Source organism: Camellia sinensis, chromosome 4 (genome assembly GCF_055761805.1).
Source record: "Camellia sinensis isolate YWXY chromosome 4, ASM5576180v1, whole genome shotgun sequence".
In the NCBI taxonomy this organism is placed as follows: domain Eukaryota; kingdom Viridiplantae; phylum Streptophyta; class Magnoliopsida; order Ericales; family Theaceae; genus Camellia; species Camellia sinensis.
Window position 1 is genome coordinate 107,248,470 of NC_138964.1, and position 72,089 is coordinate 107,320,558.

The 72,089-nt window shown below is 35.0% G+C and overlaps 2 protein-coding genes across 5 annotated transcripts; both read right to left on the bottom strand.

Annotated features, from left to right (window-relative positions):
- Positions 1-10,821: 10,821 nt before the first annotated feature.
- Positions 10,822-24,924, bottom strand: CCMH (cytochrome c biogenesis protein family). 3 transcript variants are annotated; one of them, XM_028265894.2, is made up of 4 exons: positions 24,076-24,924; positions 13,198-13,390; positions 11,435-11,566; positions 10,822-11,344 (listed from the first exon to the last, which is right to left on the bottom strand). In XM_028265894.2, the coding sequence occupies exons 2-4, from the start codon at positions 13,339-13,341 to the stop codon at positions 11,141-11,143; spliced, it is 480 nt and encodes a 159-aa protein (XP_028121695.1). In that variant the 5' UTR covers positions 13,342-13,390; positions 24,076-24,924; the 3' UTR covers positions 10,822-11,140. The 3 variants fall into 3 exon arrangements, with proteins under 3 accessions (XP_028121695.1, XP_082721986.1, XP_028121694.1); XM_082865860.1 differs by lacking the exon at positions 24,076-24,924 and adding an exon at positions 16,659-16,928; XM_028265893.2 differs by lacking the exon at positions 24,076-24,924 and adding an exon at positions 13,780-15,396.
- Positions 24,925-27,930: 3,006 nt separating this feature from the next.
- LOC114318919 (putative plastidic glucose transporter 2) lies at positions 27,931-46,149 on the bottom strand. 2 transcript variants are annotated; one of them, XM_082865861.1, is made up of 15 exons: positions 45,753-46,149; positions 45,139-45,258; positions 44,517-44,628; positions 44,333-44,400; positions 44,110-44,242; positions 37,953-38,052; positions 37,727-37,839; positions 37,492-37,585; positions 36,357-36,510; positions 36,082-36,225; positions 35,913-35,986; positions 35,382-35,470; positions 31,706-31,820; positions 30,916-31,100; positions 27,931-28,487 (listed from the first exon to the last, which is right to left on the bottom strand). In XM_082865861.1, exons 2-14 carry the CDS (start codon positions 45,224-45,226, stop codon positions 30,918-30,920), a joined length of 1,467 nt encoding a protein of 488 aa, XP_082721987.1. In that variant the 5' UTR covers positions 45,227-45,258; positions 45,753-46,149; the 3' UTR covers positions 27,931-28,487; positions 30,916-30,917. The 2 variants fall into 2 exon arrangements, with proteins under 2 accessions (XP_082721987.1, XP_082721988.1); XM_082865862.1 differs by lacking the exon at positions 44,517-44,628 and having other exon boundaries at positions 45,753-45,876.
- Positions 46,150-72,089: the final 25,940 nt, after the last annotated feature.

The following is a 72,089-nucleotide window of genomic DNA, read 5'->3' on the forward strand; positions in this document are numbered from 1 at the left end:
ACATCATTTCCATTTTCTCTTTACAAAATCAAATATTCACACTTTAGGGCAAAATCTCATTTTCCTTATAAATAAATTCCAATGATAAAAATCCACAATTTTATCACAACTCAACTACAATTACAAACCCACAATCATTTTCAAGAATCCATTGAAAACGTCTCTTTGGATTTTAAAACGAAAACCCTAGATTTTTACCAAAATCCCCAAATCCGATGATTTCTTTGAAAAGACAAATAACTAAGTTAAAAATAATACTGAAGTATGGAGAAATCCCTACCTCAAAGCTTGAAGACAAGGGAGAGAAAGAAGAAACTTTGACGAAGTTGAAAATCAACTTTGCTTCGATTAAAATGAAGCTCTAGGTGACCTCTACTGTTTTATCAAATGGACTAAGGTGTAGAGATTAGTAGATTGAGTGTATTTGGAAGTTGAAGATCAATTTTAGAGAGAGAGGGTCTAGATTTTGGGTTTTGAAATGTTTAAAGAGGGATATATGAAAAAGTGACTCAAAAGTGACTTTTACAGACTAATATACGGGCAGACCGCTTGAATGACCAAAATACCGCTCAAGCGACCAAACACAAAAAGAGAGACCGCTCGAGCGAACAAAGTACCACTTGAGTGAAGAACACCACCTTCCCTGTACTTTTGTAGGCCTGCAAAAGTACTGAGAGTTCCAAAAGACCGCTCGAGTACAAGAAACACCGCTCGAGCGAAGAATGCCATACTGCTAGTAGTTTGTAGACCTACAAAAGTAATGGAAGTTCTCAAAGTTCGCTCAAGTGCAAGAAAGTTCGCTCGAGCGAATAAGCCAAAATCTGAGCAACAACAGTTTTGAAAAACTAACTCGCAACCTATTTCGAACACCACCAAGACACTCCAATAACCAATCTCAACAAGGAATAAGATGGAAGAAGACATGAACAACCATCACAACATGAAATCCCAGATCCAAAACAATGAACGGGTTGGGTTTAAACTAGAATTTCTATAACCTTCCCCCCTTAAGGAATTTCATCTCTGGATTATAAAATGAACACAATAACCACTGTATTCAAATCAATTACAACAACTCATAACCACGACTACAATTCACTTTTTTCAAAACGTATGCAATGTTTTACTTTTAATCAACATAACAAGATTTCCATTACATGTTTCAAACATTAGCAAAAAGGTCTGGATATTTCTCATAGACTTTCGTCCCACGTTCCCAAGTCGCCTCCTCAACACCATGGTGTCTCCACAACACCTTTACTAATGGAATTGTCTTGCCTCGCAAGGCTTGGTCCCGAGTATCTAAAACTCTAACTAGTCTCTCCTCATAAGAGGCATCCTCATCTACCTTTAACTTGGTCCATTCCAACACATGTGACAAATCCAGCTCATCCTTCCAGAGTATACAGATATGCAACACATCATGAACCCTGGAAAGTTGTGGCAAGGCCAAGAGATAAGCTACCTTCCCAATGCATTTTAAGATTTCAAAATGCCTAATAAATCTTGAGACTACTTCCTACTCTTCTCAAACCTCATCCAACCCTGTCTAGGTAATATTTTCAAGAAGACGTGATCTCCTACCTCAAATGATAACGGTCTCCTCCTACGATCAGCATCGCTCTTCTGACGACTCTGAGCCAAAACCAACCTCTTACGGATAAGTGCAACCTTCTTCGTCGTTTCCCAAACTAACTCAGGACCTAACATAGATGCGTCACCCACCTCGGCCCAACACACAGGAGATCTACACGGTCGACCATACAAGGCCTCAAATGGTGCCATACCAATACTCGCTTCGAAGTTATTATTGTAGGCAAACTCCATTAAAGGCAAGTGCCTCTCCCACGACCCCTTAAAGTCAAGAACACAACCCCAAAGTATATCCTCTAGGATCTGAATGGTACACTCTGACTGTCCGTCAGTTTGAGGATGATAAGCGGTGCTAAATGTCAATCTAGTGCCCAAAACATTCTGTAGGCTCTGCCACAATTGAGCCGTGAAACGTGGATCTATATACAAAACAATAGTTACAGGGACCCCGTGACGTTGCACTATGTCCCTAACATAAAGGTCGGGAAGGTATTCTACCGAGTCACTCGTGCGCATAGGTACAAAGTGTGTTGACTTGATTAACCGATCAACTATCACCCATACAACATCATTACCCCATTGAGTCCTCAAAAGACCCACAACAAACTCCATCGTGACATGCTCCCACTTCCACTCGGCTATAGGCAAGGGATGCAACAAACCTGCTGGCCTCTAATTCCCGACCTTCACTTGTTGATAAGTAAGGCACCTCGAAACAAACAAGGCTACGTCTCTCTTCATCCCCCTCCACCAAAACTGGAAACTAAGGTCGTGATACATCTTTGTGCCTCTCAGGTGTACCGCAAGACGCGAATAGTGGAACTCTTGAAGTATCTCCTCTCTACAAGACTCTGGCATGAAAAAGACGGTCAAGATATCTAACATTATATTCAAAATACACATTCAAGCCCTTTTTTACATTCCCTCTAGATATCTTCTCCCGGATGGATTATACCTCACGATCTCCCTACTATGCTTCCATAACTCGGCTCACAAGTGTAGGTGTAGACATCCCATTTTAACCGGTCCTAAGACTTGAGCGCTTTCTTTTGATTCTCCGATGATGACAATCAGAATGTGTTTCTCACATAATCCTTAGTAAGAGAGATGAAATTTGAACTTTAATCCCAACCTTTACATATTTTTTTGGCCAAACTATTTTAGACCTTAAAACCCTCTTTTCAAAATATATATATATATTTTTTTCAAATGTTTCTACGATGTTCCGAGGCTCTCATTTCATTTAAGCGCAGAGCAACCACAAGCTCGCTCGAGTGTGAAATACAAGATTCCAGAAGTTTAATGTTTTTGCGGACCGATTGAGTGTCAAGAGTTGCGCTCGAGTGGGGACATGAGTCTCACGCTCGAGCGACCATTGAGTGTCTGTTGAGCGTGAAAATCACATAACCAGTACTTTTTCAAAATTTGCAGAACACTCGAGCGTGGGAAGTTGCGCTCGAGCGTTCCCTCACACAATGCATGTCCGCTCGATTGGGGAAAATTGCGCTCGAACGGGACCCTTGTTTTCAACAAGTTTTGTTAAATGTGTTCATGTACATTTTGGCATCCTCATTGCATCCTAGGCATTCCTAAGCCAAGATTAAGACATAATAATGAAGGTAAAATGTACAGACACACTAAGAACGGAACATAATGAATTAGATATATTCCAACGTTTGTTTCAAATGTGTATTTGTTATGTGTTGATGTAGGTCACATGTCGTAAACCATTTGATTAGTCTGCTTTGTCAGTTTGTACCCGAAGCCAACTGTGAGTAATAACTTAGAAAGCTATGTTCAACATTATTTATTTTCTGTATGATGAAATGAGATCTGTCTTCTGAAATGTTATGTTTTGTACAATGAATGATTGTCTAATTTTTGACATGTATTCGTGGCATCCTTCGCATCATGTGATATCTGTTAGAAGAGGTCAATACAGATTGTTAATCGTCGAATCAAAAGATTAAGGAACAAAGAAAACCTATTGGTGAAGGTTGATTGGCAGAATTATGGGGGAACCTATGCAACTTGGGAAACAAAAGAAGATATGATGAAAAAATACCCTGAACTGTTTCCTTTGGACCTAGTATTCTTCCAAGATGAAAGCAATTCAAGTTTGGAGGACTAAACTCTTTAAGAGAGGAAGATTGTAACAACCCCGACCCATGATTAACGTTAATCCATGAATTCATATGTCTAATAATTATTAAGATCAAATTCTAAATTTATTACATGTGTGTTGCATTATTTGTGTTTATATCTGTATAACGTAGAAAAATCTATTCGTGTTTCTGTTTTGATTTGCGAATTGAAGGTCTTATCAGCATCCGATTCAGAAATTGACTTGATTTATGTGTTATTTGAAATTTTTGGAACATTATGGTAGGTTTAATTAAAATTCCATTTGGAACGATTAATTAGGAAAATTAATGCCCAATTAAGCCTAATTAATGAATTACTCAATGCAAGCCTATATAAGGCACCTTTTATACTCCCACTCATCCTTGTTGATTATATTTAAACACATTCTTGAGCCTATGCACACACAAACATGAGAATAAGAGGGAATTAAAGGGGAGAATTGATTTCAAGAAGAAAAATGAAGAATTGCTAGGCAACTAAAGGGAAAATTGAAGAATTGAGTTAGGACTCAACAAGACTCACCTAGAATTCAAAGAATTGAGGATTTTAGGTAAGACTTCCATTCCCTAAGCTTTCATTTAACTCACTCTTACAAGAATTCAAGAGAATTTAGTTGCATTAAGCAAATCTTGAGCTAATGAGTGGGTAGGAAGACTATATCATGCATGCATGCTCTTTTCATAACAAATTGAAGTTGTTTTCAAAGATTTCCTCTCATGCATGTTGTAATCCTAGCATGGTATGAAGAATTCATAACATTTCTTACCATTGGGCCGCATTTGATCATATTTTGGAAGCTATGAGGTCAAATGGATACATGCATGTTATGTTTATAGCATGTTCTTACATTTCAAGTTGAATTTTTGCACAATTGACTTGCTTTTGGGCCTTGATTTCATGAAATGAACTTCAAACCAAGATGTTTTACAAGTTCTTAGATATTTTTCAGAATTTTGGCCCAAGAAGATGAGTTTTGAGTTATGGAATTCGAGTTTGGAGCTTGGGGGTGCAATCTGGAAATTCCAGATTCTACACTTCCGCTCGAGCGTGAGATTCTGCGCTCGAGTGGCCACTATTTTTTTTACATCTCCGCTCGAGCGACCATAGGTTCACTCGAGCATGAAATACAAGCTTCCAGAAGTTTCATGTTTTTGCAAATCGCTTGAGCATCAAGAGTTGTGCTCAAGCGGGGACATGAGTCTCACGCTCGAGCGACCATCGAGCGTCCGTCGAGCGTGAAAGTCACATAACCAGTACTTTTTCAAAATTTACAGAACGCTCGAGCATGGGAAGTTACGCTTGAGCGTCCCCTCACACAATGCATGTCCGCTCGAGCAAAGGAAGTTGCGCTCAAGCGGGACCCCTGTTTTCAGCATGTTTTGTTAAATGTGTTCGTGTACATTTTGGCATCCTCATTGCATCCTAGGCATTCCTAAGCCAAGATTAAGGCATAATAATGAAGGTAAAATGTAGAGACACACTAAGAACGAAACATAATGAATTAGATATATTCCAATGTGTGTTTCAAATGTGTGTTTGTTATGTGATGATATAGGTCACGTGTCGTAAACCATTTGATTAGTCTGCTCTGTCTATCTGCACCCGAAGCCAACTGTGAGTAATAACTTAGTAAAGTTATGTTCAACTTTATTTATTTTCTGTATGATGAAATGAGATCTGTCTTCTGAAATGTTATGTTCTATACAATGAATGATTGTCCAATTTCTGACATGTATTCGTGGCATCCTTCGCATCATGTGATACCTGTTAGCTGTTATCCAGCATCAGAGGTTCCATTATGGAACTTATTATGTCTGCACTATAATACTCGTACCGGAGCCTCTATCATGGAGCTTAGCATGTCCGTCATCTATTACCCGTATCCGGAGGTTCCTTTATGGAACTGGTTACTCATAACCACCATCTATTCTACATCTATTCTGTGTCTATTATGTTAGTGCTAATGGATATACCACATATGATTAAGCATGAACTCTGATTGCTGTATATGATCTGAATATGAATATACATATATATATATATATATATGATTTTTGAATCTAGTATGGACTTCATTCATTAAATCCTTTACTCCGTTATTATTCACTGGGCTTCCGCTCACTATTTATATTATGTATGTAGGTGACCAGGCACGTGATTAGAACCAGAGTTAATGGCCTGGGATTCTATTTTGTCACCCACCCTTTGCACCTCCCGAGGAGGTTCCGGACCAAGTCAAGTCGTATGGCCATGTCTTTTGAATGTTCAACACTTTGTTTTCCCTTGTTTAATGAACAGTTTGCTTTTGGTTATCTGTACTTTGGGTGATGTATAATTACTGTACCTATGTGATGTCATGTTTATGTTTATAAAGTTTAAAATTATTTCGTCCCATGTATGTCTGCACAACTCAATGGACGTTGTATTTTGTATATTTGCTTCCGTAGCCCTTTGATTATACGTTATTCTATTTAGAAGCCTTTGAAAATCCAACGATTACTGGCCGGTTACGATGATAAACCTATAAGGGCGGATTTGGGTCGTGACATTATACCTTCCCGTTAGGTCGCACGCTCCATTTTTTCGTATGAGGAGTGGATTGAATGAGAGATTAAGAAATGATACTTGAGCATATAACACATGATGCAGATGTGTAGATGAGTGGGAGATGTTGGAAACCATGTGATAAATATACATGGCGTGACCTCATGGTACACATGGTGTGGCCTAATCTTGAAGGCCACAAGGTACACATAGTCCATCCACACATGGCCTACCTATGAGGGGCAAATGTCTTGGAAATCATGAGGGACACATGGTCTTGGACATGTGGTGTGGCCTAACCATGAGCTACACATGGTTTGCTACATATGCCTATATAAGGGCTCATGCTCAAACTTGTGAAGATACACCAAAACCAATAAGTTCTCTCTCTATTCATCTATCTTGAGGCTACCATCTTGAAAGCCTAGGAATTTGGAGTGTGGATAAATATTAAGAAACTCTAGTGGCTTCTCAATTAACGGTGGATTTTTCAGACGAGGCTCGTAATTCAAGCATCCGATTCAAACCGTTTCCGCATCAAGTAATATGATTACCCGTATATTTTTCCTTCAATATACTAACACGTAGTACAGTTTTAACATCTCTATTGAAGATGTCCTCTTATTTCAAAATAAAAATTAATTAATGAACCTTTTTCAAACTTTAAAATCACAAAACCTATGTAAGATAAGGAACAAGAATTGAAATTGACAAAGAATTAAAAAAAAAAAAAAAACTGCCTAAGAGATCACAAATCTAAACTCGTGGAGATCGCAGAACCCACAGAAGGAAAATTTTGAATCAACAACGAAAAAATCCTACATTTATTTTCTGAAGTCATGAACAAGTATGTGGAGATGAAGTAATAATCACCTTCTTGGGTTTTGGTAAGATTTTTGGGAGATAGGGTTTTGGGGAAAAAAGCTTCTTGGGGTGTGAGAGTGTGGGAGTGTGGAAGTGTGCAGTCAATTGAATGAGTGAAATGTTTTCGTAAGGATATTTTTGGCATTATATGAGGAGAGAAAAGAAATTTTAAGAATTTTAGAATTTATAAGTAGGGTTCTAAAAAAGTGGGGAGGTTCAAAATAATTGATGGAGTACTAATAGCATCACTCTTTCTTTTCTTTAATTCACAAAAACTAATATGCAAATAAAAATTCATACAAAAAATTCTCCAAGAATAGTGTGGCAATACCTTTTTAAAATTCATAAATAACTTTAATGGGCTTTTTAATTTAAAAAACACAAATTTACCACGTTGTTTTATATAAATTTTTTGAAAAAACTTTAAGTGTGTCTCACTCAAACAACTATTGTGCATTTGTTGAAGACAATCGACTCTTTATTTTGACAAAATGCCCTTTCAATTTTTAATGGCGACTGAGATCCTTTTTATTTCATGGTTATAATGGAAGATCTCTATTATAGTTGTGAAATAATTATGAAAATTTATTAATATTTTAAATTTAAAAATAATCATTACAAGCTCTTAGATAATGCACTGGAGATCTTCCATTGTAACTTTGAAATGGATAAGATCACAATTCTTGTTGGGATAGTTTGACACTAAATTAATATCCTCAACTATTGTGCTATTGGCCTCCATTTAAATATAAATAAAATATAAGTTAATTTTTTTTAATTTTTTTTTTATTTCAATTTCTTATTCAAATTCGTAATGCAAACATAAATATAAAAGAAATGATTAAAGGAGTTGTTTCATTTTTTAATACTATATATACCAACCATCCTTCCAGGTTTACATATTGGGAAATACATTATTCTTCACGCTAAACACAATTCAATTTTCAATTGATGTTTTAAAAAATTTTGGTTCATAGCTTGATTCAAGTCTCTTGGTGGTCGTGAAAATTATATGAGAGATGTTGTAAGGAAACTGAGTTTTATTTTGAAGTTGCTCCACTCTGTTCTAAGATAGTAATAGCGCAACTCCCTTATTAGAATTTATTAATATTTTAAATTTTGAAAGAATCATTACAAGTTTTTAAATGATGTAATGGAGATCTTTTATTAGAACTTTGTAATGGAGAGAGAGAAAAATGCTAGAGACCCTATAAAAATTTTACTAAATTTTCTACCAAATGTCTACACTCATGTGAAACATTTGATAAAAAATTTTGAGATCTCTAATATTACTCATGGAGAGGATCACAATCCTCGTTTTGATAGTTTGACACTAAGGGTTGGTTTGGGATGTTCTAAAAAAGTGTACTTTTTGACTTATTGACTTATATGGGCTGGGTTTGGGTTGGATTTGATGTGATGTGTTAGAGATGTAATGTGATTTAAATAAGATGATGTGACTTAAATAGGATAGTGACTTTTTGACTTTTTGTATTATTTAGATTATGTCAAACTTGACCTAAATTAATATCCTCAACATCGTGCTATTGGTCTCTATTTAAATATAAATAAAATGTAAGTTCAAATTTTTTTTAAGAAAAATCTTATTCAAATTCGTAATGCAAATACAAATGTAAAAGAAATTATTAAAGGAGTTGTTTCATTTTTGAATATTATAAATACCAACCATCCTTCCTGGTTAACATATTGGGAGACACATTTATTCTTTCACGCTAAAAACAATTCTATTTTATATTGATGTTTTGAAAAATTTTAGTTCATGATTTTATTCAAGTCTGTTAGTGGTTGTGAAAACTAGACTAGAGATATTGGAAACAAACTGCGTTTTATTTTGAAATTGCTCCATTTCATTTTAAGATAATAATAACGAGATTCTCAGACTCTCACTAGTTACTATTCTCAACTCTAATTAATTTTTTTGTTTATACTATATTTTTTGCCAATTTATTTATATTATTTGTGCTTCACATTGTGTTTGTTATTTGAGTGAAATACCAATAAATTCTAAATAATGATTTTATGAACGGTTTAGTCTTTCTTTTTTTTTTTATGAAACCAAAGGTCTCATTCTAGTATAAATTACATAAATGGACGAGCATAAAAACGCGTGTCTTATGTGTTGAAGGACAAATACAAGCTTTCTCATAATGTTGAAATTAATAAACGCATCACTCCAAAAAAATTTCTTAGTGTACTTTTTCTAAACATAATATTCCAATGTAACACACTAAAAAACTTCTTACTGTACTTTTCCGAGACATAAGAACATAACATTCCAAAAAACTCTTTAATGTACTTTTCTCAAACGTAACACTCCAAACAATGTAACACAAAAAACTCCATAGTGTACTTTTCACAATCGTAACACTCCAGTGTAACACACTTAAAAACTCTTTAATATATTTTTCTCAAACATAATACATAACATTCCAAAAAAAAAATTCTTATTGTACTTTTCCTAAACGTACACTCCAATCAATGCAACATACAAAAATTATTTAGTATATTTTTTCCAAACGTACCACTCTAATGTAACACTTCAATATAACACTAAAAAACCACACCAACAAAAATGTAAATTTTCATGTTCGACAACCAATACTTCAGCCACCAATCCCTCCAAAAAGAACCTTCCACACCTCACATTTCCATTCTCATCTAAAAAACGAATCAGAAAATTAGAAAAATAAATCATAAAAAGGCATTCACATAAATTCAAATGACACCAAATCAAATAAATACAATTTTCCAGAATAAAAATGACTAATTATTTCATAAGAAAACTCTTAGCACTAAATGGATCAATATTTTCCCATAAAAGATTTATGGGTAAATTTTCCTCGTTATTTTGCTGGGCTAGCAATTTCTAATGCAGACAACTTGTATAGGTTAGTCTAGCAGTATAAATAACAGAATATTAAGCATGAATACTATAATAGAAAATGTGAAATAAACGGAATTAAAATAAAGTTGAGAAATATAGTGTGTGAGACTTTATAAATTATATTGTCACTACTTTAAATTTACTTTTTCTCCTTTCATGAGAGTCTTAACAGAAGTTGCTAATCGCTTGTTTGATGTTCAAAACCACCCAGAAGCTTGAACTAAAAGTCACGAATTAAATTGTCCAAAAAATATAAAATAGAAGATTTTCTCAATTATAAAGGGGGATAGAGAGAGAGAGAGAGAATATAACTTTTGTTTTTTGGTGTTAATTTCTTAGTCTCCAAACAAGACAAATTGTAAGAGAGAGAGAGAGAGAGATCAAATAGACTTAGAATTTACATCATATTAAACTCAAATTAATAAGGATTTGAATGACCATAAAGTTGTATATTAAAAGGAAATTAAATGCACCATTAGTAGTGTTTAAAGCATACAATAATTTTGGAAGCCAGAGATTTTTGAGAGTTACAAACTATAGAAATAAATGTATTTTCATTAAAATATTCTAACAGTATCCACCAACCTTCCTAATATCAGCATTGGTACCTGAAAAATAACATTTGACAATTAAAAATATTCAATAAAAAAACATTGAGACAGATATAACACAATTTTCGTGCCATGCTATGCCTAATAATACTGGTTCAAAATTTCACTCAAAAACTGAAATCCAGTCATGTTCAGTTCAGAGACAAGTTGAATCTGATATTTGCAACTCATAATCGAGACTATTATTCAAAACATGACTATTACTATCAAATGTATCAAAATATAAAGTCAAGAAATTGCCCAACAGCATTCTCAATACACAGTCATTAACTTGAGCATTGGCTATATAATACAAAATTATGTGATAAACTAAAGTTCTACATCGGAAAGTCCAAATCGAGGCTGCTGAGATGAAAGCCACAAAACTCTTCAATGGGCTAATGCTTCCTTTAGCAAACTGGGATGCAAACTTCTCTTTAGTTTCCCACCACAAAGTTCACCTCCAAGAAAGGAAAGAGCAACCGGACGACTGACATTATTATTGAGGAAGCCACTTCCTCCACCATGAGGATGAATTAGTTCTTTCTGAGGGAGGAGGTGTCAGGAGATCTAGCATTGTTTGTTTCTCTTTTGGAGTCAATGAAACACCTCTAACAAGGTTCAAAGCCATGATGTGGACATTAGTATTTTGCCTATGCTTTTTGTATGCCCATATTCCTCCGGCGGCGCCTGCAACTAGGAGCTGTTCCAAAACCCAACGTTTAGAAAAACAACTTTTTTTAAAAAAATTTTGAGGATAAAATTAGATAGTTAAAGGTCGTCTTAAACTTACTGGTGATAGCCACAAAGCTGCAGTCTGCAAATCAAACTTTGGTGCATACAATACTGTCTCCCCATAATCATCCTCAAGCTTTCTATAGATCTCTTTATCAGATTTCCCAGCTTGAATTTCATCACGAATTAACTGGAGTACAGACCCAAAATTAACAGTATACAGGTTGAGTTGTTGATGTGTATATAAGAGAAATACATAACATGAGATTGACAAGATTGTTAAACTCAGTTTCAAAAAACACCAAAATATCATAAAGAAAAGAAAGGACAGGCATTAAATAAAATTTTCAGCCTGTACTAGAATAATGTGTTAATTTGGAAACAAAAATGCACGATCATGAGACAAAGCATGGTTTGTGTATTTCTTAAATTTGTTTGGACCAATAAAATGTAATCCATTCGTAAGCATTTGCAGATAGATACACTTCATTCCTAACTGCCAAAGTGTATTAAACATAAGAATATGATTTGTCATTCCAAAATACTTGTCTAAACTCTACAATGGAGTTTAAAAAAGAATAGTGTCCAGAAAAGCCACATCGATATGTCATCATTCTTCAGAGCACCAAAATTGATGGTTTGAAGCTTGTGTTTCGTTAGGCAACACATCTATGTAGTTCTGGGAGTGGTTTAAATGCTATAGTTCAAGTTACATGCTTATTGCAATTTGATTATTGGAAAAAATTAACTCAATACAGTTTCAGTAGCAAAATAAAGGCTTCGTTCTTTTGATTTATACTAATATACTACTGTAGCACTTCCATAGAAGAGTATGCACAAAAGAAAAATGTTACTCGCTACTGTTCATGATGCTTTTTTGATTCACTTGTTAAGCCAATGGGAGGACTGTAACACAAGTTAATGAGGCCTTGAACTTCCAAACATCAATGTTGCTTGATTTTCAAGAATACTCCTCTAATCTGAAACTGTCAAAACTCTCCCTTCCAATACAAGCCAAGACACCAAGTTACTCTTTTGTGATAACAATATACAGTTTATGGTGTTAATAGCACGATAACAAGAAAGGCAGCAACAGTGAGGCACTAAATCAGATAATTTATACCTGCTGCAGTTGGAGTTCCATGAACTTCTCCCAAGTAGGAGAACTAGATCTAATCAACCGCTTTCAATTAAACAAAAAATTCAATATTCTTTCCAAGCTAGCTATGTGATCATCCCGAGCAAAAAGGTAATGCATGGTTATATTTTAGCTCATCCATCAATATTTAATTAATATAAGGGTAAATTACACTGACCTCCCTTTTAGTAAGGTTACATGGATTGAAACTAATGCAAATGATGTGAAAACACAAAAACAACGTAAAATATATATTTTCATGTAAAAGAGATGATAACATCATTTTTTTCATCCATATAACTAACAAATTATTGATGAAAATGTGGCTAAGTGTTATGTGAATTAAAACCTCAAGGGTGCTCAATGTAATTACGTCAAAACTATGGAACTCGCTGTAATTTCTCTAAACCACATTGGGTTGGGGGGGGGGGGGGGGGGGGGGGTCAGTGTAATTTACCCTTATTATAATGACACTAAGAATGATTACAAACCATTCTTGTTGTTCAACCATCAAGTAAAGGCATATCAAAGTTCCCCAACTCGACACACATACATATTATAAGAAGGAAGATATCAAAACAATTCAACCAAGTCTATGGACACAGAATCAACCACATACCCAACCACGTAAAACATAGGTAGACCAATCTGAGTATTGGATATGTATGGTTAGGATTGTTTACCTTCCTGAGGAGAATGGCAATATCAGCTTGTGAGTCTTCAATGGACTGACTGCCACATTCAGTGCACCGGACATTGTGACTGATGTTTCTTGCCCTGGCATCTACCACCTGTGATTTCTTTACTGCATCCTCTTCACTCTCCATAATAATAATAATACACTAACGTTATCACTTTAGCTTCCCCAAGCAGAAACTAAACAAAACAACCCAGTTAGAGCATCCACAGTGGATTGCCAAAGGAGCTGCCATTTTCAAATTTTGGCAGGAGTTGGCAAAAACATGTCTCCAGTGGCATGCTATATTGGCTGCCAAATTATAGCAATGCCAAAGCTTGGGCCAATTTTTCTTCTTTTTTTTTTTTTTTTTTTTTTTTTTTTGGGATTCCTTCATCCTTTTCCCAACAAAACTCCCCCAAACAGAAAATATATATTTTTTTCATATAACAAAATTCACCCAAAAAACAAACAGACTAAAAGCCAAAGCAACAATAATCAAGCAATTTTCAAACAGATTCCAAGCAATTTGTAGCAAATTTTAAGCAATTCTCCATCATCAGAAAGACAATTTCAAAAAAATAAATACCTAGATTGGATTGCAAAATGCGTGATGGATTTCAGCAAACTGAAGATTTCGTCTCGTTGATCTGGTTGCTTGGTCTTAGGGTTTAGGGCGTTTCAGCTTCATCTGCTTCGTCGTAGGGTTGGCTTGTACTTGGTCTTCATCTATGAAGCACGGACACATCCCTGAGGCTTGCGTATTAGTGTCGGACACGTGTCGGACACGGACACGGACACGCGTACGACACGCTGTTAACACGTGTCCGACACTCTCCCCTGCGTGTCCCCCTTTTTTCAGAATTTTTTAGAGTCGGACACGAGGTTGGACACACGAGGACACGATTCAGACATGCAGGTGGGTGGATCGAAGAAGCCCTAGAACTGTTGGAGAGGAGAAAGAGAGAGAGCCAGAGACAGATCGAGGGAAGAGAGAGAGAGGGAGATAGGTCGAGGGAAGAAAGAGACAGATTGAGGACAGAGAGAAGAAACCCTAACCTGTTCGTCTTCCTCGTCTCCCTCTCTGCACCTCGATCGACCATCGATCGCCCTCGTTTGACCCTCGTTTGACCCTCGATCGACCATCGACCTCGTCTCCCTCTCTGCGCATCGTTTGACCCTCTCTGCTCTCTCTCTCTCTCTCTCTCTCTCTCTCTCTCGCTAAAATTTTCGACGCAACCATCGATAGCTATATACGTTATATACTAACAATATATATACATATATATACATATATATATATATATTTATATACTAATAATAAATAATATAATATAGCCCCTAACCTTTCTTTTGGTCTTAAATAATATAAATAAATACAAATAATATATTTATTTTTTAATTTTACATACAATAAATAAAATTAGTATACATTTTTTAATTTTGCATATAATAAATAAAATAAATAAATACAAATAAATACAAATAGTATATATTTTTTAATTTTACATATAATATATAAATAAAATTATATATATTAAACGTGTCCCCAACGTGTCGTGTCCTCCATTTTTTGAAAAATTGCGTTTCCGCGTGTCTGTGTCGTGTCCGTATCGTGTCCCGTGTCCGTGCTACTTAGGTCTTCATCTTTGGAGTCGATTTTCAAGGGTTTCTAGTTTCTCAGATGGATCAAAGATAGAGAGAGATCCAAAGGGTTTAGGGTTTTAGAGAGATAAAACAGAGGGAAGAGAGAGGCGGGCAGGGACAATCTGTCGAGATAGAGATTCACGAATCTGCGCGCCCGCGGAGGTGGGGTCCCTGCTGTGCAGCAGGGTTCGCTGTGAGTGAGTTGCTACGGCAGCGTTTCGGACTTTTTGGCCTCCAGTCCAGCTTTCTGACTCTTAAAAGCCAGTTTTTTGCCTTTCAATTTCTTTTAATCATATCATTTTTCTATTTATTTTTTTTATCAAAAAAATCAAAAAATATTAAACAATTAACTTTTAATCTACTTTTCAAAATAATTATTTGTTTATTTATTTATTTATTTTGGGTTGTCCATGTTGATTTAGTGGATGCACTTGAATGATTTTTTTCAAAAGAGATTTTTTTTTTTAATTTTTGATATTAAGATTTTATAAGATAAATGATATATAATATTTTTATAATAATTTGGGTTTCTTAATATTTTTATAGAGAAAATTAGACCAAAAAAAATTTGCCTGAACACAGAATTTTTAATTTTTACGAAGAAATTTTGAAATTTCTCTGGTATGATCAGAGAGCAATTTCATCAAGGTACTTGTTTGTCATCCCCTAAAGAGTTGAATGAATCAATATAAAACGTGGCCGATAATACTCTTTTCACTATTTTGTATCTATCTATATCTCTATAGGTTTGTATGTGCACTTGTCCCTCTTTAACACCCCTACCTCTTTTCTACAAAAACCAATCTCTACCATCCATTTCTTTCTCTTCTTCTATCATCGTAATCCACCTCACTTTCCTTTCACATGGATTCTCTCTCTCTCTCTCTCTAATTATATGTTTGTATGTGCACTTGTCCCTCTTTGACACCCTAACCTGACTTTTCAACTAGAGCAAATCATTACCAATCATTCCTTTCCATTCTATTTACGCTAATCCACCACACTCTCATTGACAATCCCCAACTCAGCAATTCTCTCTCTCTCTCAAATTAATTAGAAAAACTGTCATTTGTTGTTGATTATCTTGAGCTTTGTTCTAAAAGAGAGAGAGAACTGAAGAATCATCTTTGCACTTCTCTCTCCTATATTGGTTGTGAGCTTATCTTTGCTTCGCTTCTCACACCAATTTGTATCTGTGAGAGAGCTTTCTCTTTCTTTGGGTTTCTCTTTTGCAGCTCTTATTCTTGATACATTTATATAACTACATTTGCACATGTAAGCTCTCTCTCTCTTTCTTTTCCTTGAATCTCTATTTCAATCACATTCTGTATGATAAATCTCAAGACATACTTCATTTTGAAGGTGGTTGTTAGGTCTTCAATAAGATATTGGCTTGTTATTAGGAAGAAATGGTTGGAATCATCATGCTATTCATCTAAATATAGGCATTTGATTGATTTATTCATCATTACAGCTCCTAATATTAACTAAGTTTTCGTCAATCTTACAAAATTCTTTAAAATATCATGGAAACTATTTTCATATATATGATCACAACCTATCAAATTAATTTGAAAAATTCTTCACAAATATCATTTTTATATCATGGAACTGACGAGAAAAGGGGTTTGCAACCAACCCAGGATTTATACAAAAAATTCTGGCGTTGTTCAATGAAAAGTTTACAACCCTAATTTCGAAATTTAAAATCCCAAATCTGAAACCCTAATTTCGAAATTTAAAATCCCAAATCTGAAACCCTAATTTCAAAATTTAAAATCCCAAATCTAAAATGAAATCCCTCATTTATGCGATACAAACCTGAAGTGGGTGCTTGATGAAGGTGTTCCGCCGGTGGTGTGCTTCCTCTTCGTCGCCGGTCTTCTTCGGCTGAGAGAGGGAGAAGAAGATGGGTTGGATCAAACACGGCCTCGATCTTGTTCGTCGTCGGTCTTGTTCGGCTGAGAGAGGGAGAAGAAGATGGGTTGGATCAAACACGGCCTCGGTCTTGTTCGTCGTCGGTCTTGTTCGGCTGAGAGAGGGAGAAGAAAATGGTTTGGATCAAACAATTTCGTAAGGGAGAGAAGGAATGAAATGGCTTTTCTAAAACCGGTTTTTATTAAAAATATTTTTGGTCAAAAAACGACTTTTGTAAAACCGTTCTAAAAAAAAAAAAAATTTCTCAAAAACGATTTTTCTAAAACCGTTTTTTATGAAAAAAAAAATTTGGTCATAAAATATTTATTTAAAAAAAATTAATGCAAAAACGGTTTTTCTAAAACCGGTTTTTATTAAAAAAAAAATTTTTGACCAAAAAATATTTATGTTGAAAATATAAATTAAAAAAAAATTAATTGGAAAACGGTTTTACGAATACCGTTTTTAATTAATTCAAAATAATTAAAATCTTAATCAAAAATGGCTTTAGAAAAGCCGGTTTCCATTTTCAAATTTTATTATTATTTTAATAGATGAATACGGTTTTGTGAAAGCCGGTTTCTGAAAAACGGCATTTGAAAAACCGTTTTACCCTACTTTGGGAATAAAGATAAAAATACACTCTAAAATGGGACTAAAATGTTCAAAATGGCACAAAGAGGGAAATTGGCCGAGCAGCGCCGTGTGTGAGTGAGAGACTGATGAGAGCAGCAGTGCAGCATGTCAAACACTAAACAAACACACACATATGATTATGTCGCCCTCCAAAACGACGTCGTTTTGGAGGGTTTTTTTTTCTTTTCTTCTTCTTTCTCTCTCACTGATAACTCTCTATCTCTCACTCATTGTACTGATAACTCTCTCTCTCTCTCTTCTCATTTCAGATTGCAAATTGAATTGGAGAGAGGAGCAACAATCATCAACCCAATCATCGACTGCGGCGCATCCCTCTTTGGGTCAGTACCTTAGCTCTCATGGTGGTGGCACAGTACAGTGAGTCACGAACCCTCTTTGGGTCTTCTTCTTCTTCAGAAAAATGATCGCATATTGCATTTTTCTTTCAGTTATGGACTGGAAGAGCGCATCAAGCGCATGCATACCAGCAAATGGGCCCATGACTATGCAGTTGCTCAGAACAATTTAATGACAAATATATATCTTTCAGAGCTATCTTCTTTTTCTTTCCTTTTTCTTCTTTCCATTAATACCATTTTTGTATATATTCTTTAAATTTTTATTTCAAAAAGCAATTAATAAACATCAGATTTGGATTGTCATCTTCAATGGAGATTAAATTTCTTAGGAAGAGGACCACAACCTACTGTGAATGGCAGCTCCCAAGAATGGCAACGGGGCGGGCGGGGCGGGGCGGGGTCGGAGATGACCTTCCCCGTCCCCGATCCCCGAAGAATAAAAAGTCGCCGTCCCCGGCCCCGATCCCCGACGGGGAAGGCATCATCTCCCCCACCCCCGCCCCCTAACGGGGATCGGGTTTCTCCGACCCCGATAAATCCCCGACAGACCTGTTCACAAACACACACACACAGACCTGTTCACAACTAAAACATAGATCTGTTCATACCAAAAAAAAATAATAATAATCTGTATGTGTATATGGAATCAACAACAACAACATCATTTTCATCAAGAGCATCATCAATGGCAACATCATAAAACAAAAAATAAATAAAAATAAAAATAGAGACAGACAGACAGACGGTAGCGGAGGGAGGAGGAGGCCAGAGGGAGGATCTGAGTGGCGGAGAGAGGATCTGCTCAAATCTGAGTGGTGGAGGGAGGATCTGTTCAGATCTGCCATGGCGGAGGGAGGAGCAGGCGAGAGGTGACGGTTCAGCGGTGGCCTAGAGGAGGAGGAAGCGACGGAGGAGGGGGCGGTGAGAGGTGATGGAGGAGGAGGAGGCGGTGAGCAGAAGCGACGACGCCATCGCCGACTACGTACGTAGAGAAGAAAGAGAGTGAGAGACTGTCATCTGCGTGCGTAGAGAAGAAAGAAAAAGAGAGAGAAGCTGTGTGAGTGAATTGAGTTTGTTTTTTGGGTTTGGTTTATACATGGATATATAAAGGGTATGACAGTAATATCACTTTGGAGAAGATACGGGGACAGAGCCGGGGACGGGGCCGGGCCGGGTCCGGGGCTGTGAAGGTTATCCCCGTCCCAGCCCGAAATACTTCGGGGATTTAATTTCAAATACAATCCCCGTCCCCACGAGAGTATTTTTCGGGAAAAAACCATTCTGATCGGGGTCAGGGGGTCGGGTCCCCGTCGGGCCGAGTTCAAATTGCCATCCCTAGCAGCTCCAGTGTGTTTTTTTAAAAAACATTTTACTAATTTTTTTTGTTTCAATGGCAGACCCTCCAGAAAGCAACCCTCAAAGCCTTAAATATAAAAAACAATAAAAAACAAAAACAATAGAGAGAGGCACAGAAGAAGGAATTCGGATCCTCCGTCCCTACCAGACCCACCACCTCTTACAACACCCACCCAATTTTTTTTTTATTCCTTTTAGTTTCAAAATAACAATCAATTTCAACAATCAAGATAAATACCCGAGTCAAACTTGCAAAGGAGTTTACATCAGTTATAGGTTCATCGGAACCCTTCCCTCCCCTCATCGCATCCGACCCCTCCTTTTCCCCCATCGCCAAACCTCCCCTTGTCTCCCGCGTCCCTTCCCATCCGTCACAACCCTTTAAAACCCTCTCCTCTCTCCGTTGCATCTCCCCTTTCCCTACACCTTCTGAGCCCCTCCCATGACTTGGGCACTGAGAACCGACTGAGAGAGAGAGAGAAGAGAGTTATCAGTGAGAGAGAAAGAAGAAGAGAAAAAAAAAAAAAAAACCTCCAAAACAACGTCGTTTTGGAGGGCGACAGGGATCTGCCACAAGAAAGGGCGACGGAGGATCCGGATTCATATGATTATAGGGATGTGTGGTCCACCTTATAAGTTGCTTATTTCAGTTTTTAGGCCTTGTTTGGGAACAGACTAATTTAGTAATTTTTTGGCTATTTGACTAAAATATGAGCTAAAAAAAACTAGTATGTTTGGGATGAATTTTTGGTTTTTTACGAAAAGATGTGCAAAAAGTAGAGAGAAAAGAGAATCTTTGACTTTTTGGTATGAGTTGTTGGCTTTTTGGCTAATTTAGGCCAAGTTTGACATAATATAAAAAATTCAAAAAGTCAAAAAGTCACTATCCTATTTAAGTCACATCATCTCATTTAACTCACATTATCTCTCTACTACATCACTTCAAACCCAATCCATATTTCACGTTTTTTTGTAAAAAGTCAAAAAGTGCACTTATTTAGATTATCCCAAACAACCCCTTAATAACTTTTTGACTTTTTGGCTAAAGAGGAAGGTTCCCAAACGAGGCATTGTTTAAATTAAGTTAAAATATTATGTTTAGTGCATCTTAAATTAATTAACTTATAATTTAAATTAAGTTATTTCTCAATTTATCTCAAAACCTGGTCAGGGCACTTAAATTTTTTACTTAAGCGCGCAGCTAGTGTAGGGGCTAAAATTATTTAAATGTCCTTGTCAATACCCAAATATTAATATTAATTAATATTATTATAATTAAAAAAAGAAAAAATTGTATATTTATGAAGAAAAAGAAAAAAAAATCAATATTAATTTAAAAATAAATATTAATTGGTATTAATTATTAATAAATTCATATTGTATATTTTTATATTAATTAAAAAATAAAAAATTGTATATTTATGAAGAAAAAGAAAAAAATCAATATTAATTAAAAAATCAATATTAATTGGTATTAATTATTAATAAATTAATATTGCATACTTTTGTAATGAATTAATTATTAATTGATACTAGTTAATAACAATTGTTGATTATTAATATTAATTGATACTAATAAAAATTAATTATTAATATTAATTTATACTAATTAATAATTTTAGTATTAATTGAGACTAATTAAGCCATTAATTGATACTAATTAATAATTTTAGTATTAATTGATACTAATTAAGCAATTAATTTGTACTAATTAATTTATAATGGAAAAAAATTATGACAATAATACTTCCATTACATTTTTATCAAATGTATCCATTTTTATATTAATTGATACTAATTAATACTAATTATATTAACTTTTATTAATGAAATAATTTTTTTAAATTAAAACTGAAAAAAATGACAAAATAATCATTTTTATATCATATAAGGGCAGAAAGGACAATTATACAATAAAAAGTTATTTTACAGCTTATTAACCAAATATTACTCTGTTGTTTATATCCATAATCCTACAACTACACTAAACAGGTTAACAGCTTATGTTCACAGTTATAAGTCATAATCTGTTAAGGTATAATTTATAATCACTTTTCCACAACTCTGCCAAACGAGACCTATATATACTAGGGACATAATGGTAATTTTGATGTCGCGGGCGGGGCGGGTCCGCGTCTGGGACATGTATCCCCGTCCCTGGCCCGAATTTCATCGGGGATTAATTTTTTAATACCATCCCCGGCCCGTCGGGAGTATTTTTCGGTGAATAAAAGCTTAATCCGGGGTCGGGGGGTCGGGTCCCCGTCGGGTCGGGTTCAAATTGTCATCCCTAATTACTAGTAGCTTGTCCGTGTGGTGTACAGGATTTTTTTTTTCTTTCAAAATAATAATGATGTATATGTTACAAAAGAATAATATTAATTTTAATATAAAATTAAAGTGTAACTCTTTATTATTTATTTAATAATCTTAACTCTATCGTAATATAAAAGTATTACTTAAATACTTATATATAATAATTTTAGTTAAACTATTTGTGTATTTTGATAATTTTAATAATATCGTACTAAAAAAATATAATTATCATATAATGATTTTATATTATATATATTAAATTGTAAAATAATAAAATAAATCATCATTTTGATATTAAAAATAATAGTTTAATTAGAAAGAGAATTAATAACATAAAATTAAAAGTGATTCAAATTATTTAATTTTTTTCATATTCATTTGGAAAATAAAAATATGTAAAAATAAAACTTATACAAAATTTATTTAAAGAATTAAACATAAATATATTGTAATTGAATTAAGAAGAAAATACATAAATAGAGTATTTGTTTTTTCTTTAACATTATTTTTGAATCATCAACACGTATTGTATATAGTTGTGTAAAATTTAAATGGGATAAATTACAAATATACCCACTAAGCGTTTTTAAAAATACAAATTACTTCTTGTGATTTGAAAAATTACAAATACCCACTTATCAAAATTTTTTGTTTAACATAATTAACTAAAAAAATAAAATTCATAATTACTTTCCTATACAATAATAAAATTACTTAAATTATTAATTGAAATATATTTCTAACATCATTAATAGCTTTTAATTGACTTAATGATTTATTAATAAAATGGACGATTTGTAATGAAATTAAAAATCTCAGGAGATAGAATATAAATTTAAAACCATAAGAACGATTCGTATTTTAATCAAATATCAACATGCATTTATAATTTATCCATTTAAATTAAATATAAATGTCATGCCAATAGAAAACTCAATATAAATTAATATTAAGATACTAATAAAGGTGCGGAGGCCATAGGTCCATTCTATATAAGGACATCAAAAATACTTTAGAGCTTTAATATAAGAGCTCTAATAGCTCTAATGGGAAGGTGGGACCCATCCTGATGTGATGTTTGTGCCTTGTTTTGTTTTATTTTATTTTTTTTTTTGCTTTGACACATCACTAGAGCTCAAATTAGAGTTCTAGATTTAGAACTCTCTAGCATTTCCCATAAGGACATAGATTCAAGGGCCTTTTTGTTTTGGTCCATAAGGATAGTCTTATTTTTGTTTGGTTCCATAAGGACGCCGAATTTGTTTGGATCTACACGTGTTATCTGTTGAAATCAAACTCATTTTCCTCTCTCTTCTCCATCTTTCTCTCTACCCATCCAAGTGTGTTATATCACTCATCTCTCTCTCTACAACGGCGGCTTCTCCCATTTTCCAATCATCTTCATTCTTAACCCACCCTCACCCAAATCCACCTACCAAAACCCTAGATTCATCTCCTCCCAAGTATATTCACTGCCCTCGTACCAATCACTTCCAAAAACACCACTGCCCATTTCACTCCTCTCTCTCTTACAATGGTTGATTACTGGTTCCATAAGGATAGTCTTATTTTTGTTTGGTTCCATAAGGATGCTGAATTTGTTTGGATCCACACGTGTTATCTGTTGAAATCAAACCCATTTTCCTCCCTCCTCCATCTTTCTCTCTACCCCTCCAGGTGTGTTATATCACTCATCTCTCTCTCTACAATGGCGGCTTCTTCCATTTTCCAATCATCTTCATTCTTAACCCACCCTCACCCAAATCCACCTACCAAAACCCTAGATTCATCTCCCCCCAAATGTATTCACTGCCCCCGCACCAATCACTCCCAAAAACACCACTGCCCATTTCTCTCTCTCTCTCTCACACAATGACCGATTATTGGTTACTGATGATAAATCTCTAGACCAACAACAACGCTTCGGTGATGAAGGGTTTCATGACTTCTGATCTGATGCCGTTTTGGCCTCCGCTGCCATCTTCCCCAACCTCCACCTTAAACCCGATCGCGACAGCGAACCCCCTACCACCACCACAACAACAACCGCCGCCGCCATAGTCACCACCTCAACTATTCAACCAAGAGAGCCTAGCATTGTAACAACCCTAGTCCGTAATCTGCTATTAATCAGTAATTAAGAATGCTAATGTGCTAATTGTTTGGGAACGTGTGTTTCAATCTGTATCTGTTATGTGTTTGTGTAGGTCGTGCGCTACAATCTATTCAATCTATCTCAAAAGCCATCAGTGAGTAACAACTCTGTAAAGATATGTTTGTTTATAAATATTTTTTGATTACAAATTATATGATGTTTTCTGAAATGGTATTTTATTGAACTGAATGAATGATTGTCCAATTCCATTATTGCCTGAAGAAATGAGTAGATGATATGAACATCAAGTTTGTTTGTGCAAAATAAAAAATAAACTTTTAAAATTAACAACATTCTTAATCTTCTTAAACATGTTCTAGTAGCATAAAACTCTCATAATCAACAATAAAACATGAGCTTAAACACTTCAATTTGAAACCCTAACTTTCATCTACATGATTTTCAAAATTTCTTGCCAAAAATCAAGTTTTTCATGCAATATAAAATAGCACATATCTATCTATAAGAGTGTATTGAAGAGAAAAAAAGAAATCTCTACCTCTTGAAGAGAATAGGAGAACCAAGCTCAAAAATTCTCCAATTTGAACTCATCGAAAATTGATCTCCACGGGTCAAAACAACGCCTTCGACACGCTCGTCATTTTGGTCCAAAGGACTAGTATAAAAAACTTGATGAATTTGTTTCGATGAAGAGATTTGTCAATTTTGGTGGATGTTTAGAGAGAAAGGAATGTAAGAGAAATGAGGAGAAACAGGGGTGAAATCGGCAGAAAAGGGAGTTGGGCACAAAAAAACAAGAAAAAATGCGGAAGGTTGCACGTGCGAAGGTCCTTGTCACAATGTCCGCACATACGGGGACTCCCCCGCCGCACGTGTGGATCCTTGCAGAGAAGAATCCCCAAGCCTTGCTCTCCTTCCGCACGTGCGGGCCTAATCCACCGCACATACGGAGCCCCACTTCCTCAACCAAAATTGGGTTGCACCAAACCACACGTGTGGACCAGCAGCATGTGTCAGACTGCCTGCTGTGCAAAAAAAATTTCCAAGGCGCTCCCACACTTATCAGTTTCATCCTTACGCCCGCCTTCTAACTCAGTAAAACGCTAAGAAGGGCTTGATATGGTTCAATTCGCAAGCAGTAACACATCACATGACGCTTAAGGTTCTGAAACTAAAATGACAAGTCCAAATATTCTAATTCAAGTCGGGCCAAGACCGGGACATCATAACCTCCCTACCTTGAGAAATTTCGTCCTCAAAATTAAGGTAATAAAAAATTAGAATGGTGTAATAACACAAAGAACTACAACCACCAATTCAAATTTTAGATCAATGCTCGAGATAGTTTTCCAAATCACGGCCTCTTATCTTAGTGCCCCAAAGACACCTGAGCAACAAGATAGAAAGATGATGACTTGGTGAGTCACTTCCCGACTCATAGAATAAAAGAAGATTCGGTCAAACAAAAAAGAAGTTTTCCCATTACGTATGGGTTCCAGAGCAATAAATCAAATGAATGTAGTCACAAATGCCTCTGCGACCCACAAGAACTCATTAATGTCTACCAAACTAGAATTCAAATCAAAGGGTTCTATTTGCACACCCAAATTCATTATCCACACCTCAACCACTTACAACACCAAGCAATTTCCGATTGTTCAACCATTCAAACCCAAGATCTACCTGCACTCACTTCAAGAATTTCTCAATCAACTTCACAAAGGGTAGAGGGCTCCACTAAGGAAACCTGGTTCACAAGGATGATTCTCCAGCGCAACAAGTTCCAATAATACTAATCCACTACGAATAAAATACACAACTACATATCCAACAATCCATACTCAAACCATTACACAGTACAACCATACGAGGTTAAAGAATTTCTACACATTTTTTTGTTGTAAAAATAAAATATTCATTTTTTTTAAAAAACTCTTTCCTTGCGTACAAAGAAACTCTTTCAAAACTTTCTCAAAAGGTATACAAATTCACACCGCGTTCCCATGAAAAGGTTTCCAATTTATTTTATTTTATTTTATTATTATTATTATTTTTTTATTTTTGTGAAAGTCCAATGGTTTGCAAACATTTTCTGAAAACAGTCAATTGTTACTCATAACACATAACCACGTCCGTTATTTCACAATCACTTTCTTTTTCACAATTAAGTGCGATTTACAACAAATATATTCCCAATTTAACAATACCATTCAAGGTCACAACATTGTAAAAATTCATTTCTGAATTCCTCACTTAACATTACAATCGATAACCCTCAACCATCACTCAATATTACCCATCACTACTACGGTGATGCTATAACTCAATCATAATATCTTCCAAAATAACAATTTATAACAACTACGGTGCTAATAAACAACAATGCACATATACTTATAAATTTTGGGAGTCTCGTCCCATCACAATCATCATCACAACTTGTCAATTACACATTGGCACAATTACAATCACAAAATCAAGATTTCACCACACTATCCCAACTCAAGGAATTTTCTCACGAAATCAAGGTTCCACTATACTACCCAATTCAAAGGATTTTCACATGAAGCATGACGCTTACACAAGCAAAACTCAACACTCTCAGGTGTGATCCAAGACACTCCTTACCCAAAAGCCAAGACAATTTCCGAGGTGACTCCCTGTCGATCCCTTCCCGACACTAACCAACCAACTCAACAAACTCTCTACACTTAGCACCAACACTACACAATTTCGTTCACCCCTACATGGGGTTCGAAACACACTTCCACACCTCCAATGAGTCCACGTCAGACTCCACTAAACTAATCACACTATGACCACTCTCTCCGAACATTTCTCTCTTTTGAAACTCAATCACACCACTCCCATTCTCAAGTCAACCCACTCTAACATTCATGCCTACGTGGCACTTAAAACACTTCACCCCACTCCCAAGAAGACCAATAGTGTCCATGGCAAACTTTCTAATCGTACCAACCCGAATATACTAAATGACTAACACAAACATTATTCTCATTACCAAAGGACACAAGCCTCACACTCTCTTAAGGAACAATCTCAGCATTTCACCAAGAAACTCTCACCACTTTTATATGACTCCAATAGGTCGTGCTATCTTGCACCATATACATTCAAATAATGCTACTCAATTCTCAAGGCATCTCAATATATAATCACTACAATACACGAATTACCAATTCCAACAAACAATTCTTAATCAAAAGAAGGCTCACAGGCCATCACATGCTCAACCGAACCCACCCATCCATCCCACCGCCATCATCCGACAATCTAAACCCCTCACCATCTCCACGAAAACCCCTCACCATCTCCACGAATTACCATCAAACACCCTCCTAAGCAACCATCAACTAACCACCATCAACTGCTCAATCAACCAAAGCGAACAAATGAGAGAAGGGTAAGGGAAAAGAAGTGGAAGAGAGAGAGAGAGAGAGAGAGAGAGAGAGAGAGAGAGGAAATAAGAGATTTGCCATCTGTGCCATCATCACCCCCACCCCCCTCCCCCCAAAAGCCACCGTCACCTTTGCATCCACTGGTTGACAGCATCACTATGCTTTTATGCTTAGCCCTTTCCCTATCCCAGCCTCACCATTTGCAACCCCTCTCGCACTTACCCGTCACATTGTAGCCCCATGTAGCATCCCAACCTCAACCCCAACCCCATTTCTAAAGCACTCCCCTTTAACCCTGTCACCTAAAGCCCTCCCCGGTCTCCAATCCTGTTAATTTAGATTTAGTGAGTAAATTTAAAAACTTCGTAAGTTATATGGGTAATGGACAAATTGACTATTTTACACTTAGAACACAAGATGTGCCATTCACATGTGCAATTTTCATCAAAAACCCTAACTGCCATTTTTTATTAGATTAAATTGACGTGAAATCTAAAATTGAGGGTCAAAATCAAGCCAATTGAAACTATAAAGACAAAAATGACACAAGATACATTCTATAGAGACCTAACGTAATTTGCTCAAACATAAAATTAATTTATACTATTATATAATGTGTACATTTAATTTGGCGTAGACAAATTGTCATGCTTTTTTGATTTTCCAAAATTGCTCCTGAAAAGTAGGCCACATTTTAGACGGCTATAACCATCATCCATTTTTGTAGATAGAGGAAAAGATCACCATGAAGTGATACTGCAAGAAAATATGGGCTAGTATAATTAATGCTACACCACCCTTCTAGTCTCTTATAAAGCAACCTTACAAGGCCACCTTTGCACCTCCTCTTTCGGGTTCACCTTCAAGAATCAATACTGAAAGTTCATAAAACTACCAAAGGAAGTGCAAACAGCAGCCTCAGATGTGGCAGCAAAACAGTTGTTAATATCAATAATCTGGTATGCCCAGAAGAATTCTGTCCAACTTGTTCCCGCAACTTTCTATATAAAGTTTTGAATTATCAAATGTGAGGCCAAAACAGGCCAAAATTCAACATAACAATTAATTACCCACCAAAACCCTTGTAGAATAACCAATGTTTCAGCTGGTCAACTGTAAATCAAGTATTTGATATATTTCACAGATTGCATGGCTGCTAGACAATAGTGAATACATGGATACAAGATAATGGAATCAATATACATATTTTTATTCTCCCAGGATTTGCTTGCTTTGGATTACTGCACCAAGGCGTAGGAACTATATGAAGACATATCTAGCTCAGCTACGCATACACAGCAATTGCAAGTGGAACATCAATCAATGTACTCAGCAAGTACTAAGTAGGCTGAAAAAAAGGGCTCACAGAATATACAGACACACCTTCTGAAGTGAGCACTGATGAATAATCTCGTCATACTCCCAAGATGGCATCATCTAATCACCATAATCAATGCCAAAATCAGAGTGAGAACAAAACAGATGTGAAGAAATATCATCACATTTTGTTGCCCAGATGTTCAGCATCTCCCTGTAGATCAGCATGACACACTAGTTCAGATGGAGACAGAGGACATTGACAGAAATTGGATATTTTGATTTAATCAGAAACCGACTTTCCACACTCAAATTTTAAGTGAGTTTAGTTCCAACAGCAGCACTTCTCTATCAAACTCAAACTCAAACTCAAACAAGCTTGATCCAATGAGAATGATGAAGGTGAGCTCTTAAGTCTGCAAATTTGGTTAGGGACCTGAATGGATTTGAGTTGATGATTTGATGATGGAGCACAATTTTGAATTTATCATAGTATAAACTTTCAGAACTAGCCAAGACATGAACATCTCAGATGTGGACAATTAGAACAAAGTTAATTGGAAGGAAAATGCAGGAAAAAAAAAAAAAAAAACATTGGGAAAAGAAAGTCATTTTAATATTTCATTACTCAGTATTAAAACTTGTACAGCCACTCAAGAAGAAAATTTAGCAATATACTATTTTTGACAAAACATGCCACAAAAAATTGAACCTAATTATTATATATTTTAAATATTCTATTCATAAAAAAACAGCAATTATGGTAATGTCTGCGAAACTAGCATCTAAAGAATGAAGAGGTGTGTAATATGAGTCGTGAATTGAATCGAGCAGGCATGTCAGTATCAGACATGCATCATAAACTTGATCATGTGGTTACCTATGTTTGATCAAACCTCATTTTTTGTATGCATAATCCACTCAACAGGTCCTAGAAAGTGAACGATTGAGATGATGAAGATAGGCCCGCAAGGGGCACAACAGTGACCCCATTCCCTAACCTACATTCCTTGGAAACCCTTTAATGTCCGACACTTGTCCACAAATAAAAATCAAAGTGTCTAATTTTGGAGGGTTGACCAACTGTTCTGAGACTCTCCCTAGCAATGACATAGCAGTCAGGCTAACAAAAGTACTGTGTGCAACACACATAAACAAAAAAAACTCTAATGGATATATATATATATATATATGGGACTAGAGAAGATTTAGTTGACATAATTTTATCATGCATATGAATTTTCTAAACTTATGCTTCTATATTGTATGTTGGTGTATGAAAAATATGTAAAAATGAAATCAGTGTAGATTTCTGTACTGTTGTGTCTTGTTGAGTCATGTCCTATTTTTTCTAGATTTTCTGTGCAACATATCCATGTTGTGTCATGTTAGGCACATGTCTAATGTCCTGTTAATGTCAAATGGCCAATGAAAAAATATGCTTAACATTATTCAGTTAATCATCAATGGTCTAACTAGGAATATTTAAGAAGAGTTCCAATTCCTTATGTTTTTTTGTTGAGAGCATGGTTTTATCTGACAAGGCTATTAGAAGTAAGAACAATGAAGAACGCAACAAGCCAAGAAGGATTTAGTATAAGAACTATTGGGATCATGTACAAGGGAGCAATGCTTGGTGCAAGAATAACACTTGGCCTAAGAAGCATGAAAATGCAGGTTTAAATCTAAAGAAAACCACTTCACGTAAACAAGAAGCAGGACAAGAAGTCATACCAACTACATAGTCTACCCTCCAGCACCTCAAATAGATGGGATTACCAAGAGGTAATGACCTCAATGATGAGGTAAAATGCAATTAATATGACTTCAATACATATGAATGGGACAAAAGAATGATAGCCAATATTTTCCAAATGGAGACCTTTTTTGTTATCTTGGATCAAATATCAATACTAGAAAGAATTGCTATTGAAAAAATTCCTGTGAAATCAAGGGGTTAAAAAAAAATAAAAAAAATAAATAGGAAGAAGAAGAAGAAGAAGAAGAAGAAGAAGAAGAAGAAGAAGAAGAAGAGGCATGTAAGGCAAACTGGACATTATGGCACAGAATGTGAAATGAAGAAAAACACATTAATGAAATAAACATATTAAACTGAAGATGATAGGAATTTACAATGAGCAATGTGGCAAAAGGTGAATGTGTGGCGGCAATACCAATTAAGGACAATGTAAGAGAAGTTTCATAATTGGATCATGCAGAACCAATACCAAATATTTCACCAATAAGAAATGATCTGATTAAGTTGAAGCCAAAATAAAGATGACCAAAAAACTGACGAAAGAAAGGGTTGAAGCTGCAAGGGAAGAAATAGGCCTTCAAGTATTGGGATTTAGGGGGTCAAAGTTGGCAGGTCCAAGAAAACCGTGGTTCTGCTGATTTTTCTGGAAAACACAATGATTTATTTGTTTCCTTATTACTATGATTATATCATCCTTGCCATCATCATCATCTTAACAGCATATTTATATATTGAGAAGAATTGCATTGAATAAATTTAGTTCTCCACCAGGCAAGTAGAACCAGGATTTGAGTTGATGATATTGGCCATTAGCTCTGCTCACCAAATAGTTTTAGTCAAGGATTGGTAAAATAAAAATGTCAGCAAATACTAGATAGAATACCTCTAGGCAGCAGGAAGAAGTGCAATCTCAATTTCTTGGAGTGATTTTCCTTTAGTTTCCAACACATTCTTCTTTACAAAAGCCACAGCCATCAAGCAAAATGTAGCAAAGATTGTGTACAGAATTTGCGGCCCAAGTTGCTCCAGCAAGCGCAAAAAGAATAAACCAACAAAAAAATTTATCACCTGTTGAAGATGCCAATTTTCATAAGCAGGAAGGTAGAGAGAGAGAGAGAGAGAGAGAGAGAGAGAGAGAGAGAACAAAAAATATTCAGGGGCAGAAAGAAACAAAATTTCATCCAAAGAAGGCCAAACAAAAAAAGCCTATCATATATATAACTTGACTAGGGGAAATTCCAGAAAAATAAAATAAAAATGGAGCGAGATATCAAGATTCAAGATGACACCAATTAACCAGAATTGTAACTAGCAACTGGTACATAATTTTAAAGCATCTTAATATCAATTTTGACAGCACCTTGTATTGTTCATTTCGACAAAAAAATTGTATCCAATTTATAGTAAAACATGAAAATGCCTAAATATCAAATTTTCTATTTTCAGGAGGTCAAACTTCATATTTTCCAATCCAATGTATCAGCCACAGCCAAGTTCTTCAACCAAGTTCATAACTCGTGATTTTGCAGTCTGGAAAGTGATTGTCAGGAAGGAACATTGTAGAAAAAATGAAGTTGCGGTTATTTTCCCATTCAAAAATTTCAAAGAAGAGAAAATGCGAGGGTGGAAGACTAAAATTTGACAAACCATAACAGAATAAACTGAAAAATTACCCAATGCACAGCCATGCAGACTGCCATTCCCTTTGCCCTGATTCTGCTGGGAAATATTTCTGATAGGAGGAGACCAGGTACTGGCCCAGCACCAAGAGCAAATGTAAAGACAAACCTGCATAAAGAACTTTTATGATCAAGATTATCATAACACTGTTGGAGAGTTTGATTGGCATTATTGGGCCGCTTTCATAAAGCTTAAGCTTCTCAGATTAGTAGTGGGTGAACTAACATGGTATCAAAGCACAAGTTAGGAAAGGTCTTAGTTCATGTCTTTCTGTTTGCATTTATTTCCTATTGGACTTATGAGTCAACTTATTTAGCTTATTTGAATAGAAAAAAGATGGCTAACAGTGTTTGGTTGCAATTTTAGATTTGACTTATTTGACTTTTTCAGCTTATTTAGGCTCCGTTTGGTAGAGCTGTGGGAAAGTGATTATAACTTATAGCCTAACAGCTTATAGCTTATAGCTGTGAACATAAGCTGATTTTTTACTTATAAATTAAGCTTCTCCTCCCCCACTCAAAGAATAAGTTGATTTTTGACTTACAAAAAGTTATAAGCTGTATTGTGAAGTTGAACCAAACAAATCAAAATAGCTTAAATTAAGCTAAAAACTGAAATAAGCTGGAAAAACCCTACCAGACAGGGCCTTAGCCCAAAAAAAGTGAGATTATCTTAAGCTACAATTTGTAGCCTTTTCAGCTTACGTAACCTTTCAATACACATGGACAAAAAAAGCCCATGTCTTTTTCCTTTATTATAACTTTTGAGGGCATCTTGGATATTTGCAAAACAAAAAAAGCTATGTAACAACTTATTTAACCAAACACGTCAACTTTTTTTCAACAGATTGTAAAAAGTTATACCAAATAGATTTACAACTTATTTTATATCTTTTAAGCTAATAATAATTTAAAAACTTGGAAAATTCGGTAAAAACGCACTCATAATAAAACTTTCATGCATTAAAGACACACACAGAAATTTTGCCTCGAGAAGGCCAACACAATATTTAACATGTATTTTGTGTCCTTCATGTATAAATAAAAGCACTTCATGCATTAAAGGCTAACTTATAAGTGATACCAAACGAGACGAGACCATTATGTTTCTTTACATGTTTGAATATTTGCATGTTCATGTGCAAGATAGGGTTGCATGTAACAGAGTGTTGGAGAGCTTGATTCCATTTCCTAACAACTTAAGCTTTTGAAGCCAGTGGTGATCTAACAAACTCCTATCATATTTTTTTGCTCCCTTCAGCGGTCTTACAAACTATAGTCATGTAAAGGAGGTTTAAGCAAATTACAATTTACAAATGAAGGACTACTTAGGGCTAACTCAATTCCTAAGTTTGCAACGGCTTTTGCAGCTAATCCATAGCTATTTTCCATATACCAATTGATGGGGAATGGAAAGGGATTGGTGAAGAAATAGGATTTAATAATTAAGCCAGAAGCTAAACATCATCTCCAGTGACCCATTATCATAGAACTATCATTGTCATCGAATTCGAGTCTTCTCTAGTGGCTTTTGTCATCGACTCTGAACCTCTCTCTCTGTTGTTGAGTCTGTTGCTCCTCATCAACCTTAGGGCATCGATGTAGGAAGTTTGAAGAAGATGAGTGTTCAATAGAAGATTATAACTTGACCCCTCCAACATATCCAACCTCTACCCACCTCACTTAAATTAGTCCAGCCAAGCCATTAACCGTAGAACCGTCCCAGCAAACTTGATCCAACCCATTCTCCTAACCATTTTGACACCCATAACCTATGACCTAAATTAACCAGCCCACAAACATTCAGTAGTAGTCTGAAACCTGCCAATGTTTCCCTAACCCAGTCAACCTATAGCCTAGTTCACTTAAGCCCATTAGGTTTGATCTGAAACAATACTCAATCCCAACCAAACCCAATAAGCTCAAAGAGCAGCTGGAAAAAAACGAAAACGAGAGAAAAAAAACAGGGAAAAATATTGGAGCTCTTGGATTTCAAGTTTAGGATGTATTGATCTTGGAGTATCAAAGGACAACTTGGACTTTGAAAAGGGTATGCAAGTCCATTAGAAAATTGTAATTAATATCTTGACTTCAATGAAAGTTTGTAACAACTACAAGAAGTCCACAAATTTTTTATTCTTTTTCATTCTCCAACTAAAAAATCAAACAACTTGTCAACTTATTTCTTTGCTTCTTTGTCTATTGCATACATCATTATTTTAAATCAAACTTGAGTCCGTTCAACTGTCTGCCATGAGTTTCTTCGAGGAGTTTGAGGAAATGGTTGGGAACCTTCATACTTAATGTGATGCGATATATTACTCCCACCCCTTCCGATACCGAGGCTTGGCAACACATTAGTATTTTTCATACTTTTATTCAATGTGAATAAAAGTTGTAAGCCTGTTATTGATGGGGGTAGTTCCATTAATATTGTGTCCAAGTTCGCTATTGCTAGGTTCAAGCTTAAGCCAGAACCTCATCCTCAGCCATATAAGGTTGCATGGATACATAAGACATTTTTACTTGTTTTTTAGTGTTATAATGCTCACTCAGTTGGGTAGTTATTCAGCCAAAATTATGTTTGATGTCTTACCCATGAATTTAGCTCATGTTCTCCTAGATCGTCCTCAGATTTATGATGTAGAAGCCCTGCATTTCAGTAGAGATAATGGTAATACCTATGTTTTTAAGCATGGTCACTGTAGACGCCCATTTTGACCAATCCTAGGACTTAGGCATCTCCGAATTCCAATGATAAAAGAGTGACATTTCTAACACAATGGTGCTCTTAGAACTTCAATGGACTTTCCAAAATAATTTTTCAAATGAGGTGACCATTCCTGCATTTAATCAATTTTTAATTGCCAAATTTTAATAAATATCCAAAGTTAAATATTTTTTTGATAAAAGGGCAAATTTAGAGTTGATTTAATGGATGAGAGTGGGCAAAATTGCGCACAATAAATTCTGCAGCCCAAATAAAGTGGAGCCCGCACACTGCTAGTGGACATTTTTGCTCTCCCCTTTCGGAATAATTCTCCATATATTTTTTGGTTTTGGGATCAATTGAATAGTCGAATGGATTTCTTAGTAGTCATTCGAAATCACCAATTCAAAGCAATAATATTCTATTCAGGCCAGTTCAGTTTCTTGAGTACTATGTTACTAGTATAAATCCATCAAAGAATTCAAACAAATTCATACAACCACAAAGTTTGGAGCCCTAAGAAGAAAATATTTCTTTTAAAAAGAGATTGTGAATTCTTTGAAGGAAAATTTTGGTTTTCATGATACAAGCCTCATTCATCCAATTATGTGGTTACTTTTGATAGTGTCAAAAAAATGTTTTACTTTAGTGGCAGGGCTGTTTAGAGTCCATTTTTATTATGGCCCACTCAAATGGATTTAATGACAAAAAAATTGTTATGCTGCCATTAACTTAGCAGCCATTTTCATTTTCAAAATTTATTTTCTTTTTATTTTCTTCTATGAAAATAGGAAGGAAGGGGCTATAGAAAGCCCAGAAACTCATTGTTATAGGACAGGTCAGGACTAGTTACATTTGGAATTAAGTTACTATGAAATGACTGAATAATCCATTTATAAGAATTAACTGCTTCTAAAACATTTTGATGATCACCGAGTTGCAAAGTGGTTGACTACTCACAGCAGTATGCCGCCAACTGATAGGTACACCGCCCCAGAGTCTGATACAATAGAACTGGATGCAGCCACTTGAACACCCATCGACACTGCCTGAACCAATCAAGTGAGCAAACCAAAGGTCAGATAAAATATCAAAAAAGTTGTTTTTGAGGAAGTGCAGAAGGCTGGAGTTACCCAAAACGAGACAATGTGCTTATCAGCACAACCACCATGCAGTTCCAGAAAAATATGCAGAGTGGACCACTGGACCATTTGACAGTAACCATTCAGAAAAATCATATTAAAAATGAATATATAGCCTTTGCAGTACAATGTTGGAGATTCTTGCAGTCACAAATCACAGTCTTCCATGTCACCCAAACTTAGACTTAACAACCCCATTATATCAGTAAAGTATTCAAACATTCCCTAATACTAATGATGCATGTAAACCACATCTAAATCCAAGGAGGTATTACGTTGTATCGTTGAGAAGTGCTAACAATTCTCATAACAAATGAAGAAAGGTTTTGAATAAAGGTAATCTCCTTACCATACCCAAGAAACTCCCAAGAAGAAGCACTTTCCTTCCTAGTTTATCCATTAAAATCATAGCAATAACTGATCCTACATAAGTAACCAAAAAAAAAAAAAAACTGATAAAGAAATAGTTAACTAGAGTTTTAAAATGCATGAGATACTTGAGAGTAAAGACACATTACCTGATAAATTTGCAATTCCGACGCATATGTTTGCAATGTCTGAAGGTACTCCTACACTTCTAAAGACGGCAGAAGAGAAATAGAACACAGCATTTATACCGGATAATTGTTGCAAAGCAAAAAGGGTAGACCCAATAAAAACAACTGGAAAAGAAGTGATTAATATATCATTTAAAAAGGAAACAAATAAACATCATGCTGAACAAATGATAATTATAAAATAAAATAAAATAAATTTTTAAAAAAATGATAGTGTAATTAATGAGCATATGTACCTTTAAAGTGGCGGCCATAGAATAATTCTGAAAATTTTACAGCATCTGCCTCATCCCCTCTGTCCGATTTTGACAACTCTGACACTGCAGATTTGAAATGTGATCCTCCTAAAAGCTTCTCAAATTCAATCTCAGCTTCAGCAATTCTTCCTCTCTGAGCTAAGCCAAGCAGCAATTTTAAGTGAAAATCAATGAAGAAAGGGACAATGAAATATTTTTGAGCTCCGAGAAAAAGTAATAATGCACCAAAGTGGAATCATGGTAATTGATCAGCAATTTGATTCAAAATTGTAACTGATTGGAGAAAGGAAAGAAGCATCTTCAAGGGGAAATGAACAATTGCACCAAGCAGATCAAAGGTCAAGAGTGGAAAGCAAGAAACTCACAGGGATTGAAAACATTAAAGACAGAAATCAATTAAGTTCTGGATCTATTCTGAATATTTCAATTGTGCTAAAGATTCAAAACCCAATTTTCATTTACCAAAATGGAACAAATTCAAAGGATTTAGTTACCTAAAACAAGTTCATAGGACTTAAAACAACAAAAAAAAAAAATAGTGGAATATGTTTACAATTGAATATCTCGAAACCACTGCATTCTGCAGATATTTCAGCTCTTCATGGAATATTTGAGTCAAGTTATACATAGTTTGCAAGCACAAAAAATAATATTTCTATGGAAGGCAGTCTGAGGTAAAAAATAATTGTGCAATGTCTCAACATAGTGCTGTTTAAAGCCCACCTCAGAACCCAATCCTAATAGGATCCTAATCCGAGAATAGTTATATATTGAACAGACTACTAAACTAGTTATTCAAGTCCAGATACAGATCATGAAATTTAATCACTTGCAAATCAAGTTCCATTCTACATGAAGATCAGATTAAATATGTTATCTATAATAGATTTATGCGCAGCAGTCGGTATCATGAATGTAAGGTATGGGCGTATAAGTCAGTAGGAACACATTATGTCGCTCCCCTATAGCATAGATAACCAAATTTGGATTTGGAATGGATTTATGTCTAGATCAATACAAATCAAATTTGTCAAGAGCCTTATGCAATATGGAGTATCAATATTGCATTCAAGCACAAGAAACTAAATGTGGTGGACACACGAGAGCAACTAACCTTAAAAAGCCAATGAGGACTCTCTGCACAGAATTCCATTAAAACAGCAAGTACTGCAGCAGGAATGGCAGATACCCAAAAACACACTCGCCACCTGTGCACATGATCAAGATATTTATAGTTATTAGTCAATAATATAATCCAATCAAACAACCAACAGAACAACATGCCTTGAGCAGGTCTTGACAAATTATGTATATTCCAATATGGTTGTATGTCATGCCATGCATCTTACCAACCCACAATATCCTTCGCTGGGATACCTATGAATAGAGCCCCCATAAGTCCAAGACATGTTGCAATTTGAGTGAAGCTCCCATAAGTACCCCTTACAAAGGCTGGTGAAACCTGTTCATGAAGGCAAAGGATAATCGGGTAAATATGAGCACACCAACAATGGAACTAAGCAATGCCAACTTATGCGCCCACAATTAAAACAAACTAAACATCATTGCATTTACCTCTGATACATAGAGAGCTGCAACAGGTGGGCCGAGACCCATTCCAGTTCCAACAAAAAACCTCCCAAGAAGCATGCCCCCAAGAGTATTTGTGGTGGCACTGAAAGTATCAAGGTTGAATATCCTTTCGGTGAGTGTCATGCATAAAACTTTAAAAGAGCAAGGAAGCATGACTACAGACATGAATTCAGAAACTCTCCATTTTACAGGAGTTGGTGGTGCCAAGTTAACTGATAATGTATATCAGCCTTCATTTCTTAAGCATACAGCACAGCATGAAGTGTGTGTATGTATAATATTTTCCAACCTTATTTTCAATAATGAAGAGGCAAAAATAATGCTTAAGTCTGAGTGAACACAAATAAAGTATATGTCTATAGTAGCAAAAGAAAAACCTTCATGGTTTTATTTCTTATATGTAGTAATTTGACGAGTCTCTTATATCTCAAGTGTGTGTAAAACTAAGTGCTTGTTTCTACGAGTCTCTTATATCTCAAGTGTGTAAAACTAGGTGCCTGTTTCTCTCTCTATATATATACACCAACACCCTTGCTATTAAATTTCATGTGTCAGAAAGTAAAATGATATGATAATAAACTCATACAACAAAAAGTATACCACTTGTTAGCCAAAATCCAAGCAAGATGACATATCAAGTTGTGGGTATCTATATCGTGCTTGGCACGTGGCGAGCCCTACAAGCGTCACGCCATCATCATCACACATCCACGTGACAGACCCCTGAGGCACCACAATGAGTTGGGGCTGTATACCTAACCTAAGCGGGGGCATGCACACCACCAAGTATGAAAACAGGACCACAGCTCACCTAGAGCTCTCCATGGCCCTTCATGACTCATAAGAAATATATTTTTTACCCACTCACCCCAGCTCCATAGCAACATAGTTGGACCCTTGGCTCACCTATGTTTACTTAGCTGCTTAGGATGAGCCCTTGGCTCACCCATGCACTCACCTCCGTAGCTGCCTAAGTTGGGAGCAGAACCTAGGCACTCTAGCTTGGGTTCATTGGAGGATTGTGGATTGGAGGCTAAAACCTCGGGATTGTCAAGGTCGTGTAACTGTCTCCCTGCAGTGACAGTTCCAGCTTGACCTAACTTAGAGAAAGGGGACGTTGACCTTACAATTACACCTATTGCATATATAATACGCCTCTCAAGATATCATACCTACACCTGCAGCTCCTATGATGCAACCAAAGGACTTGAATCATAGGACACAACTAGTAGGGCAGATATCACCCTCCTGTTGAGTCAAGGAAAACTTGCCACCTAAGGTTGCTTGGAGTCCAATACTCCAGGAGTCTATATAATGGTATCATAAGTGCAGTCACAATCATAACAAGAGCAACAAGAATCATAACAACACCACATACACTAAGTGTTCAAGGTCCCTCACTACCACCTCTTTCCTCTCTAAGCCTGCCTTGGTCTTCTCCTCTTCCACCTGCAGTGATCTCAAGCCATTGAAGTGTCCGCCGTCTTCCCAGAGGTCAATGATCGATCACCTCTAATCTCTCTCACCCACATTATACTCCACTGGGGAAGAGTGGTGCTCACTTCACATGGCACCCAAAAAGAACACCAAAACCGACACAGTGACATCCCAAGGTGGCAATAGGGAGACTCTGGTGGAGACGTCAGAACACAACCTTGACAACTTGCCGGAGGAACAATCCTCTCAACTGGCCATAGTGGAGCAGCTACGTGCATTGACTAAGAGTGTCACCTCTCTTCAACAGAACCAGCAACTCTTGATGGATGCCCTACTAGCCTTGCAAAGGGCACCTACACTTCCATCATCATCTAACCCCCTTTTATCATCACAGAATGCCACTCCGCAAATAGCTCAAAATGGCTTAGAGGCCAATCCCACTCCACAAAACAACTTGCAAACCCAAGCGGGCAGACAAACAACCGCCCCGCTCCCTTCATCGGCTCTAAGCCAAGTACCTCCACCACAAGTTGGTTCAATCGCCATAACTCCCACCCCAGTGGCTTCAACTTGCTCTCCAACTCTTTCGCCAGACCAAACTCCTTCAATCCAACAATTAACATTGGACGTAGTGAAAGAACACATACATAGTTTACTTCAAATGAACAAAGATTACATCCTTGCCTCTCCAGAATTGGACCTCCATCCCTCTTACCCTATTTATATTGCAAGTCTCCCATATCCAGTAGGATACACTGTACCCAAGTTTGTCCATTTCGACGGATGAAAATGGAATGCTAGGGAGCACGTTTCGCGCTTTCTTGATGCTCTTGGTGCTCACCGAGAAGACCGAAACCTCCACATGAGAGAGTTCTCCAAATCCCTCACAGACCAGGCATTCTCATGGTATGTTAACCTCACGCTGGCTCTATCTCTTCGTGGGAGGACTTGGTGAAAAAGTTCTATATCGAGTTCTTCTACGTTGAAGAAAGGCTAGCCACCCTTCATCTTATGAGAAAAACACGACTTGGAGAGGACATCCTTGCTTATGTCCACCGCTTCAGAGAAAAAGCAGTAAACATTCAAGACCCAATGGAAGAACATCAACTGGTGTCAATGTGCATCATCAAAGGGACGCTCACGACTTACAAACTCCAATTGGTCAACCACTCACTTCCCTGACTTTTCTGCTCTGTGTGCTGCAGCTCGGCACATAAGTGAAACAGTAAGATCAAGGGCACGAATGGCAGCATAGCAGCCCCACTAATAGCGGCCGACGACACCTCAACCTTCCTCATGGAGGCCTAACTGACGCAACCATGCTATATATGCAATCAAAGACTTCTCTAGAAGAAGAGAAAATCCCCAAGCAAAAAAGAGAGAATTTGATCGAGTTTCCCGCCTCTGCCTGTCTCGATAGACGAGGCACAAGCACTCCTCAACGCTGGGTAGAAGATGGAAAAGTTCACCCCCCTAAGCCAAGGCAACCTGTCACCAAAAAGGATCAAGCATGAGCAGATTATTACATATACGACCGTTCCATCCAACATCCTACCGTAGAATGTTGGGTGCTCAGATCCCTAGTTCGAAAGATGATGGCTAACAACACTTTGAAGCTACCCCGTCAGACGGAAGATGTCTTGAAAGATCTTCTCCTCTGTCACAAAGACAACGGCAAGACGGTCAAGATGCTTTCATATTATGACGAGATGGAAGAACCAATGGTGTGCAAGCTCTTTAAACTAGCGGCTCCCACTTGTCTAATATGGCGGGCCAAGTTCTTGGCTCCCCAACATGGCGGAAACCAATGAAGAAGAGCTCTCTCTATAGCTGACTCCTAATTCTTAGAGAGTTAGCTCCCCAACAAAATAGAGCTCTCTAATTTCTTGGCTCACCAATGTGTATAGCTCTAAATACACTATTATTAGTTTCGGCTCCCACGTGGTGATTGCTCCTAAATATTTTATTATTATAATTGTTAGAGCTCCCCAACTCCACCTCTCATGAGTGAGCTCTCCAATTTTATGGTTCTCCAAGATGGCATGGTGATAGCTCCTAGCTCCTAGCTCCTAAATATATTATTATTAATTTTTAGAGCTCCCCAATTCTATAGTTCTCCAACAAAGTAGAACTCTCCAACTTCATAGCTCTCCAGGATGACGAAGGCCTGGAGAGCCATGAAGTTGACCTCTCCCTAGAGTTGGCTCTTAATTCCTAACTCAAGCTCTCCTAAGTGAGCTCTCTAATTTTATGGTTCTCCAAGATGGCATGGTGATAGCTCCTAGCTCCTAAATATATTGTTATTAATTTGTAGAGCTCCCCAATTCTATAGTTCCCCAACAAAGTAGAGCTCTCTAACTTCATGGCTCTCCAGCATGGGGGAGACTAATGAAATAGAGCTCTCCAACTTTATGGCTCTCCAGGATGGCAGAGACCAACAAAATAGAGCTCTCCTTAATAGAGTTGGCTCCCAATTTTCTCATCAAATTTGCTAAGTGCCCAAAGCAGAGAAGTCAACAAAAAGTGATGCCCACGTGGTGATAGCTCCAAATATACTTTTATTAATTTTTGAGGTCACCAATTTCCTGGCTCTCCAACATGGCGGAGACCAATGAAAGAGAGCGTTCCTTAGAGCTGGCTCCTAATTCTTGGCTCTCTGAGTTAGCTCTCCAACAAAGTAGAGCTCTCCTATTTTCACGGCTCTCCAACAAAGTAGAGCTCTCCAATTTCTTGGCTCACCAATGTGGATAGCTCTAAATATCTTATTATTAATTTTTAAAGCTCTCCAAAAATGACATTTTTGTTTTCTTATTTCTTGGCTCCCTAATTTCGGCTCCCCAACATATTAGAGGCCGATGAAGAAGAACTCTCTTTAGTAGAGCTAGGTGATAGCCTTACATATTTTATTATTAATTCTTAGAGCTCTCCAATTTCATAGCTCTCCAACAAAGTAGAGCTCTCCAATTTCATAGCTCTCCAACAAAGTAGAGCTCTCAAATTTCATGGCTCTCCAAGATGGCAGAGACTAATGAAGTAGAGCTCTCCTTAGCAGAGCTGGCTCATAAGTTTCTCATCAAAATTTGGCTAAGTCTCCAAAAAGCGAAGTCAACAAAAAGAGTGGAGCCCACATGGTGATAGCTCGAAATATATTCTTATTAATTTTTCGGCACTTCAATGTGGTGATAACTCTAAATACATTTTAGAGCTCTCCAATTTCATAGCTCTCCAACAAATTAGAGCTCTCTAATTTCATGGCTCTCCAAGAATGGTGGAGACCAATAAAGTAGAGCTCTCCTTAGAGCTGGCTCCTAAGTTTCTACTAGGTCACCAAAAAGTGGAGCCCATGTGGTGATAGCTCCAAATATATTCTAATAATTTTTGGGCTCACCAATTTCTTGGCTCTCCAATCCAACAAAGTAAGGCTCTCCTAACTAGCTCCAAGATGGTAAAGGCCAATGAAGTAGAGCTCTCCTTTGTAGAGCTAGCTCACCAATTTCTTCGCTCTCCAACAAAGTGGAGCTCTCCTTAGTAGAGCTAACTTCTAAACTTTCTCATCAATTTTTGGCTAAGTTAACAAAAGATAGAGCCCATGTGGTGGTAGAGCTCTCTTGGTAGAGCTAGCTCCAAATACATCTTTATCAATTTTTCGGCTCACCAATTTTTTGGCTCTCTACCCACCCAAAAAAAACTTCTTGGCTCTCCAATAAAGTAGAGCTCTCCTAAGTGCTAGCTCTCCTATGTAGAGCTAGCTCCAATATGGTAGAGACCAATGAAGTAGAGCTCTTAACTCTTGAATTTTTTCATCAAGTTTGACAAAGTCACCAAAGGGGTAAAGCCAATAAAAGATATCCCATGTGGTTATATAGGCTGTAGTACCCTTGAACCCATTAGTTTTTCTTCTTCATCAGAAGGTAGGGGTAGGCTTTCAAGGCAAAAAAAGAAAAAGGCTACTCATGATCATGGAGTTCCGTAACAAAATAAGTTCTCAATGGATCCAACATGCAGTAGGTGTACCTCTTCTGTCCATCTTTTTCACAGAAGGAACAGAATAGCAAGCAGAGAGGCAAAAAAAAATTGGGGGGAATCACTTAATAGTGGGATAGAAAAAAATTAATTACACAAACATTGGTGGTGCAACTCATCTTGTGATGGGGTACAACTCAAACTCTGTGTGCAACTCCTTGCTTGTAATTTTTTTTTTTTTTTTTTTTTTTAATGTCCCACTGTTGAGTGATTCCCCAAAAAAATTAACCAGGCATCAAGGGGAAGGAGTTAATCATAAGGCTTCCATTCTTTTTTTCTTTTTGGTTGCAGGGCTTATAGAAGAAGAGCAGTTCGCAAGGCCACATGCATTCACTTCCTTGATTGATCAGAACAAGACAGTATCATCTATGAGCTGCTAAACATACAAACAAGTATGAAAGTACACAAAGTCTCTTGGAAAAGAAGCCAAATGCCATACCCCCATGTAAAATAACATCATATGAAACCAAGTTAATCGATTTCTCAACACAACCCACCCCCCTCCCCATGCCACCAAAAGCAAATGAAAATTTTAATTTTATCCGAGAGTGAATAGATACTCCCAACCTCAAATTTAAAAAAATAAAATAAATAAATAAACATAAAGAAGAAGAAAGGTGCCACCATGCCAGGCAATTAGAATGATAAGAAGCTAGGATGTGCATTCTATTGCAATTACCTCATTGAGGCCCCAATTATCATTGGTAAAGCACACAATTGAAATGCCCTTCGGCGTCCAACCCCATCAGCAATCCAACCACTGAATAAAGATCCAACAAAGGCACCGCCTAAACATGTACTCACAACTAGACCTTCATTTGAGGAAAATAACTCATTCAATAGAAATTCACATAAGAAAAATAGAAACGTATATTAGAAAGAAAAATCCACATTTACAATACCTTCAGCAATGGTATTCCCACTGAAACCCAAGTCCATAGATATGCTTTCTAGTGTGTCATTAACCACCCTAAATAAAGAAAAAAAACAAACAACAATATCTTATATTTCAATTTCTCACTCCTCAACCATCTAAAATAAAGTGAAAAAGAAAAAAATATCAAGTTTTAAAGATTTGGAACACACCCAAGATGGTAACCAAATAAGAAGGATGAAAAGGTTGCAACAAGTACATGAGGCAGAGAATGCTTCCACGAAGGATTTCCCGTTTCTTTCCCAATGCCATTATGCAAGCGGCCTGGAGCCCATATGAGGAATCAACTCAACCCTCAAATGTCATTCATATTCACATAAACCACTCTAGTGAAGGAGACAAGGAACTCACGCCACATTAATAAAAATGTATAAGATGCTGGAAGCAATGATATGCATGCATGTGTCATGCAGTTATATTTAATCTCACTAGATTTTTCTTTTGCTTTCTTTACTTATAAGTTTATTCCTTCACCAACCACTATTATTTTAATCTATCAAAGTGGAAGTACATCACGCAATGTTTCCCAATTGTAACGCTAGATTGTTTTTTTTAATAAAAAAGTATATTCATAAGTAGATATCATATAAGAAGTTCATAGATGATTATCCTAATTTTTCCGTAAGTCTGATATAATATAAGAACAATTTGGCGAAGAACATAAGCTAAACAGCAAAGCCCTCTCATTGGTTTTGGGAATTGAAGCCCAGCACTGCGTGAAATCACGATTATCTACAAAGACCAGATCGTGCAAGAAATTAGAAATACGAATACCGTCATCATCTCTGTAGTGGCCATTGATATGGTCCTTCGACGACACACGTTTGTACATGGAGGAAGCATCTCGTTTACGCCCCCACATTCCGAAATATGATAAAATATTCTGTAATTAGCCTGCCACACCAGACCAACCAATTGTCCATCAATTATCAATTATTCCTAATTCCGCAAAGAATCTTCTTTTTTAAATAAAATTCAAATATTATTATATATTTCATGAAATGAAATCAGATTTTGCGCCAGAAGCTAGACAATATCCAAATTTAGAATTGAAATTCGGCAAATGGGCTGATTATTATTATACATATAATAGTATTAGTGACAAACAAGATTTAATCATAATAAAATAAAGCAGAGCATTTCACATGGACACATTATTTTAAATCAACAACAGTTGATCAATACAAACACTACCGCCGAACAAATTGCTATCTGGTCGATTTAAATAATATAAATAAATAGAGAGATCAACTAAGAAACTCATGCATAACAAGAAAATCGAAAACGATACTTCCAATTCTGTATTGTCTACAACTATAAACATGATTACACATATGCCTGTGTGTAAATATAGAGACGAAGAGAAGAGAGGAATTGAAGTTCATTACCTAGCGCGAGAGTTGAGTGATGAAATGCAGCCGAAACAGATCTGAAACTCGAAGAGAGAGAGCAAGATCTGGAAATATAAGCAAAAACAACAGGCTAACATGCGCCGGGGGTTCGAAAGTGATTGAGGTCGCCAACTGAACCAGAAAACGAAATTCAAGCGAAAATCTCGATGTTTCTCTCTCTCTCTCTGTCACATTCACACACACCTCTCTCTCTCTCCCACTCACTTTGATACACACTCTCTCTGTCTCTCTCCCACTCACTTTGATTATGGAGGAAGCAAAACATGGGACGAAAAATTATTTGGAGGAAAAATTATTGATTCGTCACGTGGCGATACTCTTCGTCGATCATAATTTTCTTTCATAATTCATGTTTTTTTAATTTTTTTAATTACTTAATATAAAATTATATCTATTACCCCTTTTCATTAATCACAACATTATTATTGATTCATGTTTTTTTATTTTTTTAATTACTTAATATAAAATTATATCTATTACCCCTTTTCATTAATCACAACATTATTATTGATTCATGTTTTTTTTATTTTTTTAATTACTTAATATAAAATTATATCTATTACCCCTTTTCATTAATCATAACATTATTATTGATTCATGTTTTTTTATTTTTTTAATTACTTAATATAAAATTATATCTATTACCCCTTTTCATTAATCACAACATTATTATTGATGATATCTAAGGCCAATCAATAACCTCTCTATTAGAAGACAAACACCTATGGAGCAAGCAGGGTAATGGTGGGCATATATTGGGCCAAGTTGGGTTGAAATTAGATGGACGTTATATAATAAGATATTTTATTTCTGCTCAAGTTTAGCCAGACATATTTTAACGTTGGGTCTTTATATTTGTTCGAGTTCAACAAAAAAAAATTATTATAAATCCAAAACTCATCTATAGTGTTATATGTTAAATTTTTATTAAATATTTTATAATTGAATTCAATCACATTATATTTCTTAAATAAATATATTAATATTATTATAAATCAAAAAAATTTATGTATAAATTTAAAAAATTCTTAAATAAATTCAATTGTGAGTTCCAATAAATTTAACAAAGATAAAGTTCAAATCCCTATAAAAAAATATATATTTTACTATACTATACTTAATTAATATAATAACAGGCTAGGCTAGGTTGAAATTATAAATTTCAAATCCAGTCCATTAATATATCGAGCTGAAAATATTAGTTCAGTCCAATCCTATTGACTAAAATAACATTCCCACGACCTAAAAAAATAAAACTGAACCACTATGTGTTGAGGTTCCAATCTTGTGTCTCATGGAAATTCCATGGTAGCATTTGGTCGAATTTTAAAATTATGATAGAGTTGTATTTTGAGTTTGTGACTTTTGAAATTATGATTTGAGTATGAAAAATTTGTTTGGTTATAAGTTTTGAAAAGAGTTTTAAATTGAGTTTGAAATGAATGATGTGACATATAATATTTGATTTAAAAACTTACAACACATAACCAAACATACAACCTAAAATTCTATTCAAAGCTCATAAAAAAAAATTTAAAAATTCTGAAAATATTTTTTATTTAAAATATAAAAATAACAGGTGAAAAAAAAAAACTGAACACTGTTCCGGTCAACCGTCCAAGGGGATGACCGAGTAAACATATTTTGAAAAGTGGATGTGAAATCAAATTTTGAAAGCGCTAACCAAACATGACACTCAAAGGCAAAGGGTGAAACTAGGATTCCAGAACTCTACCAAATAGAACCTATGATTTTCCATTTATCTCTCCACATGTGACTCACCTTTTTGTTTTGGAAGTTTAATGTAACGTTTGGTAGAATTTTCTAAATATGATTTAAGAATAGAATTGTATTTTGAGTTTGTGAGTTTTAAAATTATGATTTGAGTGTAAAAAATTTATTTGGTTTTAAGTTTTGAATTGAATTTTGAATATTTTGATATGACATGTAAAATAAGAAAATTTGTTTGGTTATGAGTTTTGGAAAAAATTTTCAAAACTTAATTCAAATTGTTATAACTCATAACTAAACACACTACTCAAAACTCTATTGAAAATTCTGATCAACATTCATAACCAAATTCTTTTTAAAATTCAATTAAAAAATTAATTATTAACAAAAAAATAACATTAATCAAAATTTTTAATTGAAAATATTACAAAGGAATTTTTTTTTCAAAATAAATATTCAATTACTGATTTAAAATAACTTTTATTGTATATTTGGTTCAAATTATTATTTTTAAATACTTTTTATTTAAAATATAAAAAATATATTATTTTTGTTAAAAAAATCAAAAACAAATTCCCCTTTTTTTTTCCCAAAAAACAGGTGCCATTTGCCAAAAAAAAAATAAAATGTTCCAGTCAATCGGCCGAACATCCGGGGAGACGTTCGGGAGAACAGTCGGGTAGACTAAAATCGCTTTTTTCAAAATTCAAAATTCGAAAACTCACTGTGCCGCTAAGCAGATTTCAAATGAGTTTTGAAATGTGACTTACAATCAATTTTGAAAAGCTTAAAGCAAACAATGTGTTGAAAATGACTCTACAATTAAGATTCCAGAGCTATACCGAACATAGCCTAAAACTTTCTCTCTCTTTTTGGATTTTTATTTTGTTTTTTAGAGAAATTTTGAGAATAAATCTCAATATTTAAGTCTTACAATAAAATAAATTTTTAATTTTTAATTTTATCAATTTAAATTTTAAAATTTTAAATTATTTTTAATTGAAATCATTTGTTAATTTTAATTAAGTAAAATCGATGAAAAGAAAACAAGTATTTTAATCATTAACTAAATGAAAAAATATTTTAGATATTGTATGTATACTTACATTGAGTTTAATGATTAAAATAATAAAATTGATAAAAAGAAACAAGTATTTTAATCATTAACTAAATGAAAAGAATATTTTAGATATTTTATGTATACTTATATTGAGTTTAATGATTAAAATAATATTTTTTTGTCCATTTTATTTAACAAAAATGAGATTTATTTTGTTTTATGGCTAAAATCTTGGGATTTTTTTTAATTGTCCCATTTTTTTAAAAATATTACTAATTCCAAAAATTTTTAATTATGAAAGCCTATAGTGTACGCCTCTTAGAGGTGCATATGCACCATACACACTCTATTAAAAATTGGCGTAACGTTATCATAAAATTTTATAATATCGATCATAATATATGTAATTTTACCATAAATTATCTTAATAAAATGTACAAATTTTTGTGATTAATGTTACAAAATGAGATTTTTTTTTAAGATCCTTGATATTAAGATTTTATAAGATAAAAAATATACAATATTTTCATAGTAGTTAAAGTCTCAATATTTTCAGAAAGAAAATTCGACTTACAGAAATTTCGCCCGATTCAGAGAAATTTCGAGCCCAACACATCATTATGACATATGTCAATATTGATCTTATTCTAATTGTAGTAATATAATTTGAAGAAGAATTTAAATTTGAAATTTTATTTTATAATTTAATAAATGATGCATAATTTAAGACCAATTATATTGTGACATGTATTAACAAAAATTAAACAAAATAAAAAAAAGGGAAAAAATTATAATTTTCAACTTTAATGAAATGACAACGTTTTATAATTATAATAATATATCGATATAGATACATATATACATACATACATCCTTGGCATGAATACGAAAAAAAGTAATTTCTAATTAGTTTTAAACCTTTTATAATTTGTCTGTGATGATGGATGGTCTTATTATAGCAAAAAATTTGAAAATTGTTATTAATGTTCTTAATATTAAGATTTTATAAAATAAAGGATATATAATATTTTCATAATAGTTAGGGTCCCTTAACATTTTCATAAAGAAAATTCAACTGAAAGAAATTTCAGCCCGACTCAAAGAAATTTCAGCCTCGACATAAAGAAATTTCGACACAAGGAAATTTTGGCACAGAGAAATTTCAAACAAATTTCAAAATATTGAGAAATTCAGAAAAATTTCTCTGTGATTATTCCAGAGAAATTTCTTTGACTGTCTTTGTGTTTTGAAATTTCTCTAATTTGCTCACTAATTTTTTTGTATTTTGACTAATTTTTTCTGGTTTCCTCACAATTTTGTTAGTATTTTGACCAAAAATAAGTGACAATTGTGATTTAAAGTATAAAAATGAATACAAATGTGAGTAAATGAAAGGGTTAGCGATTTCTGATTAACTTGATTTTTTACAAGTAAGTGATTTACTCGATATACTCTAAAATATGAACGGTTCGGATTATTAAAATGGTTCTCAAAATGGGCCCATGTTGCCGTACAACAACAGGTATTGTGCCTCCTCACACAGCAGCCACCCCATTTCCCAAATCCACATTGATTTTTCAATTGAGTATAAGATCTTCTGGTATGAGAATCTTTTTGGGGTGTGATGTGAGTATTAAAATTTGTAGTGAATTTTGATATGAGAATCTTTTTTATTTGGAAAGTTTAAAATGTGGGATTCTTCAAATATTTCAAAAAGAGTACAAAAACTCATTAGTAAACTTTAGGCAAATGTTAGTGCTGCAAATGAATCAAATTGTTCACGAACAAGCTCGGCTCGGCTCGTATCTTTTAATAAACGAGCCAAACTCAAACTTGAATATTAGGCTCATTTTCAAGCTCGAATAAACTCAGCTCATTTATCTTTATTCAAATAATATATAAATATATTTTCATATATTATTATTTATATATTAAATAATATAAATTAAAGAAAATTGGTAAAAAAAAATCCATTCTAACAATTTTTTAAGGCATTAAGTCTACATTTTTTTTTTTTTTTTGGTCGGGGAGAGGTCTACACTTTGTGAAATAGTTTGTTAAAAAGTCTTGAAAGACATTTTTGTTTTCAATTTTATCCCTTGACTTTTTTCTATCTATTTGACTTTTCGTTGACTATCTATACAAATTTATATCTATCTATTCAATCTTTTTGTCTATCTATTCAATTTTTTGTCTATCTGTTCAATTTTTTTGTGTAAATTTTCCATCTATTTAAATATTATCTGTGCAAATTTTCTATCTATCCAAATTTTACCTATCCAATTTTTTTTTTGTTCAATATTTTTATCTGTACAAATTTTTATATCTGTATAATTTTTATCTGTACAATCTTTTATCCGTCCAAACTTTTATCTATATAATTTTCATATCAACCCTACGATCTTCACAGGCGACAGATCCAGATCTAGTGCACGTAGACTCGCGAAGTAGACTACATTTTCCCTAGAATTACATCTCGGATCCATTCATCAAAGCTCTAGCTTTGACAGCGCAAAGGTGGTGGTGAAGCTGAATCAAGAGAGAAGAGAGAGATGTCACAGAGGCTAAAGTAGAGGTCAAAGACAACAACAAAGCTAAAGTGATGTCGCGGTCGATGGTGTTCACGGAGAAGAAGATTGGAGATGCCATAGAGGTCGCAGCAAGTCGCTCGATGATGATTGACAAGGCTTCTTGATGATCAAAGGAGGAAAGACTTCTTAATGATGATTGGAGAGGCTTCTTGATGATGATTAAAGTCAGAGGAGGGCGAAGTGGAGGAGAAGTGGCGGTAGATCATCGGAGGAGCGTCTAAAGCAAAGAAGCTCAGATCTACAGCTATTTTCGACGTCGTTGGAAGCTAGGTTAGGGTTTCGACGATAGAGCATTTGACGGGAAAGAGTGATGGTGGTGGCTAGAACAGAAGTTGCGATGCCAAACTTGACGAAGCTTTGGTGCGATGGTGGTTGAGAGAGAAGGTACAGAGAGATGGACGAAGTGTAGGACGACGACGGCATCACAGTGGTGTTAGAGCAGTGGTTGTGTCGGGGAGGAGAGAAAGAGAGAGAGAGAGCTTTTTGATCTTGAGATAGCTGAAATGAAACTGTAACAGAGAACCAAAATTCTGAATGTGAGAGGTATTTTGGTCATTTGACAACAGCGTGACCTTATGGACAAAGAAAATAAGCGCCTAGATCTCTTGCCAAGAAAAATTCAAGACTTTTCAACTGAACACCCTATAAATAATATTTAAAAAAATCTTATTGAGTCGAGGTGAGCTCATTGTAGATACCCCATTTTTGACTGCCCATAAGACTTGGGCGCCTCAGGTTGAACACTCGATGATGAAATACTATATTGTACAAACGTTCAATTTCCTCAACAAGACGCTTTGGTTTTGAGTTTCAGAGCCTAGAATCTTGCACTCCATTTGGGCTAGAACCTAATGTTTTTTTAGCCTGACCACTCAGAGGCTTGCTGGCTAGTAGGTGCCCAGCAGGCCAATTTTAGTGGCCGGCCGGCCGGCCAGCCCCTTACATAGCCGATTGGCCATGTTTTCCAGCTGGTAGATATTTTGCTGCTAGTTGTTCCCCCATGTGTATGCACTATACTAGCTAGCCCAATACAAATATTTCCGACAGAGGCACCTATTTTTCTATATATACTTAACCATCCCTCTCGATTTTAGGTTAGAAAAATTTGTGAAGAGCCCAAATCTTGCTAAGCACTCTCTCTCTCTATCGTGTAATATACATACACTATACATACACTTCCCAAACCAATATTTTGAGGCTCCTTGTTAAGATTATTGAGTTGAAATTTCAGTCTTTGAGAGTCAACATCTTGTGGTTTGTGAACAAAAAAGTGTTTTCTCTTCAAATGTATAACTCTTTCCACCTCTTGCCGACTCTTCTCTAATATTTTTCTTATCATTTTTACTCTATTTTGGACTGTTTTTGTGGGCTGAAACTTATGAGTTAAAAACTACCAAAGGTGGAGGGGTTTACTACCTTTCTTTGAACCTTATTCCATAAGCTTTCATCCTTGTGTTTTCCACTTGTTTCCCAACTTCTAGCTATTGATTTGTAGAGTTTTAAGAGGCTAAAACATGTGATTTTAAGGCCCAAAAAGTGGAGGGGTTAGCCACCCTTCCTTAAGCGTGCTTACTAGCTTTGTTTTCCTTGTCTTTTGCTTATTTTTTCTAGCCTTTCAAACTGATTTCCCAACACTATTTTGTGAGTTTTGGGGTTGTTTTAGTGTGTTTACTTAGTTTATGCTTTGCTTATTATGCTTGTGTTGTTGTAAGTCCTCATAGGTTTGGTGATTTAGGCCTTAGACACTAATCTGTTTGAGTTGATAGCTTTTATTTCATAATTTTCCATACATATACTCACATTCGTAATAACCATCTCTGCAATTTCCCTAATTTCTTGGTTTTCTTTCTGTTTTTAAGAATTGTTTCAAACAATTGATTATTGTTCAAGGCATAAGAAAGAGACCTTCCATGCTTAATGGTTTAATATCTTCGGAGGTTCATTACCGAAGCATTACATCTCTCTCATGTTAAGTATAACTTCTTGTTTGACACTTCTCTTCATTAGTGGAAATAACTCTCACTTTCGAACAAAATGAATTAAGTAATGGAAATGTAATGTTAAAAGAGGCCACTAAAATTAGTAAAAGAGGTAAAACAAGATAATAAAATCAAGTTGGATTCAATCGAACGTTAATTGAACCTATTGAGCCTTGAATCATTACATACTCTTAGTGAAATTAATGGTTCAAGGAGCAATGTCCACCCATTTCCCTAAGGTGACTCTATGATAGGAAAGAGATGTTGTTGGTCTTTCATTTCATGTCATTGATCTTTTTACCCTATTGGTTCACAGATCATCACGCAACAACCTTACAACGATTGATGGTTTGTGGACCAATTCTACTCTTCTTTGATCAGTTCCATGATAGGGAGAGGTAGAGAGGACAAGCATCCCCTGAAAATACTCTGTTTTTGCTCTGTTTCCATTTTTGTTATAGTAGGGAAAAACCTAAAACAGTGGCCGGCCGGCCACCTTTCCATCCGGCCGACAGGCAATGTCACTTTTATGGCAGAATAAAGCAGAAACTGGGGTAAAAATAGATTACTTTTCTGACTGCAAATAGAACAGTTTCTAGCAACAAAACAGAGGAGTTTTCGGGCAGATATTCTCATTCATGCATGTATGACTCTTCACTTCCCTTGACCTGTTAAATTAACACTTAAATAGTAATGTGTCATACTTAATTAGTAGCTTCATTCAAAACTTGTAATAGCAAGTTAATTAATTAGTTGATTTGACGTTGTAATAATTAGTTTAAACATTCAGACATTCGAACCCTCTTAGATGAGGGCAAAATTATAATATTGTGTATGTCTTCCAACCCTCATTTCTTTCTCCTTTTTATTTACTTGCTTATAATGGTAGTATCATGTTTTACATTTTCATATCATTACCATGACTTGTATCCATTTTCGCATACATTAGGTTCGATTTATCATTCTAATTTTGTTGTTATTTCCTATGAATACGTGCACTATCGCATGACTTGAGTTAAGCCATACGTCATATTAATAAACCGAACCTATTAGTTGCATTGTGTGTGTGTTACATTTAGTCACTTGCATATTAGAGCATGCTTTTTCCTAATTATTTTCTTCTATTTTGGTTTTCCTTGATTGAGTACTAGGTGAGCATGCTTTAGCATATTGCATGTATATTCGTCTCGCCATATCAAGCATGTTTATCATGAGGCTAAATGCTTATTTGATATATCTCTTGAAATGCCAGTGGATGAAGGCTTTTTTGTTTAAATTGGGATGATTTGACACATATACATATGAGCTCACTTTTTCAAGTGACACATATTCAAAATACTTTTCAAAAAATATGAAATCAAAACGTTCCAAATTGGACAAATTAGTCCATACTTGTGTGACTTACATACTAAAAATAACATAATAATCAGAACAAGAACATATACTGTACCTAAGAATCACATCATGATTAGTAGAGGCTGATCTTTGATCGGGTGAGTGGGGTGTTCAATTCATGACATTTCCCTCCATACCTAAGTTTCCGAGTCGAGACACTTTGGTGATGACGGACAAGTGGCCTTTGGCATGAGTCACAAGTTTCCTAAATTTTTCAAAAATATTTAGGTGGCGACTTTGAAATCTGGCAATGCAGTCCATTTCTAGCATCTTTAATGATTAAAATGGATTTTTATAAAAATTGCTGAATTTGGACTGATTTGTGTTTTATCCGTTTCACATTGCACTTGTGAAACCAGATTCAGAACCATGACAGTCTAAACTGTAGGGCTATCGTATCTGAGGAGACTAAACTCCTCCGAGGATCACGAAAGCAAGCTACACTCATGTTTCATTAATATTAACGAATTGAGCCGAGCTCGAGCCCAATTACTTATCAAGCTCAACAAAACTTGGCTTGACTCAACTTAGCTCATTTGCAGCCCTAGCAAATGTATAATTTCAAACAGCTTTGATTTAAAATAGCTTGAAATGTTGGATTTTTCAAACATTTCAAAATGAATACGAAAAGTCCTTAGTAAGCTTTGGGCAAATAAGTAATTTCAAACTGTAGGGTTTTGATTTGGAATGGCTTAAAATGTGAGATTTTTCAAACATTCTGAAAGGAATAGAAAAATCCCTTATGATGTGTTTGATTGAGAGATTTGGGAAATGATTTAGAAAGGGAAAGGGAAAAAGTGTGTAAAATTAGGTAAAATATAGATATATTTTATTTACATTTCACCTACCTTTTTCATTTCTCTTTCCAAATCTCTTTTCAAATCCTCAAACCAAGCACAATATTAGTATATTTTGAGTAAATGTGTAATTTTAAACTATGGGATTTCAATCATTTACGGAACAGTTGGGTTCATTAGGTTATTTGGAAGATTTATTGGTTACTAAGATATAGAAATGGGATTTATTGGTGCTTGTCCCTTAATTTTAAACATTTAATTGGTTTAAGTGTAATTAAATGATACATGAGAAAAATGTAAATTTAAGGATTTCAAAGAAGAAAAAGAAAAAAAAAAGAAAAAGAAAAAGAAGTAAAAAATACTTCATCATCATCCAACAAGGAAATTTTTTTCTTTGTAAATAGATTCATAATATGAAGACTCTAAATTAATTTTATAAGATTTTAACTGGTTTAAGTGTAATTAACAGTTCATTTGGGAAGTGGCTTTTCAATAATTTTTTAATTTTTTGACTCCAAATATGTGGTAAAAAAATTAAAATATTTGATAATGACTTTTTTATTTTTACAAAAAAAAAAAATGTATAAGAAATAAAGAGAATGAGAAAGAATTTTTGATTTTTTTTAATGACTTTATAATTTTTTTTTCAATGATTTTGTTTTTAAAACTATTTTAACCATTTGCAAAACAAAGCCTGCATGCTGCATGTAAGCCAGATAAATTTGTGCAACTTTTTGTGTGTGCACAACTTTTCTGTTTATAGCATTATCATTATATGTTTCCGAAGATATTTCCACAACCACAATCCCAAATTTAAAAGGATAAATTACACTAAAAGGGATAAATATTAAAAGGATAAATTTAAAATATAATTTAGTATGTTTGGTTTTAATTTTCTAAATTCAATTTTTTAGAAATTAAGATTTTTATTTTTTTAGTGATTTTTTTTTTTGTTTTTAGTGAATATTTAGCAAAAAATTTTATTTAAGGTCGATTATCACAACAGCGGGAGAGATTGATGCAGATGTGGCCTATAGGATTAAGGCGGGATGGTGTAAGTGGAGAAGTGTGTCTGGGGTATTGTGCGATAAACAAATACCCACAAGACTAAAAAATAAGTTTTATAGAACGGCTATTAAATCAGCTATGTTGTATGGGACAGAGTGTTGGGCAACCAAGAAACAACATGTAGATAAGATGAGTGTGGCTGAGATGAGGATGCTAAGGTGGATGTGTGGTAAGACTAGACAAGACAGGATTAGGAATGAGTGTATTTGGGAATGGGTAGGAGTAGCACCGATAGAAGATAAGTTGAGAGAGAATCGTTTGAGATGGTTTGGTCATATTCAATGGAGACCAACAAAGGCAGTAGTGAAGAGATGCGATACTGTAACGTTAGATGAAAGTTTCAGGGGACGGGGTAGGCCTAGATTAACGTTGACTAGCGTTATAAATAGAGATATGAATCTACTTAATTTGACTAATGAAATGGCCTTTGATAGGGGCCGCGTGGAGAAGAAGGATTCATGTAGTCAACCCCATTTGGTGGGACTTAAGGCTTGGTTTGGTTGGTTTAGTAATAAATACACAAAAATATGAAAAATGTATTATATATATATATATTTTGTATTTTTGGTATTTACTGAATTTTTTAAGGAAAAATTAATCTAAGGTCCTTCCCCCATTTTTAATAATGGAAGAGATCCACAATATTATTTTATAATATCTAAGGTCCTTCAACTCCTACACCTATATATCACAGAGAAATTTGACTAATATCAAACCTCATTTGCAAACTGAATTCATAAGGCAGAGCAAGATCTGAGAATCAAAGATGCATAAATAGATACATATGTAAGTATGTGTATGTAAAGAGAGAGAGAAAAGGCAACCTCCACGGAACAACTTAGAGTCGAGCTTGGCGTAAGAAGAGAACTTGACGTCGAGATCGCTCTTGATCTTGCGAGCCTTCTTCTTCAATTCCTCCCAACTCGATTCCTGCAACAGCTCCATAGTCGGATCCATCATTTGATCTCAGGTGAGATTGGACCCGACCTGTTTTTGCTGCCAGAACGGTCCTCTTAACGACTCTGTGAGACTTTCTCTCTAATTCCCACTTCTTCTATTCCCTCTCATTTGATTTCAAACTATTTTGTAATATGAGCTTTGATGAAATTCAAAATTAGGAAACAGAGTCCTCATTCTCACCCTTTCAATTTTCTCTGGATTAATTTCTGGATTCTCTGGTTTGAACAATGATAGACTTCACATGGCTGGAAAATATTGTAAGGTAAAATGAGGTTCATCTCCTGGCATCCTTAATTTTGCCATTCATTTTTATTCTTGTCTATATCTCTAAGCTTTCAGCTACTTTCTTGCCCTTTTATGTGATTTTTTGTTTCACTCGTATGCACTTAAAAGTGTATAGTTCTGGGATTGAAAGTGTATAAGCATTCAATGCAGCTAACTTGGGCTTTATATTTGGTTTAGGAAATTGGTGAGTTATACGAGCTTGAAAAGAACTATAAGTTGGCAATTGTTTATTTTGAATGATTCGCTGAATTTTTCCAAGGTGAAGAAGTAACAACTTCTGCAAATCAGTGCAAGTTGAAGGTTGCAATGTTTTATGCATAACTAGAACAGTAAGTTAGGTCAGTTCATGTTATTTCTTCTTATAGAAATGTTTTGTTTCTTCCTGAGAATCTACAAATTGGGAGTAGCTTGTATTGCTTTTTCCAAGACCTCATTATCTTCAAAGAAATTTCAATTTTCTCTGAACCCAGTGAAATTCTTTGGGAAGTTCATAATTTCTCTGGGTTGGAAGTAGTTTTCTCTAGGTTTTTGTAAATTTCTCTCGATTAGAAGGGAAAATTAAAAAAAAAACCATTGTTGATCAGAGCTTTTACAAATATCTATGGGTATTTTTTGAAAGCTGTTTTGGAAGATCTCTTTCTCTCTCTCTCTCTCTCACAATTTACTTGATGGGTTAGGTTCTTCTTCAGCTCTTCTTCTGTGGTGGTAATATACCATAATCTGTGCTCTTTCTCAGATTCTCTTTCAGAGAAATTTGGTGTTGGAGATGTTTAAAATTTCTCTGTGATGTGTCCACATCACAAAGAAATTTGGTGTAGGTGATGTGTCAAGAGAAATTTGGTGTTGGTCTAGAGAAATTTGGAATTTTCTCTGTGATTTGTTCAGAGAAATTCTCTAGATCGAATTTTCTCTAGATCGAATTTTCTTTGAATTGATATTGAGGGACCTTAGATATTATAAAAATATTGAGTGTTCTTTATGCTATAAAATCTTAATACTAGGGACCTGGAAAAAAATTCCCATTTTAAAAAAAAAAATTTCACAAATATTACACTTTTTAAGTCTATTTATTTTAGGTGTGTCTAAAAATTAAAAAAAAATACTTAAAATATTAAAAAAATTCGTTGAAAACAAAAAAATACGAAAATTAAAGAAATAGAATTTTCTGAAAAGTATTTTCTAGAAGCCAAAACCAAACAAGCTGATTAGTATTACACTTTTGAAATGGTTGCATTAGTCTCTCTTTACATTAATTCAAATAACAATTAGGTCATTTTTATCAATAATTAGTTAGTTGCGTGAACAAAAAATGATAGTCATCTCAATCAAAATATATTAATCATTATTTATTTCAATATTTATTCATCAGGATGAATTTTAACTTTACTACAAGAAATTCAGAATAATTGTATCAAAAAATATAGAACTAACTATATTTATTAAAAATCTTAAATAAGGTGAGTATAATTTACCCAATTTAAAATTATTTCTCAAGTTATTATACAATGTAAATCAATCTTGGTGGGTCCTTTTAATAAATTTTGACAAAAATGTTACATTAGTCTTTTTCATTGCATTCATCCCTTTTTCTTTTATTGTTTTTGTTGGACACGTCTATTTCAATAATTATTTTCTATAAAAAGTTTATTATTGTTTTTGTTGGATACGTCTATTTCAATAATTATTTTCTATAAAAAGTTTATGAAAGAACATCATTTTCCTTAAAGAAATATGTTTTCTCCCTCTAGTTGGAAAGTCTAATTTTCTAATCAAGTTTGTGGGTCTATTATGGTTCCACTTTGATTAATCGAACTCCTTATTTTGTAGATTATTGTGTACAAATCTGTTGGTATATTTCTATAATAATATAAAAAAAATATAAAAATTAAAATAAATAGAAATGACGAAATATTTTTTTTTTATATTAAAGAATGAAATACAAAATAAACTATACAATTAAAAATACATAAATAAACTAGATTACATTATGGAACATACTACAAGATGGATTCCCATGAGCATATAAAATAATATGCAAGAAACAGTTCAAATCTAAAAGTTTGAAAAACCGAAACCTGTGTGATACCACAGTTTCTTTAGAACAAATTCACCGTCTCCCAATGGGTGCTAGAAGTACACCGGCGTCTGTCTCCCAATATACGATGGTCAAAACCAGCTAATGCAGAAGCACCTTCTGAATAGTTTCGGCGAACTTGACAATGACAGTACTTTCTCTCTAACAAAAACCAAAGAATGGGCTAGCACAAAGAAGATAGAAAAAATTCTTTGGTATAAAAATCTTCTCCAACTTATCTAAAAAAAATCACAAATTTTTCATCTCAAAAATATTTCTATTTCTTCTATCTAAGTTAGAGGGAAAAAGTCATTTTTATACTTGTAGAGGAGGGGTCTTAGCCATGAAGGTTACCATAAAACCTAACATCAATGGCTATCAACTCTAGCTATTAGGGCTAAAGTTACAAATGTGCAAAACTCACATGTGCATAATATAATCATTAACTCCATCATCAAAAGATGAGAGTTACAAAAGTTAGAAATATATAATGTTATATAAATAATCCAACTAGATGGGTCACAAAATGGATACGGGTGTTGGGTCACAACCCGATCTAAACCTAGTCTAAAACATATGCACAAGATAAGCCCAGTCCAACATAGCACAATCTGGCTCATGCCCAAGACTAAGTCTAACATATGCACATGCACAAGTCTAGGCCAGTCCAGACCAAGACTAGGACTAAGTCCAAGTCCAAGCCTACGCCTAAGCCCAACTTTTACGGATGTCTACTTTATGAGATAATTCTCATTCATAACTTAATGGTTTCGACTCATTATTTCTGTATTGCAACCTCTCACTTAAGAGAATACAAAACCACTCAAACCCACTTCAACCGATGATTGGGTCCCACTTTAATTTTGAATTAAAGTTGCTGAAAAACTATTATTTTTCAACAATCCCTCACATGAATAAAATTGACCAAATAAAGAAAAACGGATAGCGCTTAACAACAAAGACTTAGAGAGAGAGCACATAGAATAACCCTACATCAGAAAAGGTAACTATTGGCCTTGAACCTTTTGTAGTGAAAGTTTATTGGATTTACTAGCTGACCAGTGAGCATGATGTCTTAACTGTTCTGCCGTTTGTGTAAACCGAGACAATAGACCTCACACAGGAATTACTCCAACCATCATTCTATTCTCACTGCTATGTCCGAGTTAGCCCTGGAATACTTGCCTGGTTCAGCGAGTGTTTTTAAAGAATCCGCCTTTGTCAATTCTTAAAGAAACGGTCCCACTTCGCACTCACATAGGTGACTTGTCTAAGGTATCTCGCTATACCGCGGTTGACTATTCACAGCACTTAAGTCATTAAAAGCATCAGTTTAACCTTCTACCTCATAGGGTATCACTGTATAAAGGAATGGATAGGAGGATTTACCTCCACAGTGACTCACCCATTACACGCAATTAGATTGTCCCTTTGAACCTAGATCTTGGGATCTTCAATCAAATAGGTTGGGTTTTTCGTTCCAGTAACATTCATTAAAGGCCTTAACCCCATTCCTTTTGACGCCTTTTCTACTAACTCTCAATTTAACCCATTGGTTAACGGATCCGTAATATCGTCCTTAGATTGTATATAGTCTAATGTGACATCACACGAGAGTAGTCGTCGTATGGAACTATGTCTTCAACGAAAATGTCCAGACCTTCCATCTATGCCCTACCTATACTTGATTGGTTGTCGTAAAGTATACAAAATTGCTAGCACAAGTTTTGACCAACATAGAATATCCTCAAGAAAATAACAAAACCATTCAATTACTTTAGTAGCTTTGTCTAAAGTATTGAATTCTGATTCCATCATTAATCTCTTGATACACATTTGCTTGGAAGATCTCCAAGATACGGTTACAGCTTCAATTAGAGAAAACATAACCACTAATGGATTTGTAGTCTTTGTATCAGATATCCAGTAGGCGCCTTTGTACCCTTCTAGTACAACTGGATATCAAGTGTGATGCAACCCATAATCTCGGCTTCATTGTAAGTACGTTAGTACCCACACAAATGCCTCCTAAATATGGGCATTCAGATTACTCGTGTATCTACTTAGCCTGCTAACTGAGTAGACTATACACGGCCTTGTACACCTTATCAGATATTTCAAACTTCCAATAACACGAGAATATTCCATTATTCTTGGTCAAACGGAGACTAAAATCTATCGAAGTCTTTAACACACTTGTATCTGACTTATACTTCTCAAGACTCTTATCAAAATAATGAGACTGAGAAAGTACACTACCAACAGATGGTCAGGAAATCTTAATCCTTAGATATACATCTGTAAGGCTCATGTCAAACTTAGAGTTCAACATCCACTTGGTAATATTGAACATCTCCTCATAACTACCAACAATGAGCATGTCACCTACACACAAACACAAAATAACATATACTATTGTCAGTGCCTTTAACATAAACACATTTGTCAATACCCACTTGACAACATCGCGTAGTCAAATTTCTCATGCCAATGTTTCGGTGCTTATTTCAAATCATAAAATGATTCTTAAGTTTACAGTCTTTCCTCGTCTTGGAACCAAGGAACCCTTCGGGTTGTTCCATAAAAATTTATTCAACTTAATTTTCATATAGGAAAGCTATCTGAACATCCATCTTGATGTATATTTAGACTTCATACAATTGCAATCACACTCACCATAACTAGTAATCACGTATCAAAGTAATCTAGGCCTTTTCTTTTTTGGTATCCTTTGATAGCAAGCCTGTCTCATTGGCTTTCATTTACTTTCATCTCAAGGATTACTACCTCTGCAAGATCAAATTAATTTAATAATTATTTTCTAGAGAAATCACAACTTCAAAGAAGCTTTTAGCCTTACTAGCCACCATATAGGTTTAAGAAGATTAGATAGAAGAACTTTAAAGTCCTAATTTGTTAACATCTTCTAGGCTTATCGCTTTCCTCATGAAAATTGCTTCCTCAATTCCATGATTTTATTCTTGTGTAAATTTGAATATCAGATTCGTCCACAAGAAAACCGATATGCATTACTATATTATGCATAACCGTTGAACACAAAGTCAATGGATTTTTAGTTCTATCCTACCTGCTTGGGTTTAGGTATTGCCACCTTTTGCATTACACCCCCACATTTGTAGAATTTATACAAAGGCTCCTAGCCTCTCCAAAAATTCATACAAGATCTTTAAACAATTCCTTGTGTCACAATGATTATGAAACTTTCAAAATCATATCAGAGAAAACACATTCCCAGATTATCATTAACCAAATTAGGTCTTTTCCGAATTCGAGGCACAAAACAAGTTTGGTCCAATAAGTCACTTTGAAGTCAATAGTCTTACTATTAGGAAACACCGATCCAGTGTTCAATAGTCTACTATTCAAAACTTCATAACATGGCCAATAGTGTTATCACTAGGAATCACTAATTTCTTAGCATTTGGTCAGTAAACTTTTCACTACTAGGAATCACAATATTTTGACATGTGATCAGTAGTCGCTCCACTATTAAGAATCACAATGTCTTTGACATAGGATCAGTAGACTCTTTCATTACTATGAATCATCATGTCTTAACATCTGATCAGTAATTTATTCACTACTAAGAACCACAATCTCATAACTGAGTAGCTAGTGGTCTAATACCCCTAGGAACCACCAATTTTCTATCTCTGTGATTAGTGATCTTGCACTCACTAGGAACCACCAATTCAAGAATATTTCAGAATTATAAAAATTCAAAAAATACATTCACCCACCCTAACGGGTTGTCTCATCTTTGCTCTTAAGCAAAGTCACATAGCAATCATGCATGCAAATAATTGACACAAGGATAACATACTAATTGCCTCTGATTAATTCAGAGATACTATCATGCAATCTTATGATTTCCTTTAATCACACTTGATCTCTCTATATCTTCCTTTAAAAATTTCACTATTCTGTTTTTCCAGAAACTAAACTTAACACAAGAAAATCCAAAGACTCTAATTTAATTCAAAATTGATCTCACCACTTATCCTAGTATCAAACATGGTCAGGAAAGTTTTTAGGAAGACTAGAGGGGTCACACTAGTCCCACTTAAGACCCAGTTAACCTTAGACAAAACTTTCAAGAGCATGTTGACTCCTAGTCCATGGGAAACAAATTTAGAATTAAGTTTTTCAGGGAATAAATTAGGTTAAAACAAGTCAATTCCCAAGCAAAATAAAAATTGCTACAAGAATTACACTACTCAGAAAAGTTAATCGGTACTCCCGAAACTGAGCCCATTATTTCTGAATAAAAATCAAAAGTATTTTTTCTAATGCTAAAAACTTGTTTCTTCTCCCAAAACCAAAACACTTTGGAAATAATCAAATTATAACCAAAGACTTTCTCCAAACTTGGTTTTCCAACACTTTGGGAATAAAATGATTAAATCCAAAGACTTCCTCAAACCCCAAAGGTTTGAAACCAAATCTGTTTCAGTTATTTTTGAATATAAATCGGAAATACTCTTTAGCCAAGGCTAAACTTTGGTTTCTATTACAGAAAACCAAAACACTTTGAAAATAATAAAATTAATCTCAAAGATTTTCTCTAAACCCGAAGGTTTATAAATATCTTTCCTTCCCTTTTTCCTTTCACTATGGTGAAACTATTACAAACTAGAAATTAAAACTACTATAAATTGAAATGCAACTATTACAATTAAAAATTGTCCAAATCTGCAAAATCGGAATTCACGGTTGCATCTGGAATGGTCTGTTTAGCCAAGAACACGCTTCTCCACTTGTACTGTTTATCTTTGTATGAAACACATTACAAAACTCGATCCTAGTTGCTATTAAATCTCCATGCTCACTGTTTATATATACACTTAGATATAAGACGAGTTAATGAACCAATAAAGTAAATAGTACACAAGTAATTTCAGCTATAACTCGCAATGCGTAATTCAAAGGCTATAGATGCATTGCAGTTACAAGAATGTCCTAAGTTGCATAACCATAAATCAGTTATACATATAGGAACATTATGGTCATAGTGTTGGCAATCCAACCATGTAACTATGAGTAAATATATATAACAATAGAGTTAACCCCCCACTTATCATTTCATGAATACAAAAATGTTTTGGAGTAGTTTCCTTGATTACACATCAAGACATGAAAGAACTCACAATTGATATAACAAAAAATAAATAGAATGAATAATAGTTAATATCATTACAATGCCAAGCTATACCATCATGCGATAATGCAACATAATCACAAGTAATCATAGAAATAAGACCATTATATAGAAAAAACCAAAACTGTTTTACTAAAATTTCTCTTAAAACAAACCACCATTATTCTCGGATTGTTGGTACCTTTCCATAATAATATAAGAAAAATATATAAATTAAAATAAATAGAAATGACAAAACATTTTTTTTATGTTAAAGAATGAAATACAGAATAAATTACACAACTAAAAATACATAAATAAACTAGATTACATCATAGAACATATTACAAGATGGATTCCCATGAGCATATAACATAATATGCAAAAAATAGTTCAAATCTAAAAGTTTGAAGAACAAAGATAAGAGATGCAAACTGAAGATGCAAACCGAAGGCTGTGTGAAACCACAGTTTCCTTAAAACAAATTCACTAGCTCTCGATGGGTGCTAGAGGTACGCCGACGTCTGTCTCCGAAGATACGATGGTCGAAACCAACTAATGCAGAAGCACCTTTTGAATAGCTTTGGTGAACTTGACAATGGCAACACTCTTTCTCCAATAAGAACCAAAGAAGGGGCTAGCACAAAGAAGATAGAAAATTTTCTTTGGTATAAAAATCTTCTCCAACTTTATCTAAAGAAAATCACAAAATTTTCATTTCAAAAATATTTCTATCTCTTCCATTTAAGTTGGAAGGGAAAGGCCATTTTTATACTTGTAGGGAAGGGGTCTTAGCCATGAAGGTTACCATAAAACCTAGCATCAATAGCTATCTACTCTAGCCATTATAGGGCTAAAGTTACAAAGGAGCAAAACTCCCACGTGCATAATATGGTCATCAACTCTATCATTAAAAGATGTGAGTTACGAAGGTTGGAAATAAATAATACTATTTAAATAATCCAACTAGATGGGTCGCAAGATGGATACGGATATTAGGTCACAACCCGATCCAAACCCAGTCTAAAACATGTGCACAAGACAAGCCCAGTCCAGTATTGCACAATCTGGCCCATGTCTAAGACTAGTCCAACACTTGCACATACTGTAACGCCTCGAAATAATTACAATTAACCATCCACAATATTTATTATGTAATAACATGTGATGAAATAATTATCTTCCATTAATCCCAATTACTTGTACAAAAGGATAACATATGCAGATATAAATTCATAAGGCTAACCCTTACAACTTTCCAAGACAGTGCTTGGTTACAACAAAAGTGGAATTCAAGTCCAATACAGTTAAAGGCCCTTAGCCTATACAAAGCATATACAAAAAATCAACAAAATGAAGCTCTTGCTCTAAGTCCTCCCAAGCCATTGCCTTGGCGAAGACTTATCATCAACACCTGAAATGTTTTCCCACATAGGGTGAGCCAAAGCCCAGTAGAAATAATCCAACACAGTATACGAATCTTAACAAAGCTATAAGGTGGATGCATATGCAATACTTGTGCCAAAACATTTTATATCTCTTTTCAAAACTATGCAATGCCATATTAATATCATAATTCACTTCATTTACAGTAGAAAACAAGGCAATGAATCATACTTTGGGAATTTCAAACAAATATAACCTTTCATGAAAATTTCGTCCGCAAGAAACTGTGAACCGGTACCCATGTAAACGTCGGCTATACAAGTACTACAATTGCCATTTTACGGATATTTCGTCCGCAGAAAATCGTGAACTGGCACCCATGTAAACGTAGGCTATATAAGCATTACTATTGCCATTTTACGGATATTTTGTCTGCTGGATCGGCACCCTTGTATACGCGCAGTTTTTAGGACTTTCATCATAGACACCCAGGCCAACTTATTTCAATGAGACAATACATGTTTTCCAAATTTACCCATTTTTCACAAAACGATAAACATTTCCAATGTATAAATGTGAGATAATGCCCAATGCAAATGAATGAAAAAAATAGTTTCAATTCCCTTAGTTCTCATGCAATTTCTATAACAATCATAGCTATCATCCACCGATAGCCCAAAACAGATATTTAAATTTCATTAAAGATACACTTTCCAAATTTTCGAGATGTGAGTGATAATACATATTCAATTCCACCATCCTCATCAAAACCAATCCAATTTCATATTTCCAACATCAATTCATTATTTACATAAAATCCAAATTTGAGACATTCAGGAAAAAATGCCTTTTTCTTCCAAAATCAATCCCAAGTATCAAAATCAATCAATTCATCACAACTTAACTTTATTTCCAACACCACAAACATTTCCAAGAATCCATTATAAAAACCCCTCTTTTGATCTTTAACCCAAAACCCTATATTTGTTTCAAAATTCCCCAAAATCACAATATTGTTTAGAAATTGCAAATAACTAAGTTAAAACTCATAAAAGGTGCGAAGAATCCCTACCTCAAGTTTAGAAGACGAGAGAAAGAGTGATGGAGCTTCAACAACGCCCAAAACCCAACTTTGTTCGGATCAAAAGGAAGCCCACGGCATGCTTTACCTTTTCAACAAAGGAACATGGGTGAAGAACTTGACAAATCTAGGTGTATTTGTAAAGAAAAGTAGAGTTTTAGAGAGGGAGGGGGTGTAGATCTTGGGTTCTTTGAAAGTTTAGAGAGAGAGAGAGTGAAGCGAAAAAAAGACTCATAAAAGTGACCTTGCGAATTGATATACGCACAAATCGCTCGAGCACAAGAAGTGTCACTCGAGCGTCCAGACACAAAAACATGGGACCGTTTGAGCTCAAGAATTTTCGCTCGAGTGAAGAATACAAACTCCTAGAAGTTTTGTAGACAGAAGACCACCACTCGAGCTCAACAAAAACCGCTTAAGCCAACACCGCTCGAGCGCAAGAAAGATCGCTTGAGCGGAAAATGCCAACTCCTAGTATCTCTGCAGACCTGCAAAAGTACTAGAAGTTCACAAAGACTGTTCGAGTGCACGAAGTGCTGCTCGAGCCAAGAAGCAGAATTCTGGACAACAATAGTTTGAAAAACAAGCTACTAACGGGTTCCAAATGCCACCAACATATCCCAATAGCCAAACTCAAAGAGAAGTAAGGGAAAACAAGACATGAGCAACTATATAAGACAATGAAACCTGGATCCAAAATACCAAATGAGTCGAGTCTAAACCAGAAACGCTATACATACACAAGCCTAGGCCAGTCCAGACCAAGACTAAGACTAAGTTCAAGTCCAAGTCCAAGTCCAAGCCTAGGCCCAAGCCCAGCTTCTATTGATGTCTATTTTATGAGACAATTCTTATTCATAACTTAATGATTTCGGCTCATTATTTCTGTATTGCAACCATCTCACTTAAGAGAATACAAAAGCCACTCAGACCCACCTCAATCGGTGGTTGGGTCCCACTTTAATTTTGAATTAAAGTTGCCGAAAAATCATTATTTTTCAACAAAATCATCTATGAAAAAAAATTAAATTTGATAAGGTAATAATATTTTCTTGATTATATCATACTTATTTTTTTAAAAAGAAAATAAAATTTGTTTTGAAAATAATTGTGAGAAATCTAATGAAAGCATATAGCTATTATTATCAAATCAATGTAATTTTTCATGAATAACATATATACAAGAACCCACAAAATGAACAATACAAATTATCAAAATAAAACTCATAATGAGATCCAAAATCCCAACTAGACAGAATTAAACTTCTCTTCGACTATAGAGAAACTATATTCTTCACCTCATTTGTACGAATGAAGCGCACACCTACGATTATATTGCATTAAAACAACATGCCTATTAAAATGACTTGAATGTTTAGAGCTATTATTGTCATTCTATTTTGGTCATGAATTTTATATAAAAAAAATTTTGAAATTGTTAACTAAATACTATAAATTTTAGGAGAAATTACCAATCAAAGGTAATTTAAGAAAATAATTACAGCATATATTTATTAAAAAATTTATAATTTTTATTATTAATATTTATAAATTTTATGACTTATTTATAATTGTTTTTTAAATATGATCAAAATTTCTCCTAAATTTTACTGCATCACTAAGGTCATGAAAGGTAAGGTCGCTTTGGTTGCTAATGCGGTTAAATGAAAATTTCCAATGTGACACCAGGCTCACACATTACACCAGATCCTCTCCCTTTCTCTCTTGGTCATCCCACTCTCTCTCTTCCTCCTTTCTTTCCTCTCACATTTTTCTCTCTTAACCCCCCCCAAAAAAAAAACTATTGCAGGTCAATAACATGAACACGAACGCGACTTGTTTAATAATCATGTTATATATGCAAACACTAATATTAGCACGACCTATTAATAATTGTTTTAACCTGTGGGTGACATGATTGACATTATTAATTTTTAAATCTATTTATCATGACATGACATGACATGACATGATTGACCCAACACGAAAAACCCATTTATCCAAATAAATTTTTATTTAAACAATAACAATAATAAGATAAAACATAATGATCAGAAAGTCCTATTTCAATATTTGTTACTCCATTTGGTCCCAGCATTTTTCTAATACACGTGGAAGTCCTATTCATGTTGAGAATATTACCTTCAAGCCCTATTTTCAATTTTTAGTATGGTTTGTCGGACGAATGTGCCCTTCCCTTAATTGGAGTCGCTATTATGGGGATCACGCTTTTTCTCATCACGTTTTTACGTGATCGTTTTGGAAAGTTGAATCCTAATCTTGGTGGAGATGGACTAAATAGGGGGTGGTAATGTTATATGACATGGTTGTCTGAGTTACGATAGTTGTTCATTTCCCATCATTGGAGTTTGGCGGGATCGTCGTTCATCACAAACATATATGTTGGATTTTGGATGTGTCGTTCTCTTGCATTTTGTAGTCCATGTGTGTGCGTGTGTTTGCATGTGTGGGATTTGTCCCACGCATGTGGATTACATTTGTGAGTTAAGCAGTCACATATTCGCAGGGATAGTGGTGGGATTGATGGAGGGTCGAGGTCTACTGTAAGTGTTGTACATCACCTATCACTTTTGGATTTCTCCACAATGTCAATATGATTAACCACACATTTTAGTTGGGTGTTCTTGGAATTGACACCCAAAAAAGTGAGTTTGTTTTTTAAGATCCCGGGATACAACAACGTCGCATTGCAAAATGACATCAATATGCACAATATAGTGTACCTTGCTCGCTTTTTCCAATTGTAACTTATTGATGTCACTATTGAACTATGTATTGGTGGGAGCGCCATTGGTATGAAATGTGGAGACAAACACAGTGTCGAACTCGATATGAGAGGTGTCAAATGGTTAAACAATCTTATGGATGTGAGCAACGATGGCAATTTGTTACTAATTTATGTCTACACAATGAGAATCAGCCCCATGGGCTCACAACCTAACCCATGTGGGACAAAATTTTGAAGGTGGAGTGTCTGAGTTTTGGATGGTCCTTTGTAAGTATGTGGTAGAGTGTGGGTTCAAGTTTAACTACATAAAGAATGACTAGGTTCGGATTATAGCGGTATGTAAGATGAAGGGCACAACATGGTGTTCAAGGTCATTGCATGCACGGGCCTTAAGTGTGAATGAGTGATTTTATCTTCAGAAATAGATCAATGAACAAACTTGTGGGGTGGCCGTTCGGACTGCGAAAAACTCAAGGGTTGGGTCAAATTTGGTGTTCGATGTCTTCTCGGACCGTATTCAGAACAAACCGCTCACATGGCCAACTGATGTTATTTTCAACTTGAAGAAAGATTATACGCTAGAAATTAGTTACCGTGTTGCATGGTTGGGCATCAAGAAAGCGCGAGGCCAACTGTTTGGTGCACATTCTATTTAATGCTACCATGAAGTACAACCCGGTGAGTTATATCAACATTGGTTATGATAAGTATAACCACCAATTTCTAAAGTACTTTATATCATTCAAGGCATTCATTGATGGTTTCAAACACTGTTGACCGCTATTATTTTTAGATGGTACTTTTTTGAAGGAGAGGTTTAAAGGAAATCCACTAGCTGCCATTGCCAAGGATGGCAACCAAGGCATGCCCCTCATAACCCACCAATTTTCCTTTTGAATATTGAATTAATTGAACGAGGTAAACAATGTGCATCACAATTTTTTTTTATACCACACCCATTCATGTATTTCCAATATTTTCAACCACTGTTGATAATTAACATATTACCATACAGGTCTATTCCCTTTAGCTATTGCATTTGTCAACTCTGAGAACTAGACAAACTAGTCTTGGTTTTAACAAAAAAGCCTAACCACAAAAGGGTAACCTCTGAGATTAGACCCTATAAGGAGCTAAGTTCCTAGAGATCACCCTTAGGTGGTTGTTATATAGTAGGCCTACTCAATCATGTAGCGGTAAGTCATAGACTCGCACAATAGCGGGGATTCAAACCCACATTTCTGACACTAGGTACGGTTCGCCCAGGTCTAAAAAGTTCATCATACCAAACATATGTGCTACCGTACGAATGGTTGGCCCTAGGGAGAGTGGAACCTGTGATCTTAGAGCTTATACCCCAAAGTCTTACCGAAGTGCCACACCCCTTTGGGTTGACTATTCTTGGTTTTTGCAACACTTGCAGAACATTATTGGTAATGACCAAACAATGACATTCTTGTCTGACTGCCACGTCGGTCTCATAGAATAAATGCCCACTATCTTTCCAACAGCACAATATGTTTTTTGTTTACAACACCTTCAACGAAATTTGCAAGACAAACTCAAATATGTGAACAACCTATACCGGATTGGGTTGGTTTATAAATTACGTGAATGCGCATATGCACCCACCGTAATTGCCTTTAATCAAATAGTAGAAAAAATCATCTAATCAGGAAAAACAGTGGCTACAAAATTTCTCCAAGAGCTAGACTCAAGGCATTGGGCAAATGCGTATTTTAGATTGGTTCCATGTGTTTGCTTCAGATTTTGTTCGTATGATGACCATCATACATTCCTGCACTCCAAATTACATTTTAAATCTTGATGGACGCACACATTTTTTTGGTGTAGGGGCAACTAGTATGGTGAGATGTGCAATAACCCCACAGAATCATTTAATAGTTGGATAACTAAGGCACGATACCTCCCAATAATGAGATTGATAGACAGCATACGCACTCAGATAATGCGTCAAAGGGAAAAGCGAATGGAAAAA

Coding starts and splice junctions, on each gene's coding strand:
- CCMH (XM_028265894.2), bottom strand. CDS start 13,341: ATGGAGAGTGAAGAGGATGCAGTAAAGAAATCACAGGTGGTAGATGCC. Junction 11,567..13,197: donor TTGCCATTCTCCTCAGGAAG/GTAAACAATCCT, acceptor TCTGTACTCCAG/TTAATTCGTGATGAAATTCA. Junction 11,345..11,434: donor CAGCTTTGTGGCTATCACCA/GTAAGTTTAAGA, acceptor GTTTTGGAACAG/CTCCTAGTTGCAGGCGCCGC.
- LOC114318919 (XM_082865861.1), bottom strand. CDS start 45,226: ATGTGGGGGCGTAAACGAGATGCTTCCTCCATGTACAAACGTGTGTCG. Junction 37,586..37,726: donor GCGAAGGATATTGTGGGTTG/GTAAGATGCATG, acceptor TCATGTGCACAG/GTGGCGAGTGTGTTTTTGGG. Junction 31,101..31,705: donor TCTGCATGGCTGTGCATTGG/GTAATTTTTCAG, acceptor CATCTTCAACAG/GTGATAAATTTTTTTGTTGG.